Below are 71,722 nucleotides of genomic sequence, written 5' to 3' on the forward strand. Positions count from 1 at the left end.
CGTCTTTGTCCGGACGGTACAGCAGGGAAAGAGGAGGCTGCGCCAGAATGAAATGAGTTTTCACAGATGATTTCTGCGCGAGTCCCAGAGGAGTTCCTGTTCGCCTGGAGGAGCTCGAGGTAAAGTCAGGACACTCAGAAAATGAAGACCAATAAAAGCTTTCTGTCACGGCGCTTTTCAATCCTTTCAGAAACGATGCCATCAGATAACTCTTTACTTTAGAAAAAGGTTTTGGACTCTTCCAATGTCCATGAGATAAGGATATAATGTGGAAATGCACTTAGTCACGATTATTATCCACTTATTGTTCAATAAATAACAGATAAACGATACATTTTTGGGCTCGATATTTATCGTCTGTACATTTATCAGTATTTCCCCCTATTTTTCTTCTTGTAAACTTTGATTTCTAACTGATTCAGATTGAGTTACATTATATTTCATGTTTATTGCAGCTCTTGTGGTGTTTTAGGATCTGATGATGCACTTTTAGAACAAAGGTTTAGTGTCATTTTTATGCCCTCTGAGTCGACAGTATCGAGGATCATTAGAGTCAATAATATCGTTTATATATCGAACTTCAAATGTGTTATGGTGACCGGCCTAAATGCACTAGACTCTATTTAAGGGATTAAAACAATATAACTGGAACAGGGGGTGGGATGTTTACATGTAAGTTTAAGTGTAATGGTTTTGTTTAGCCCAATATCACAACAGAAGTGGCCTCACAGCTGCACCGAACATTAAGGCAATAAAACAGAGCAATAAATATGACGATTCAAAGGCAATCCAGGCAAATATAATGTCCAATAGGAGGCAGCGATGAGCGGCGTAGGCGTCCCCCGTCCTTAGACTCTCCAGCACGGCGAGGAAAAACTCACAAACCCGGCAGGAGAAAAGAGAAACCTTGGGGAGAACCACAGAAGGAGAGATCCACTCCCATGGACGGACAGGCTATAGAGACCCAGGGCCGAAGGATCCCTCAGCAGACGGGCCGAGATGTGTTTTTTTTATTAGATTCAGGATTTTCAAATATTTTTCTTTTTGTAATTGTAATAATACTTTTCCATATATTATGTTTTTACTTCATGTTTGAGTTTCAGAATATGATATGACTCTTACCTGCAGCAGAAGTCTGAAGTTCTGTCTAAAGCAGAAGCTCCATGACTTCCTTCTTCACTTCTCAGCCTTTTTACTGCAAACAAAGAGCTCACTGTGTTTAGCCTCATGTTACTGTCACTCATGTCTGACCTAAAGTCTCACTCTGAAGAAAGTCACATTTACACTGAGAGGGTTGGAAGGGCGCCCCCTGGTGTCACCGTGCATCCAAATGCCCAGAACATACAAAAAGACCTGCGAAGGCGACACGAGGGCATCTTTCTCTGAAGATGACCCAAAGGACAGGATTTGGTGGAATATTTGAGCGGAGCATTTTTTATTTGTGTAATGAGGCCGTAGGTGAGGAAGGTACATTTTCTTATCATGGTCTGTTTTCTGTGTGGCTTCAGATCATTGTCTTTTGACTTTACATCCACTGGTAAACGGTAAAAATACTTCTGGTGTCATATTATTATCACTGTCCTTTATTAAATATTGGTCAGTGACGTCATTTTTAAGGTTGTGTCACTGATACTTCTCTCATTAATCATTCATTTGTTTCTGTTCTCAGTATCCGGAGCAGTTTTTCCTCTTTCTAAACTCTCAGCTGTTAAAGGAACAGGCCACCGTTTTTACATACTGAGATATGCTCTTACCTCACTTACCCTAAAGGTTATTGACGGAAGTGAGCGGGGAAGTCTTTAGGAGTTACTGCGCGGACGCTGTGCTCCTGTATCATTACGCCTCACAATATAGTTCCCCTTTTTATCTGCTTATAAAATCCACATGTTACATTTCTGTGTAAATATACTTTGCATGAAAACACTTGACGTAACTTTATTTCAATAGGGAACACGTGGAAGAGCTTGGTAGCTTCTATCGTGAGCTTTTTCGGAGCTATGTGACATGTGGGAGAGGCTGCGTATGTGTGAGCGCACGGACAAAGACCAGACGGGGATATATTAACTCGACTAAGGTTAGGTAAGAGCATATCTCAGTATGTAAAAACGGTGGCCTATTCCTTTAAACAGCTCAATCCGGACCATTTGGTTCATATTTGTGAATGAGAATAATTGAGCTCAGTCAGTGTTGAGTTTGCTTTTTTCAGGCTCATTGCTGCAATGCTTTTCCACCACCAGATGGCGCCTCTAAGCCGACCAGCACTGCGTGATATTGTGTGACACAATGTGTAAAAGTGTGTGACAAACACCCTGAGGAATCATCTTCCATCACTCGAATGGATCCAGTGATGGAAGAGGATAAAACAGTTATCCAGGAAAAGTACTTTACTAAAGTCAACAGGATTCATTCAAACTGTATTTGGCGAGAAGCAAAATAAGACTTCTGCTCAAACCTCCATCATCCAATGGAAAAATCACATGAAAGAAGTGCATCATGGGGCAAATAACAGCAAGAAACTGACCTGTTAATGGACAACTGGTCTTCATTTATAAATTAAATGTTAAGTTGATCTTTATCTTCATTTGTTATATTGAAAACAAAAATACAAATAAACTTGCTTCTGCCTCTGTACAAACCCTGTTCTCGTGCATTTGACCTGTAGCTACTTTAGCGACTGCGTTTCTCTCTCGGCTTCACCTCCAGTGGCCGCAGATCCATGTTAATGAACAAAAAGTCATTCCAGTATCAAAATAATTCGACCGACAGCCGAAATATGTTCCACTTTTTGAGTTTTAGGAAATCAAAAGGGACAATTTCTGCTAAATATACAAACTCAGCATTTTCTACAAAAAAACCTGCTGTGTCGACAGAATGAAAGTGAAAAACTTACAGCTCTGGACTTTCGTTTACAGTGAATTTACTCACATCCGGAGCTTGACCTTTTGGTGCAGACGCAACTTCCTTAAAAGGAAAATATAGAATGACCAGCTTCAACTCAGAACTCGGCAAACGGAAGAAAATGTAAATACCAAGACAGAACTCTACAAAACTCTGATTTGTGTTACACCTTTATACTGATGCAGTTTCCTTTACCTGACCATTATTTAGCATTACTATTTGACCCGTCCTGAAAGCCGCTGAGGTGAGCTGTAAAACATAATTCTGCTGTTTTGTTTTCTGTTGATGAGATCCTGAGGTGCGTGTTGGTCTCCACAGGGCTGCCCTTTGTCACCGGTTCTGTTCATTACTTTCATGGACAGAGTTTCTCGGCGCATCCGAGGCCATGGTTCTCCTTCCCCTCTACAGGTCGGTGGGGAGTCCTGACCTCAAGTATCTCAGGTCTTGTTCTCAGTGAGGGACGGATGGAGCGTGAGATGGACAGACGGATCGGTGCGGCGTCAGCAGTGATGCGGTCGCTGTATCGGTCTGTCGGCCCCGCCCTCACCTATGGTCATGTGATCCTCACCTATGGTCATGTGATCCTCACCTGTGGTCATGTGATCCTCACCTATGGTCATGAGATCCTCACCTATGGTCATGAGATCCTCACCTATGGTCATGTGATCCTCACCTGTGGTCATGTGATCCTCACCTGTGGTCATGTGACTCTCACCTATGGTCATGTGACTCTCACCTGTGGTCATGTGATTCTCACCTGTGGTCATGTGACTCTCACCTATGGTCATGTGATCCTCACCTGTGGTCATGTGATCCTCACCTGTGGTCATGTGATCCTCACCTGTGGTCATGTGACTCTCACCTATGGTCATGTGATCCTCACCTGTGGTCATGTGACTCTCACCTGTGGTCATGTGATCCTCACCTGTGGTCATGTGATTCTCACCTGTGGTCATGTGATTCTCACCTATGGTCATGTGATCCTCACCTATGGTCATGTGATTTGGGTCATGACCGAAAGGACGAGATCGCGAATACAAGCGGCTGAGATGAGTTTCCTCCGCAGGGTGGCTGGAGGAGCTCAGTTACCCGGGAGGAGCTCGGAGTAGAGTCGCTGCTCCTTCACGTTGAAAGGAGCAGCTGAGGTGGCTCATCTGTTCCGGATACCTCCTGGTCGCCTCCCGCGGGAGGTGTTCCAGGCATGTCCTAGTGCAGTGGTTCTCAACCTTGTGGAGCCGCGACCCCAATGTAACAGTTAAAGGGGTTCGTGACCCCCCTGCACGGGTCACACCGTGAGATTAGCCGACTTACTTCTGAAAAACAAAGAAAAAAACGGCTAAAATAATAACATATAATGACACTCTGGTAAAAACACATGCGACAATAAAATATTATAATATACACTAAAAAAAATATGTACATTTCATCTACATCTGGCGACCCCCCAAATTTGTCTCGCGACCCCCTTGGGGGTCCCGACCCCCAGGTTGAGAACCACTGTCCTAGTGGGACAAGGCCTCGTGGACCCAGGACACGCTGGAGGGACTATGTCTCCGAGCTGGCCTGGTGTGGCCTCGGGGTCAGAACAGGATGGATGGAGATCCTGAGGACCCCCTGGAAAACGAGATGATGCATCTCATGGGGCTGATCCTCCAATATATAAATGATTTAATAAATAAATAAATATGATGCACAGTAGATTTATTTTGTGTAAAATGTCCGATGTTCATTTGTTTCCCTGCGTGGCCTGAAAACAGCTGTGTGTCCGTGTAGTAACTGATTCACTCTGGACGTCTCCAGTCCTTTGTGACTAATACAGGTGAGGGAGCGGCTCAGTCATGGGGGGCCAACAGCAGGATGATGCTTTATGTAACCAGGGGGGCCACAGTGTGACCCACGGCCATTGTGACGTCCTCTGGCTTCTTATTGGGTTTCCCAGAGAAAACACTTTTTAAAGTTTATTATTTCTACCTTAAATCAGTGTTTCCCAACCAGGGGTACGGGGACCCCTAAGGGTACTTGAGGACCTAGCAGGGGGCACTTGGAACTATTTCAGATTGAAAGAAAGGGGGGAATTGAACATCGTTTTTTTATAAGAAAAGCTATATTTTCATTCGGAGCGAGCAGCCCTGCGTCCTGGGGCCCCCTGGACTCTGTGGAGGAGGTGAGGGACAGGAGGGTGTTAGCCAAGCTCACCTCCATCATGGACAACACCTCCCACCCACTGCACGGGACTGTAGAGGAGCTGAGCAGCTCTCTCAGTGGCAGACTGAGACACCCTCAATGCAGGACGGAGCAGGTCCTTCATCCCCACTGCTGTCAGACTGTGCAATAAGACTGTGAAGTAACATGTGCAATAATCTCTGTATCAGCTGCACTTTATTAACTCTGAGTGATCTTCCTGACGCCGACTGTGACAAGTGAGTTTCTCCTTTGTGAGATCAATAAAGGATTATCTCATCTTTTCTATATTTTGCAGTAAAATGTGTTGTTTGGGTGAATTTTAGTTTTATTTTGACGCAACATTGTCCTTTTTCTTACAAATTCCACTTTTGAGTAAATACTTTCTAAATATCTGCAACACTCTTGAGGTCGGGGGTACATGGATGACACTGAGAGGCTCAAGGGGTAAGATAATAAAGATGATAAGGCAGGATAATAAAGGAACCACGGCCTTAAATCACTCACAGTTCAGTGCGGGGCAGTTTTCAGTGCGGGGCAGTTTTCAGTGCGGGGCAGTTTTCAGTGCGGGGCAGTTTTCAGTGCGGGGCAGAGCTGACCGTGATGCTCAGTGCCTAAATAAAGGTGAGTTTGACCGTTTGAAACCTGCACTGACCGTCGGCCTCTCACCCTTCAGCTCATTTGCATAAAAACCAGCTCAGTGCTTCTGGGATGGTGCAATCTGAACTTCTCTTCCCTTTAAATATCAGCAGAAACACTCGATGTGTCCGACACTGGAAGAAACCTGAGGGAAGTGCAGACAGAGTAAGTGCTCCTCATGACATAATTACACAGACAAGGACAAAACTGAACAGAAGAGTAGACATTTTAGTCTTAAGATTTTATTCCTATTTTTTTTTTCATATTTTTAGGTTACATGTAATATTGCTCACCACAATTAGAATATTGCTTTGTTTAGATCAGTAAAATCAGACGTTTTTGCACTGGGAAAAAAGAAAAACAATTCACTAATAGAAAAGATTATAAAAGCTTCTAAGTTAAATCTAACTTATTATTATCATTATTTATTGAAACAGGGACAATGTACAGAACCATTAGTCTTTACAAGAGGAGATGGTTTGTACCAGATGTAGCTCAGCAGATGTTTTCCATCCGCAGTCCCTGGACAGGTGTGAACATAAAACATTACAATTACAATCTATAAATCCAATCTACAATAAAATCACTGTAGAAAATACGTTCTTTGCTTTTCCTAAAAGTGTGCACACACACAAAAAACTAAACAATCTCTATAGTTTACATTCATTAATGCTGACATGGCTGATGATCTAAAATGTATATTTTCAAATTTCGAGTAAAACTATTAAAATCCACAGACAGTTTCAAACTGTCTGGAAGTTCGTTCCACTGTTTAATGGAGCGAAGCGAGAAGGCACATTGTTCAAAGGCCGACGATCTTTTTGGTTTGACACAGTTATTGTTTGCAGTGGATCGAGTAGTTCTTGCATTTTGCTCAGAACAAAGTCTGACAAAGTTCTTCAGTGGTGGTGGAGCTGCGTTATTGGTGATTTTGAATATAGTTCTTAGATTATTGTATAGAATTAGATTGTCAAAACTGAGCAGTTTGTACTTACTCAGGATATTGCAGTGATGATGATGAAGTGTTTTTTTATCGAGTGCCTTTAAAGCCTGATTATACACGGATCTTAGTGGTTTGAGTGTGGTCTCCTTTGCCTGTGACCAGCTGGACAAACAGTAAGTAAAGTGAGGAATTATCATGGCTATTGGGAAAAGATCTGAGCAGATACTTGTGTTTATTATCTGTAACATCAACCGTTTTGTGCAGCACTTTGGACCTTTCCCTCGCTTTGTTTTGAAAAGACATTGTTTTGTTTCCAGATGTTCTTCTTCACGAATGCTCTGCTCGTGGGCCTCCTCCTGCACAGTGAGTGTTTGTTAATCTTTATTCCCCCGTGAACATCGTTTCATTTGGACGCCGTGTTTGTTTGCGCTCACAGGAGCTCACGGTGACGAGTTCGGCGTCGCTCTGCCCAGTGAGATGGAGGTCTGGCGAGGCTCCTGTCTGACCATCCCCTGCTCCTTCACCGTGCAGGACAAGTACAGGGACGGCCTGAAGGGTCAGTGCGCGGCCGTGTGGATGAAGGCCGAAAACTTTCACGAGACTGTGGCGTTTACCAGAGCGACGAGCGGAAACGTAACCCAGAACAACTGCACCACAACGGTCCACGACATCAGCGAGCAGCAGGCGGGAAAGGTCTTCTTCAGGGTGGAGTGCGACAACCCCCTGAAATGGACCTTCACAGAGAAGAGTTTGAACATAAAAGTGAAAGGTAAGAGCATTTCGTTTTTCTATTCTAGGGGCTTCCTAAATCAGTGGTTCTCAATTCCTCATTTCCGAAATGAGTGTCCGGTCACTTTGTGCATGCGCAGCGAGCAGGGGCGCGCTGGGACATCACTTCCACCTAGGGCTGTGCAATTAATCGAAATTCGATTACGATTTCGATTACAACAGTAAACGATTACAAAATTAGCATAATCGCAAAAAATCGATTATATATATTTTTTTCAATATTTTTTTTTTTCAATATTTTTTTTTTTCAATATTTTTTTTTTTCACATTTTATTTTATTTTTTTCTAATTTTTGATTTTTGTCACTTTTCTGCTGGATTTTTGTCTTTTTTTTTGCTGGATTTTTGTCATTTTTTTGCTGGATTTTTGTCACTTTTCTGCTGGATTTTTGTCTTTTTTTTTTGCTGGATTTTTGTCTTTTTTCTGCTGGATTTTTTTTTCAAATGTTTTTTTATTTTTATTTTTTTCCCACATTTTTTTTTTTTTTTTGCAAAGCAGACTTGTGTTATTTCACGGCGCTTTTCCCGTGCCACGGCTCGTGCTTTTGTCTGACATAAAAACAAACGACGCTGTGTGATGATGTCATCAGGCCGCGCAGCTCAGTTTGCTTGCGCAGGTGTGAGGGCTGGCCAGCAGGGGGCAGGTGTGAAACAGGGACCTCTCTTTAATCAAGGCGTACTTTGTCATTTTTTTGCTGGATTTTTGTCTTTTTTTAATTGGATTTTTGTCACTTTTTTGCTGGATTTTTGTCACTTTTTTGCTGGATTTTTGTCTTTTTTTTGCTGGATTTTTGTCTTTTTTCTGCTGGATTTTTGTCACTTTTTTGCTGGATTTTTGTCTTTTTTCTGTTGGATTTTTGTCACTTTTTTGCTGGATTTTTGTCTTTTTTCTGCTGGATTTTTGTCACTTTTTTGCTGGATTTTTGTCTTTTTTCTGCTGGATTTTTGTCATTTTTTGCTGGATTTTTGTCACTTTTTTGCTGGATTTTTGTCTTTTTTCTGCTGGATTTTTGTCACTTTTTTGCTGGATTTTTGTCTTTTTTCTGCTGGATTTTTGTCACTTTTTTGCTGGATTTTTGTCTTTTTTCTGCTGGATTTTTGTCATTTTCTTGCTGGATTTTTGTCATTTTCTTGCTGGATTTTTGTCTTTTTTCTGCTGGATTTTTGTCATTTTTTTGCTGGATTTTAGTCTTTTTTTCTGCTGGATTTTTGTCATTTTTTTGCTGGATTTTTGTCACTTTTTTGCTGTATTTTTGTCACTTTTTTGCTGTATTTTTGTCACTTTTTTGCTGTATTTTTGTCACTTTTCTGCTGGATTTTTGTCACTTTTTTGCTGGATTTTTGTCACTTTTTTGCTGGATTTTTGTCTTTTTTTTTGCTGGATTTTTTTAAAGGCAACAAATAATCGTTTGAATAATCGTGATTTCAATTATGACAAAAATAATCGTGATTATTATTTTTTCAATAATCGAGCAGCCCTACTTCCACCTGAGAGTTTTATGATTAAACCTGCCCAAGCATCTTCTCAATCAATCAACCAATCCATGGGTTTGTAGAGCCCAACATCTCACAGGGCTGCACGTCGTTCCCGTGTCCTTAGACTCTCCAGCACGGCGAGGACAAACTCAAAAACCCCACAGGGGAAACGGAGAAACCTCGGGGAGAACCACAGAAGGAGAGATCCACTCCCATATAGACCCAGGGCCGATGGGAGTCCCTGAGCAGACCAAGATCGTCCAGTCCTCAGTGTCCAATTCCAGTAGGCAGGGTTCCTCCGTTCAGCAGGGTTCCTCCGCTCAGCCGGGTTCCTCCGTTCAGCCGGGTTCTTCCGTTCAGCCGGGTTCCTCCGTTCAGCCGGGTTCCTCCGTTCAGCCGGGTTCCTCCGTTCAGCCGGGTTCCTCCGTTCAGCCGGGTTCCTCCGTTCAGCCGGGTTCCTCCGTTCAGCCGGGTTCCTCCGTTCAGCCGGGTTCCTCCGTTCGATCTAGACAGGCCCTCCAGTGGAAGAGGAGACTCGTGAATAGTAATGAACAGACTAAAGATAAAGGAAATGTTGTATCTGTCTGCAGTAAGAGGATAGCGCTCAGTGGACCGTACGTCCCACAGCAGTGTTCCTCCTGAGGCAGCTTTACTTCAGGCTGAGGGTCAGAGCTTTACTTCAGGCTGTGGGTCAGAGCTTTACTTCAGGCTGTGGGTCAGAGCTTTACTTCAGGCTGTGGGTCAGAGCTTTACTTCAGGCTGTGGGTCAGAGCTTTACTTCAGGCTGAGGGTCAGAGCTTTACTTCAGGCTGTGGGTCAGAGCTTTACTTCAGGCTGTGGGTCAGAGCTTTACTTCAGGCTGAGGGTCAGAGCTTTACTTCAGGCTGAGGGTCAGAGCTTTACTTCAGGCTGAGGGTCAGAGCTTTACTTCAGGCTGAGGGTCAGAGCTTTACTTCAGGCTGTGGGTCAGAGCTTTACTTAACTGACCTGATCATGAGCTAAGGTACGTTTTGAGCCTGGTCTTAAACGTTGGGACTGTGTCTGCTTCTTTAACGTGGGCTGGGAGCTCGGTAGCTGAAGGCTCTGCCTCCTACAGAGATTTTGGAGACTCGAGGAATCACTAGCCCCGAGTTGTGAGAGCGGAGAGCTCTGGTTGGTCGATATGGCAGGGCTTCTCAACCTGGGGGTCGGGACCCACTAGGGGGTCGTGAGACAAATGTGGGGGGGTCGCCAGAGCATATAGAAAAAATATGTATTTTAATATTATTATTATGGCGTCGTAGCAAACAGGCTGTTATTTGTTCTAAATGTAATTCATTTTTGTTCTTTTTCTTTTTGTTCTTTTTCTTCACGTCATCACATTTTTTTTCCATCATTTGTTTGTTGGGTGTTCAACTCATGTTTGTAACTTTCACATCATTTTTTTTTTCATTTTTGTCAATTGTTTGTCCATTTTTTTTCATGTTTTTGTCACATATTTGTCATTTTTTGTTATTTTTTAATCCTTTTTTTGTCATTTTTTTGTCTTTTTTAATCTAATTTTTTTCATTTTTTTGTCTTTTTTTTCTTCATTTTTTCTTCATTTTTTTATCCATTTTTTGTCATTTTTTGTCATTTTTTGTCAATTTTTTGTCATTTTTTAATCTAATTTTTTATCAAATTATTGTCACTTTTTCGTCACATTTCCATCATTGTTTTCGTCTCAGTTCTGTCGCTATTTTCTCCCCTTTTTTCCAGAAGCTTTTGGATTGAGGTAAATCCAAACTGGAGAGAATGTGCTCGGTTCAGGCGGGAGTTAAGGGGTTAATGTCCCTGTTTTTCCCATGGTCTGACCCGGGTGGGGGTCACGATCCTTATTAACTGTTATAATGGGGGTCGCGGCTCTGAAAGGTTGAGAACCACTGCGATATGGAACGATAGCGTCTTCTGACTTGTGCACCTCGTAGAGCGCCAGCCTAGAGCACAGTTATTGTTGGACGTCTCCGTAGCCAGTGTATATGATGTGCATATTTTTGATGCACATTATATACACTGGTCACTGCCTTTCATTCTTTTCTTTTTTTTGCCTCACCTGCCTTTCTTCTGTCACTTATTTACTCCCGCCGACACTGCTGCGTTATCTTAACTTAAAGGAACAGGCCACCGTTTTCCGTACGGAGATATGTTCTTACCTGAGCTTAGATTGATTGAATATTTTATTTCGAGCTACACAAAAACAGACACAAAAGCGAGAAAAAACAATAATAATAAGTACCCAAAAAAAACAGCATTCTAGCTCGAAAAGGAGTGGGAAGAAGAAAAGCTTATTAACTCCCACCCCACCCATTTACTTCAATAATAATGTGGTTGCAATAATAACATATGGTTACATATTTACATCAAATGCAACAATGCATTACATTAAGTCAACAATCACAGTATGTTACACTTTATAACAAGTGTATACATTTATTATTATTATTCCTTATGCGTTATTTATTGCCATGTTAGTATTACTGTTATTCATAATCATCATCATTTTTTAATCTAATTTTTTGTCACATTTTTGTCAATTTTTTGTCATTTTTTAATCTAATTTTTTGTCATTTTTTGTCACATTTTTGTCAATTTTTTGACATTTTTTAATTTAATTTTTTGTCATTTTTTAATTTAATTTTTTGTAATTTTTAGTCACATTTTTGTCAATTTTTTGTCATTTTTTAATCTAATTTTTTGTCATTTTTTGTCATATTTTTGTCAATTTTTTGTCATTTTTTAATTTAATTTTTTGTCATTTTTTAATTTAATTTTTTGTCATTTTTAGTCACATTTTTGTCAATTTTTTGTCATTTTTTAATTTAATTTTTTGTCATTTTTTAATTTAATTTTTTGTCATTTTTAGTCACATTTTTGTCAATTTTTTGTCATTTTTTAATCTAATTTTTTGTCATTTTTTGTCACATTTTTGTCAATTTTTTGTCATTTTTTAATTTAATTTTTTGTCATTTTTTAATTTAATTTTTTGTCATTTTTTGTCACATTTTTGTCAATTTTTTGTCATTTTTTAATTTAATTTTTTGTCATTTTTAGTCACATTTTTGTCAATTTTTTGTCATTTTTTAATCTAATTTTTTGTCATTTTTTGTCACATTTTTGTCATTTTTTTTGTCATTTTTTAATCTATTTTTTTCTTCATTTTTTTTTCTTTTTTTTTTCTTCATTTTTTTGTCAATTTTTTATCAAATTTTTGTCACATCATCATCACAACCCATGTAGCATTACTTGTGTCAATGTGCATGAATAATACATAACACACTCTGCATTTATTCATGAAGTATATTGTATTGCCTGATCGGTGCTCATGATAACAATATTAATCTTTATGATGTGCACTTAAAAGGAATCGAGGTTCTGTTGTCTGTTCTTTTTTGTTTTCTCTTATGTTTTTATTTTTTCTGTGCTGGACCTGCTGCCAGAGGGGGCACGAGTTGATGCGTACCTGTCTGGTGTTTGTGACCTCGCTCCTCCACAGACACTCTGACCCTGCTCTGAGTCAGTTTAACGTCCTGTTCCAGCGCACGGTGAAAGTTCTTCCTTTCCAACGCCTCATTAGTCCAGTTTGATAGGTTTGTGTGACTTTATTTCTGTCTGAAACAGCAGCCCAGGCTCCCGCTGCACCAGGTACAGCCTTTGGGCCTGGAATACAACAACTGCTCAAGTCCATTATTAATAGATTTTGTTTTCTGGCAGCCCAAAAGTATGGCGTCCCACCGGGAAACGTCCCGACTCTCCCGATTACCCAGCACGCCTTTGGCAGCAGGCCTGTTTGGGACAGGGGTAAACGAGCCAGAACTGTAGAAATACTCTTAGATCACAGTGTAAAAGCATCTGAATGTATCATACTGGGTCACGCTGTACGGCCATGCTATCTCTGTCAGACAGTCAGGATTCCATAATAAATAAACAGGCTAATCGCAACACGTTTGCTAATGCTAACATGGCGAGCTAGCAGCTACAGCAGCTACATACACTCACTGAAGAGGGTCTGCACATGTTAGCAGGGCGGCTTTAATAGCTTTGTAAAAGTGTGAGTGTGTGTGTGTGTGTGTGTGTGTGTGTGCTTGTGTTCTTGTAATTACCACATTGTGAGGACCAGTTTGAGTTTTTAACCAACAGAGTGAGGACATTTTTGAGAAGTGAGGACATATCGGGTGGTCCTGACTTATTTGAAGGACCGTTTGAGGGTCAAGATGTGGTTTTAGGGTTAGGGTTAGAATTGGGTTAAGATTGGGGCAAGGGTTAGGATTAAAGGGATGTTTCAGGATGTTTGACATAGGGCCTCATTTCCTCGTTATCCAGAGTGTTGCTGATTTCTGGAGATATTTTTTTTGTAATTCATACAGTTCAAGAGTTAGGTGGCGCTAGGCTAGTGCTAGGCTAGTGCATGTCTATGGTATCAGCTAGCCTGCATTAAAAACAGTGTGACCCGCTCCACAGAGCACCTGAGTCACTGATAACACCAGACTAACCATATACATGTCTAATGTTTGGAATATAACTGACCTGCATCACATGAATGATCGCATTTTGAGGGACTATTTTCTAGCAGATCACTCCGCCGCTGCGTAGCTGATGCTGCTCAAATATAAGTTATTTTAAATGCAAAATGGTGGTGTTATCAGTGATTTGCCTCAGGTGCTCTGTGGAGCGGGTCAGGCTGTTTTTAATGCAGGCTAGCTGATACCATAGACATGCACTAGCCTTGCACTAGCCTAGCGCCACGAAACTCTTCAAATATAAGAACTGCATGAATTACAAACAAACAAAGTGAGGACATATCGGGTGGTCCTGACTTATTTGAAGGACTGTTTGAGGGGCAAGATGTGGTTTTAGGGTTAGAATTGGGTTCACTCGGTTTTGTTTTCAGTTTGGTTGGTTTTCTTTTATTGCACCCATGTACCATGCAGGTTTATGTGTGTACAGGTATGTGCACGGTATATATACACTTGTAGATATGTGGATGAATATTTATGTATGTGTATGTGTGTATGTGTGTATGTGTGTGCCTATAGGCAGTGTGTATGTGTATGTAAGGCGTACACTGGACCCTCATGTATATATATTTACAACAAAAAACAATAATGTTAAGATTAGGGTCTGGGTAAAAAATGACTTTATGAAACATGCCGCACACCAGGGAAAGGAGAAGGAAGAAGTGCAGTGGTTGCTGTGTGGAGTGTTGGTTTCTAGGTGACAATAACCAAAGCTGTAAATAGCTCATATTTGGCGGTCATGTGGAACTGAGGAACTCGTTTCCTCAAAATGTGAAGTCATTGTTCCCAGATTTTGATGACACCAAATAAGGACGTTTTTTTCCTGATTAGTGTTTAACTGAGCTGATCATTTAACCAGGGGTCACCTGCCTTATTTCAGCTGAGGGCGACTTTAAGAGAATTAAGTTGTTCGAGGGCGACCAGTTAAAAACAAACCCTAAAGACTTAAACGTGCACTGTTCACTTATAGGATATTGACCCCATATTATATTAAAATAGCTTTATTTTAAACTCATACCGAGTCACAAGTGCCCGCGGGCACCCAGGGGTGACTCCAGATTTAACCTCTTCAACTCTAGAGCCCCTGAACAGGAGGCAGTTTTGCTCCGGGTAGTTGGACACACTTGGACACCAGGGGGTGCCCATCCAACCTTCTCAGTGTAAATGTGAGTTGACTTTCTTCAGAGTGAGACTTTAGGTCAGACATGAGTGACAGTAACATGAGGCTAAACACAGTGAGCTCTTTGTTTGCAGTAAAAAGGCTGAGGCCTCATTGCTCTTCAGTCACAGACTGAGAAGAGAAGAAGGAAGTCATGGAGCTTCTGCTTTAGAACATTACACTTCTGCTGGATTTAACAACAAAAGATTGAAATTTGATTTTTCCTTGACAGTAAGTGTGAAAATCCTGAATTTCCATCCATCCATTTTCTTCCGCTTTATCCGGGGCCGGGTCGCGGGGGCAGCAGTCTCAGCAGAGATGCCCAAACTTCCCGATCCACACACACCTCCTCCAGCTGTTCTGGGGGGACCCCGAGGCGACACCAGGCCAGCTCGGAGACATAGTCCCACCACCGTGTCCTGGGTCTTCCACGAGGCCTTGTCCCACTAGGACATGCCTGGAACACCTCCCGCGGCCTGGTCGCCTCGGCCTGAATTTATGTGATTGAAATGTCACTGTTATTATTAGTGACTCTCGCTCTACAGAAACAAACCCAGGTCATGTGTATCTGCTGTAGGTCATGTTTGACCCAGTTCCTCTGAGTCGTGGTGCAGCAGGACTGATGTGGACAGATGTTACAGAAGAAGCTCATGAGGTTCATTTCTTCAACAGTTTCTATAGTAACTATTTTCTCCAAAGTAAAAGTAGATCTACCACAGTCCTGTCCACATCTGACACGGTCCACTATGACCCACCACGACTCAGAGGAACTGGGACAAACATGACTTTACAGCAGATCATATCTATGGATGTTTCTTCAACCCTTATAAGCATCAATCGGCTTGTTGCACAATGTGGCTACGCTAGTTCCTCTGAGCTGAAGCTGTGGGCGCTAGTACTTCCTGTTCGTGTTCATTTCCATTAAGATGAGCTCAGACCAGTGAGTTCCTGGTACAAATATTTCCATATATGTTTGTGAGGATCAGGGAGTTTGTCTTGAAGCTAAAGGCTAATTTAACCTCTTAACTCCCGCCTGAACCGAGAGGAACTTTTTTCCTCACGTCACATTTTTTCCCCATCATTTTTGTCACTTTTTAGTCATTTTTTTGTCACATTTTTGTCACTTTTTTGTCACATTTTTGTCACATTTTTGTCATTTTTTTGTCATTTTTTGTCACTTTTTTGTCACATTTTCGTCACATTTTTGTCATTTTTTTGTCACATTTTTGTCACTTTTTTGTCACATTTTTGTCACTTTTTTGTCACATTTTTGTCATTTTTTTGTCAAATTTTTGTCACATTTTTGTCATTTTTTTGTCAAATTTTTGTCACATTTTTGTCATTTTTTTGTCACTTTTTTGTCACATTTTCGTCACATTTTTGTCATTTTTTTGTCACATTTTTGTCACTTTTTTGTCACATTTTTGTCACATTTTTGTCATTTTTTTGTCACATTTTTGTCACATTTTTGTCACATTTTTGTCATTTTTTTGTCACATTTTGGTCACATTTTTGTCAAATGTTTGTCACTTTTTTGTCACATTTTCGTCACATTTTTGTCACATTTTTGTCACATTTTTGTCACATTTTTGTCATTTTTTTGTCATTTTTTTGTCACATTTTTGTCACATTTTTGTCACATTTTTGTCACATTTTTGTCAATTTCTTGTGACATTTTTGTGACATTTTTGCCACATTTCCATCATTGTTTTTGTCGAGAAAATGTGCTCAGTTCAGGTGGGAGTTAAGGGGTTAAGGCATTACACAACTTGAAATAGTGCCTTTATATATATTCTTTTATAGCATGTTAGCCTTTAGCTTCAAGACAAACTATCAATCCTTTATGATCACAGGCGTCTCCTCTGAACTCGTTACATAAAGATTTGAACTCACAGTAAATGATCATCGACCGGGAACTCACCGCCCACAACATCATCTTTGGAAAACATGATTATTATTCCAGGAAAAGAAAACAGACAGGAAGTCCAGGCGCTCACACCTTCAGGTCAGAGGAACTAGCATAGCCACACCGCGCAACAAGCCAATTGTGTGATTTAAAAAATAATTTAACTTTTAATTAGAACTTTCATTTCATTATTTATTTACTACATACTTCAGTTTCAGAATTGTCCACTTACAGCAGAAGTCTGAAGTTCTGTCTAAAGCAGAAGCTCCATGACTTCCTTCTTCACTTCTCAGTCTGTGCCTGAAGAGCAATGAGGCCTCAGCCTTTTTACTGCAAACAAAGAGCTCACTGTATTTAGCCTCATGTTACTGTCACTCATGTCTGACCTAAAGTCTCACTCTGAAGAAAGTCAACTCACATTTACACTGAGAAGGTTGGAAGGCGCCCCCTGGTGTCCAAATACCGGGACCATAACAGAAAGGGTTAAAGCTTAATATTGTTATTGTAAAATGTTACCACAAAACTTCCATCATTATGTAATAAGTTATTGCAAAATGAAACAATTATTAGAGAATGAGTAACATTATTGCACAATCTTTATTTAACTAAATGAAGTGAAACTGGACTTGCATAATAAGATGTTGCAGCAGATGCTTTTTCTGAGTCATCAGGGCCCGACACCAACACGAGCCAAACAGTCCTAACCTTCTCTCCGTCCCGTCTGGCAGAGGCTCCTCCTGCCCCGGCCCTGTCCTCGTCCACCCTGAGTGTGACGGAGGGTCAGTCCGTGGTCCTGCAGTGCTCCGCCCCTGCGCCCTGTCCGTCTGCCCCTCCCGCCCTGACCTGGAGCTCTGTCCCGGGGGACGTTCAGGAGACTCTGCAGCAGCAGCAGGACGGGACCTTTGTCAAAGTGTCCACTCTGAGCTTCACTGCTGCTGCTTCTGACCACGACAGGAGCATCACCTGCTCCGCCGCCTACAGCCGAGGCTCCGGCTCCGTGTCGCTGGTCAGTGCAGCGCTGAGGCCTGCTGTCAAATGTAAGTCACAAGTCTTTATATCATGGAAAGTTGATAATGGTCTCTTTTGCATTGTGTGCCCTACCCTGGCATTGTCATCTTAGAATCTGCCATAGATTCAGACGCATCTCGTCATAGAAGGGGGCGTGGCCTCGCCGACGGGGAAAACAGAATCTTTTGAGAAACACAATTTTTCTCTCTTTTTAGCCATTTTCTGGTGGAATATGAACTTATTTATCACATAAATAAAGTCAAGTGTAAATCAGGCCCATATGGATATTTTCTCACAGCAGATTGTTCTGTAGAAGTGAAAAAACTGCAGTCATAGCAAGCGCTAGCTAACTATAGATACAGACGGCATCTCTGGAATCGCCCATATATGGTCATTTTTGAAAACAGTTAAGGGGGAAAACAATTTGGAAAAAATGTATATTTTCTCTAATTATTCAAAAACTACTTTAACAAACGCAGAATTATGAATATAGTTTCTACTAAATAAAGATACAAAGACATGGGGAGGAGCAAAGTGGTTCAACAGCCCATAAATACATGAATAACAGAGAATGCTAACATGATGCTACATGTTAGCATCGGGCTAATGCTAACGGTTAGAACGGCTACAACTGCTGTTTTTTCACTTCTACTGAACAATCTGCTGTGAGAAAATATCCATCTGGGCCCGATTTACACTTGACTTTATTTATGTGATAAATAAGTTCATATTCCACCAGAAAATGGCTAAAAAGAGGGAAAAATTGTGTTTCCCAAAAGATTCTATTTCCCCCTCGGCGAAGCCACGCCCCCTTCTATGACGAGATGCGTCTGTGTCTATAGCACGATGCTAACATGTAGCATCAAGTTAGCATTCTCCGTTATTCATGTGTTTATGGGCTGTTGAACCACTTTGCTCCTCCCCATGTCTTTGTATCTTTATTTAGTAGAAACTTTATTCATAATTCAGCGTTTGTTAAAGTAGTTTTGAGAAAGGTTAGATGTTTCTCAAAATTGTTTTTCCCCTTAACTGTTTTCAAACATGACCATATATGGGCGATTCCTGTATCTATCAGAGAAGAAGAAACCCGCAGATGGAACAAGGTTAGTGCTAGATCGTATGCTCCGGAGGGACAGTCTGCTGTGAAAACGTATGATGACACAAATTAAGGTTAGGGCCAGGGAAATGGTTAATGGTTAATGGTTTTCGTCAATTTTAATCCATTTTTTTTGTCACTTTTTTGTAATTTTTTTTTGTCATTTTTTATCACATTTTTCTCATTTTTTGTCACATTTTTGTCATTTTTTCGTCAATTTTTTCGTCAATTTTAATCAATTTTTTGTCACATTTTTGTCATTTTTTCATCCATTTTTTATCAATTTTTTGTCATTTTTTTGTCACATTTTTGTCATTTTTTCGTAATTTTTTAATACATTTTTCGTCAATTTTTTTGTCAATTTCTTGTGACATTTTTGCCACTTTTTCATAAATTTTTCGTCCTTTTTTTGTCAATGTTTTCTCACTTTTTTGTCACATTTCCATCATTGTTTTATTGCTTTTTTACAGAAGCTTTTGGATTGGGGTAAAGCCAAACTGGAGAAAATGTGCTCGGTTCACGTGGGAGTTAAGGGGTTTAACCTTAAGAATTAGGGTTAGGATTATTTGTATTTTTAGACAAACCAACTCATAGATCTATACAAACTCACAGCAGACCGTCCCTCCGGAGCAGACGATCTAGCACTAACCATGGAACAACCTGGTCCTTCAGGATGTTCAGGCTCGTATTGTTGCTGAACCTCGACCTGACCAACCTCAGCAACACCAGATCAGAACAGTTCATTAAACCCATGTGGCAGCTTATTGTTCATTGTTTTTTGGGTGTGGCAGAACAGATCCTAAAACCTGAAGGCTCGGTGGATGTTAGAAACAGGAACGTTTGAACCACATCTAAAATCAGCCTTATATGAAATGTTTTCCCAGATCGACCGAGAAACACCGCAGTGTCGCTGAAGTGCAGCAGCGACGCCAACCCGGCGGCCGAGCAGCACCGCTGGTACAAAGCTGAGCGGGGAGTTCACACTCTGATCGGGAAATCCTCCGTTTTAGACGTTAAAGCCTCTGAGAACGTGGGTCAGATTTTCTGTGAAGCTCAGAATGAACTTGGCACCGGCCGCTCTGTTGCCCTGCAGCTGAACCAGCACTGTGAGTGTTTCTGTTTCAATATCTACAAACTGTGTGGGGTCCGGGGCCCCCTGGGGGACCTCAGAGGCACTACACGGAGCCCCCAAAGCTTGTCTACATAACAAGTCCAATGAAAACAGTTCATTGTGATTGGAAAAATACATTTATTAGGACAAATGCACCAGTTTAAAGCAGTATTCAGCCGACTGTCAGTGCTAGATGTTACTTCTCATGTTATTTTAGCTGTAAAATAATAAGAAATTCCTTTGAATGGAGTAAATGATTGTGATTTGGGAGAGATTTACTGATCAATAAGGAGGGAGTGATCAACTTTTCTTATATAGGCAAGGCAAGGCAAGTTTATTTGTAGAGCACAATTCATACACAAGGCAATTCAAAGTGCTTCACAGTTGAAAACAAATAGAATCAATAAAAACATCAACATAAAATTAATCAATTACAGTAAAAGGCGAGAGTGCAGATAAAATACTTTCAGTCATATGCATTGGTAAAAAGAACTGTTTTCAGCCTGGATTTGAACATTGTCAGAGTCGAGGCCTGTCTCACATCCTCATGAAGACTGTTCCAGATTTTAGCCTTAGCCTCAGCGTGTTTAGTCCTGACTCTGGGAACCACCAGGAGGCCCCTCCCTGAGATGGTTCATACGGCTCTAACATGTCAGAGATGTACTTTGGAGCTAAACCATGAACAGACTTGTAACAAGCAGAGCTGTTTTAAAGTCTATTCTCTGAGTGACAGGAAGCCAGTGCAGAGACCGGAGCACTGGACTAATATGGTCGTGTTTCCTGGTTCTTGTCAGGACTCGAGCAGCAGCGTTCTGGATGTTCTGCAGCTCTGACAGCTCGTTTAGAGAGGCCAGTGAGCAGCTGTTACAGTATCTAACCTGCTGGAGACAAACACATGGATAAGTCTCTCTAAGTCTGGTTTTGACAGTTTTCCTCTGATCTTAATGTTTTTCAGATGGTAAAAAGCTGCTGATGTTATTGCTTTGATGTGGCTGTTTAAGTTCAGGTCTGAGTCCAGGATCACGCCTAGATTTCTAACCTGATTTTTTGGTTTTAGAGAGAGAGACTCAAGGTGACTGATATACTGACATAAATATAAGGGGGACACAGAATATATGGGTCACATACACAGTGCCCCCGCGGGGTTTCCTGCTGGGTCTCAGACAAATGAAGAGGCAGCTCAGGATGTGGTGAAGGACATCGAGAAGACAGTCGGACTGGAGCGTCTGCTGTGGGCGGCTCCTCCACTAACACCCTCACTGTTCCTTCACTGGGAGCTTTAATCTCGCAGCTAAAGGCTAGTGTGAAATAATGACAACATGTAAAATACTCAACAACCCTTTTTTGCACAGGTTCAAAACTTTGTACTAGATTGAATGTTTGTGTTTTGTCATTATTACATCTCACGTTCTGTTTTTAACCGTACTTTAAAGCCGTGCTAAGTAACGTGTTTACCTTAATAAACCCTCCCCGTAGTCCCTGTGGGGGTGATACAAGTGTTTATGGGATGATCGGAGGGTCTTTCATCGCCCCCTGGTGTCTCTGGACAGAAAACCATGTTTGCAACTTGACTGCCACCGGTCCGGAGTCACCAATACACACTAATGGAATCACGAAGGAGAAGCTAACAGGCTAACGGGCAAAGCTAACGTCACTTTAAACAGTATTTACAGCCAAGTTTGAGTGAAAAAAATTGTGTAATTGGATGCACAATATCCCTCTGTCTGTCAGCGTAGTATTTACTCTCCAAGACAATAAAAGGAACAGGCCAGCGTTTTTCCACACTGAGATATGTTCTTACCTGAGCTGTACCAAGCTCTTCCACGTTTTCCCTATTTAAATATGGTTGCGTGAAGTGTTCCACTACAAAGTATAATTACACACAATTAAACAATGTGGATTTTCTAAGCGGATTAAAGGGGGACTATATTGTAAGGCGTAATAATACCAGGAGTAGTTGGAAAATGACAAAAAAATGACAAAAAAATGACAAAAAAGACAAAAAATGACAAAAAAAATGACAAAAAATGACAAAAAATGACAAAAAATGACAAAAAATGACAAAAAATAAATAAAAAAATGACAAAAAAATGACAAAAAAATGACAAAAAAAATGACAAAAAAGACAAAAAATGACAAAAAAAATGACAAAAAAAGACAAAAAATGACAAAAAATAGATAAAAAAATGACAAAAAATGACAAAAAAAATGACAAAAAAGGACAAAAAATGACAAAAAATAAATAACAAAAAGACAAAAAATGACAAAAAAAAGGACAAAAAAGGACAAAAAAATTTACAAAAAAATGACAAAAAACAACAAAATTTACAAAAAACACAAGTTCGAAATCTGCGCAGTAATCTTCACTTAGAAAATCCACATTGTTTAATTGTGTGTAATTATACTTTGTAGTGGAACACTTCACGTAACCATATTTAAATAGGGAAAACGTGGAAGAGCTTGGTAGCTTCTATCTTGACCTGTTTTGGAGCTATAGAGGAGAGAGGGAGAGGCTAAATGCTAACGCCGTCTGCGCTGTGTTTACGTGACTGAAGATCAGACAGGTCCTAAAGAACTCGTCACAGCTCAGGTAAGAACATATCTCAGTGTGGAAAAACGCTGGCCTGTTCCTTTAATAAGTTGAAAAATCATAACTTGCTACGACACCTGCAGTGGCGCTTATGGCCTCTAGGGGGAAGAGTTACTTAGCACTGCTTTAACTGACTGGCCTTTATGAAATCTCTTCATTTGTTTGGGATCCTGCTAATCGTGAATGTAAAAGATCGGGGAGAGGAGGAATGACAGCATAATGTTTGGTTTGTTTTATATTTTCATATGGCAAGAAGGAGGATTTTGAGTGTCTTATGCAAAAAGTATTTAACTAGATCAGTATAAACATCTCAGTTTGAGCACAATAATCCAGATTTTAGTTGTTTTGACGAGTTAAGAAGTTGTTGGGCATTTGTCCCAGATTATTTCACTTGTTCTGAGATGTTTCTGACTCGTTTCGATACATTTCGTCCTTATTTCAGGTCATTTTCTTTGCCAATGGGGAAAGAAAACTGGTCTCATCTCATTGGCAATTTTACTTTCTTATTTCAAGCGAGATTTACCCTAGAACTGGTCTGAAATGTCCTCAAACAAGCAAAGCAAACTCGGTCCGATCAGGAAAAGTGTCTAAATGAGTGAAAACCGCTCAAAACAAGAAACATTTCCTCAATTCAAGTCATTTAAAGGCAATGCTTGATATTGACTTTTTGTAGTGTAAGATTTTACATGCATTATATTCTTAAAGGGTAAACAGCTCCTGGGCTATTGAGTTTGGTGCATTACATAATATTTAAAATGGTGCATTTGTTTCATAGTCAAGACTTTTGTCCGTAAACAAAATTAATTTCCCGTGGGGATCAATGACATGATTCTGATTAAGCCTTTGAGCATCGAATCATAAAAGACTGGATAATTTAGTGTTTGATGAACCACAAAAAGGAAGTTTGTGTATTTTCCATTTCCTGTTGAAATCTGAAGAAAAACATTGAATTGAATTGTATGTTAAAAGAGAAAAACACCCCAAACAGAGACAACAGTGATAAAACTGAGCATTAATCTGATTTCCCTGCCATGGTTCCAGTCTCCGCTCGGATCCTGCGCTCGTCGAGCTGCACCGGAGACTCGTCCCAGATGAGCTGTGTGTGTGAGGCCGAGGGGAACCCGCCCCCTCAGATGCACTGGCGGTTTTCAGGAATATCTACAAACACGTCCATCGCCAACGAGGCCGTGAACGACACGTGCGTGAGGAGCGTGGTCACGGTTACAGCGCCTCAGTGGAGAGATCCCGTCGCTTTGGTCTGTCACAGCAGTAACTCCCGGGGCTCGGACACGCAGACCTTCACTGTGCCTGCGTTCCAGCGGCGAGGTCAGTCTGCACCGGGCGCCGGACATGTTAGACCTTTACTGTGCCTGCGTTCCAGCGGCGAGGTCAGTCTGCACCGGGGCGCCGGACATGGTAGAGCAGAAACGCTTTCATTCCAGACACCAGGGGCTCAGAAAAACGCTGACTTTGGCTCCGAAATATCGAGACATGTTCACTGTGGCCAAACCTGATTGACCCGGTGATGTCAGCTACGTAACATCCGAAGATATTTATACCAAATGTAATAATCACGTTATGCACCGCACTGTCGCCCTTTGATAAGAAGACAGTTATTATTTTCGGTAACACTTTACACTACGGGCCGGTAAGTTCTTGGTACTTACAGTGGTACTTATGGTGGTAATTACAGTGGTAATTCTAGGTATTGTGGTACTTAAAGTAGGGCTGCTCGATTATTGAAAAAATAATAATCACGATTATTTTTGTCATAATTGAAATCACAAAAATCCATCAAAAAAATGACAAAAATCCATCAAAAAAATGACAAAAATTCATCAAAAATGACAAAAATCCATCAAAAAATGTTTACAAAAATCCAGCAAAAAAAGACAAAAATCCATTAAAAAAAATGACAAAAATCCAGCAGAAAAAATGACAAAAATCCATAAAAAAAATGACAAAAATTCAGCAAAAAAAAGACAAAAATCCAGCAAAAAAAAAAGACAAAATTCCATAAAAAAAATGACAAAAATCCAGCAAAAAAAAGACAAAAATCCAGCAAAAAAAAAAGACAAAATTCCATAAAAAAATGACAAAAATCCAGCAAAAAAACACAAAAATCCAACCAAAAAATGACAAAGTTTGCCTTGATTAACGAGAGGTCCCTGTTTCACACCTGCCCCCTGCTGGCCAGCCCTCACACCTGCGCAAGCAAACTGTGCAGCGCGGCCTGATGACATCATCACACAGCGCCGTTTGTTTTTGTCAGACAAAAGCATGAGCCACGGCACGGGAAAAGCGAAGGGAAAATAATCCCAGCGCCGTGAAATAACACAAGTCTGCTTTGCAAAAAAAAAAAAAAAAGGGAAAAAAAAAAAACAAATTGGGAAAAAAATAAAAATAAAATTGGATTATTTTTTTTAAATAAATAAAAATAAAATAAAATTCTAATCGATTTTTTGCGATTATGCTAATTTTGTAATCTTCTTGTTTTCCCTAATGCTGTTTTCTGTTGTTTTATAGTCACACATCCTAGAAATTACTTCTGTTTGTAGAAGTACCACATTTACTACCTATGAATTGCTGCTGTAGTATCCTTGAATTACCAATAAGTACCACAGATGTATCACTGTAACTACTAGAAACTATCATTTAAAGTATCAAAGTAAATAGAAGTAAGACCTTCATTACAAAGAGCATTACCTCTGTATCTCTTAGTAATGAGAGATACTGTGGTAACTCTGTGTCTCCCTAACCCTAATGACTAGTAATTATGACTTTTAGTAGGGCTGTGCAATTAATCGAAATTCGATTACGATTTCGATTACAACAGTAAACGATTACAAAATTAGCATAATCGCAAAAAATCGATATATTTTTTTTAAAATTTAATTTAATTTTAATAAAAAAAAAAAAAAAATTCTAATTTTTAATTTTTGGATTTTTGTCTTTTTTTATGGATTTTTGTAATTTTTTGATGGAATTTTGTCACTTTTTTGCTGGATTTTTGTCTTTTTTTTGCTGGATTTTTGTCTTTTTTTTGCTGGATTTTTGTCTTTTTTTTGATGGATTTTTGTCTTTTTTTTTGATGGATTTTTGTCTTTTTTTTCAGGTTTTTTTTTCACTTTTGCTGGATTTTTGTCACTTTTTTGATGGATTTTTTAAAGGCAACAAATAATCGTTTGAATAATCGTGATTTCAATTATGACAAAAATAATCGTGATTATTATTTTTTCAATAATCGAGCAGCCCTAACTTTTAGTACCACAATAATAACCTAGCATTATCACTGTAAATACTAGTACTTACCACTGTCATTACTAGTAATTACACTATAAGTACCACGGACTTACCGGCTCGTATTGTAAAGTGTTTCCTTATTTTCTTTACTTTCTCTCTGGCCAGAGTAGTTTTCAGTTTCCACAGTTTTCCGCAGTCGTCCTCTGAGGGGGAAAAACTATAAACTCGGATTCCGCACGGACTCACATTGTTTAAATCAGTAATTAAATGACACAATGTGCTCCTCACCGTGTTGTTTAATGTTTCCTTCTGTCGTTTGCAGGTCCGCCTACGAACACCAGAGTGACTGTGAGCCCCCCTGGTCCAGTGGCTGAACACGCTGACGTCACACTGACCTGCAGCAGCGAGGCCCACCCGGCTGTGGAGCTCTACGGCTGGTACAAAGACGACGGAGGAGCTCGCTCTCTCATCGGGAACTCCGCGGTTTTAAACATAAAAGCCTCTAAAGATGCGACAGCTTTTCTGTGTCAAAGTCAGAATGAGCTCGGAGCTGACGTCTCTGCAGTCGCTCGTCTTAATGTCCAATGTAGGTATGAGAGGATCTATTCATTTGACTTAGTGGTTTGTTTGGTCGGGACATGGGGAGAACATGCACAGAAAGGCCCTGTAGTGATTCCCGGATCCATCCATCCATCCATCCATCCATCCATCCATCCATCCATCCATCCATCCATCCATCCATCCATCCATCCATCCATCCATCCTTCATCCATCCAACCATCAGTTCAACCATCCAACCATCCATCCATCCATCCATCCATCCAACCATCCAACCATCAGTCCATCCATCCAACCATCCAACCACACATCCATCCATCCATCCATCCAACCATCCAACCATCAGTCCATCCATCCATCCAACCATCCAACCACACATCCATCCATCCATCCTTCATCCATCCAACCATCAGTTCAACCATCCAACCATCCATCCATCCATCCATCCATCCTTCATCCATCCACACATCCATCATCCATCCATCCTTCATCCATCCATCCATCCATCCATCCATCCATCCTCCATCCATCCATCAGTAATAGCCTCACTGAGCTGCACCAAACATCAAAACAATGAAACAAAAAAAACAAAGCAAAATGTCAAGGCAAACATAATGTCCGACGGGGGTAATGTCCTAATCAGCCCCAGCATCAGATGGTAACGAGCCCCGGGGCGTCCCCTGTCCTTCCACTCTGACAAAAATCCATCAAAAAAAATTACAAAAATCCATCAAAAAAAATTACAAAAATCCAGCAAAACAATTTACAAAAATCCAGCAAAAAAATGACAAAAATCCATCAATTTTTTTTTACAAAAATTCAGCAAAGAAAGACAAAAATCCAGCAGAAAAAGACAAAAATCCAGCAAAAAAAGACAAAAATCCAGCAAAAAAAGACAAAAATCCATCAAAATTTTTTACAAAAATCCAGCAAAAAAAAGACAAAAATCCAGCAAAAAAATGACAAAAATCCATCTTTTTTTTTTTTTTACAAAAATCCAGCAGAAAAAGACAAAAATCCATTAAAAAAAAAGAGACAAACATCCATTAAAAAAATGACAAAAATCCAGCAAAAAAAGACAAAAATCCATTAAAAAAAAGACAAAAATCCAGCCAAAAAATGACAAAGTTTGCCTTGATTAAAGAGAGGTCCCTGTTTCACACCTGCCCCCTGCTGGCCAGCCCTCACACCTACGCAAGCAAACTGAGCAGCGCGGCCTGATGACATCATCACACAGCGCCGTTTGTTTTTGTTGGAAAAACCAGAAACCTTGGGGAGAAGCACTGAAGGAGAGATCTCATAGACGGACAGACCATAGACAGACCAAGGGCTGATGGGAGTCCCTCTGCAGACAGAAAGTCCAGTCCTTGCTGGACAGGGGTTAGGTTAGGTTAGTTTATTTGTACCCGTGGGTAAATTCGTTCTGCAATTCTGAGAACGAGTCGACACATTAAAACACATTATACAAAGATAAAACATCACACATATAAAATATAAAACTTGTAAGTGCTCCAGATACTAACAGGATGTGCCTTTGGTACAAAAACAACTGAAATTTATTTTATTTTTATTTTTATTTATTTCAAGGATAGCCCCGTTGAGATGAACCATCTCTTTTTCAAGGGGGTCCTGAACACAAAGTAACAAAACAAAACATAGCAAGTATTGACACATACATACAACAGTCACATACATATAACAACATAACATCACATCACAAGGTCTCATGTCTTGTTCCCATCCCCGCCCACCCCACCAATGCCCCCACTTTCAATATAAAACAATATCTCTATAAAGAGAAAATAAATTAACATAAGAAGAGGGATAATAGAAAAGAAAAGAAATTGGACATTAGGAAAAATGCTAATAACATTGACATTGACATTTTAGATGATTGTACATGGATGTTTTGAATATATGTAAAGATGTCGTTGATCTGAGTTCTATTGATAAGTGATTCCAGTCAGATGGGGCTTTATAACGAAAGGCTCTCCTGCCGGCCTCCTTTTTTACATGTGGTACTCGATAGAACGGTTGGTCCAGATCTCTAAGTGCATATGATGACGTAAAAAGAACCAGATGCTGTTTTAAATATGTGGGATAATCATATCGGAATTTAAGCCACTTGACAGTAACAAAGATAAAAAACCTGTCAGGGGTAATTTGATCCCGACTTGTTCATAAAGGAAAGGGCAGCGGGAACAAAGCTTTTCTTAAAACGGTTTGTGTGACTTATTGGCATCAAAAACCGACGCCCAGACGGAAACAATCGAAACTCTGAGTGCAAGGGTTAGGGGTTCCTCCGCGGATAGGGCTGAAGTCTGCAACGTCCGGTGCACTTTCACACTGCACTTTTCTGCTATTGTGGCTATTTTTACTTATTTGATTTTAAACATATTGTTATTATTTCAGATTCCCCGAGAAACACAACCATTACAGGTCAATCCTTTGGGCCAGTGGTTGAACATGACAACGTCACCCTGACCTGCAGCAGTGACGCTAACCCGGCTGTGCAGCACTACCGCTGGTATAAAGCTGACGGAGGAGCGTCCTCTCTGATCGGAAACTCTGCTGTGATAAACCTCAGAGCCTCCAAAGACTCCGCTCAGATTTTCTGTGAGGCTCTGAATGATGTTGGGACTGATCGCTCTGCCGTCACTCAGCTGCTCATCAACTGTAGGTTTGACTCTTTCCTATTCTCTATTTGGAGTCAGAGCTAAACCTGTTTGTTTCCTGTGTTGAAGATGGACCCAGAAGCACCAGAGTGACAGTTGATCCACAAAGCTCCGTGAGAGAACACAGTCATGTGTCTCTGACGTGCAGCAGTGACGCCAGCCCCGCTGTGCAGCACTACCGCTGGTATAAAGACCATGGAGGAGCTCGGACTGTCATCGGGAACTCTGCTGTTTTAACCATGAGCGCCTCCAAAGACACCGCTGCTGTTTTCTGTCAAGCTCACAATCATCTTGGAAACGACAATTCAACCTTTATCCAGCTTGACGTCCAATGTGAGCATTTACTTTTTTTATGCAAAGAGAAAGAGAGTGTATTTGTTTGATGAGAAGGGAAGGTCTTCTACAAAATAGACTTTTTAGAGCTTTCTGCCACGTTTCAATGTTGTTTTCTCATGAAAAACACCTCTTAAGTCAAGCTTTGAGTCGTTCACACGTCTTAACAAGTCTTTGAATCTGTGGCGGCCGTGCCTGCTTTGGTTTTTCAAAGATCTCTCCTGTCCTTTCGCCTTGTGTTTCTCCCGCGGCCGTACGTAACCGAGAAACTCTCTGCCCATCTCCCACTGTAGCAAAGCTCACTCTTCCTCTACAAAGCAAGAGGCAAAATCATCCACCAGAGCTTTGCCACGGAAAAGCTATAAGCTGTGCACTACAAAAAGTAAATATCAAGCATTGGCTTAAATGAGTTGAATTGAGGAAATGTTTCTTGTTTTGAGCGGTTTTCACTCATTTAGACACTTTTCCTGATCGGACCGAGTTTGCTTTGCTTGTTTGAGGACATTTCAGACCAGTTCTAGGGTCAATCTCGCTTGAAATAAGAAAGTAAAATTGCCAATGAGATAAGAACAATTTTCTTTCCCCATTGGCAAAGAAAATGAGCTGAAATAAGGACGAAATGTATCGAAACGAGTCAGAAACATCTCAGAACAAGTGAAATAATCTGGGACAAATGCCCAACAACTTCTTAACCAGTCAATGTCCAATGTAGGTATTGAGAGGATCTATTCATTTTACTTAGTGGTTTGTTTGGTCGGGACATGGGGAGAACATGCACAGAAAGGCCCTGTAGTGATTCCCGGATCCATCCATCCATCCATCCATCCATCCATCCATCCATCCATCCATCCATCCATCCTTCATACATCCATCAGTCCATCCATCCATCCATCAGTAATAGCCTCACTGAGCTGCACCAAACATCAAAACAATGAAACAAAACAAACAATGCAAAATCCAAGCAAAATGTCAAGGCAAACATAATGTCCGACGGGGGTAATGTCCTAATCAGCCCCAGCATCAGATGGTAACGAGCCCCGGGGCGTCCCCTGTCCTTCCACTCTGACAAAAATCCAGCAAAAAAAAAGACAAAAATCCAGCAAAAAAAAAAGACAAAAATCCAGCAAAAAAAAAGACAAAAATCCAGCAGAAAAAGACAAAAATCCAGCAAAAAAAAGACAAAAATCCAGCAGAAAAAGACAAAAATCCAGCAAAAAAAGACAAAAATCCAGCAAAAAAAAAGACAAAAATCCAGCAAAAAAATGACAAAAATCCAGCAGAAAAAGACAAAAATCCAGCAAAAAAAACACAAAAATTCAGCAAAAAAAAAGACAAAAATCCAGCAAAAAAATGACAAAGTTTGCCTTGATTAAAGAGAGGTCCCTGTTTCACACCTGCCCCCTGCTGGCCGGCCCTCACACCTGCGCAAGCAAATTGAGCAGCGCGGCCTGATGACATCATCATACAGCGCCGTTTGTTTTTGTCAGGCAAAAGCATGAGCCGTGGCACGGGAAAAGCGAAGGGAAAATAATCCTGCTACCCGGCAAGGAAAAACTCCAAAACCCAGTTGGAAAAAACAGAAAGGGGAGAAGCACTGAAGGAGAGATCTCATAGACGGACAAACCATAGACAGACCAAGGGCTGATGGGAGTCCCTCTGCAGACAGAACGTCCAGTCCTTGCTGGACAGGGGCTCCTCCGCGGATAGGGCTGAAGTTAACTTATTTGATTTTAAACATATTTTTATTATTTCAGATTCCCCGAGAAACACAACCATCTCAGGTCATTCCTTTGGGCCAGTGGTTGAACATGACAACGTCACCCTGACCTGCAGCAGTGACGCTAACCCGGCTGTGCAGCACTACCGCTGGTATAAAGCTGACGGAGGAGCGTCCTCTCTGATCGGAAACTCTGCTGTGATAAACCTCAGAGCCTCCAAAGACTCCGCTCAGATTTTCTGTGAGGCTCTGAATGATGCTGGGACTGATCGCTCTGCTGTCACTCAGCTGCTCATCAACTGTAGGTTTGACTCTTTACTATTCTCTATTTGGAGTCAGAGCTAAACCTGTTTGTTTCATGTGTTGAAGATGGACCCAGAAGCACCAGAGTGACAGTTGATCCACAAAGCTCCGTGAGAGAACACAGTCATGTGTCTCTGACGTGCAGCAGTGACGCCAGCCCCGCTGTGCAGCACTACCGCTGGTATAAAGACCATGGAGGAGCTCGGACTGTCATCGGGAACTCTGCTGTTTTAACCATGAACGCCTCCAAAGACACCACTGCTGTTTTCTGTCAAGCTCACAATCATCTTGGAAACGACAATTCAACCTTTATCCAGCTTGACGTCCAATGTGAGCATTTATATTTTTTACGCAAAGAGAAAGAGAGTGTATTTGTTTGATGAGAAGGGAAGGTCTTCTACAAAATAGACTTTTTAGAGCTTTCTGCCACGTTTCAATGTTGTTTTCTCATGAAAAACACCTCTTAAGTCGAGCTTTGAGTCGTTCACACGTCTTAACAAGTCTCTGAATCTGTGGCGGCCGTGCCTGCTTTGGTTTTTCAAAGATCTGTCCTTTCGCCTTGTGCTTCTCCCGCGGCCGTACGTAACCGAGAAACTCTCTGCCCATCTCCCACACCGTAAAGCTCACTCTTCCTCTACAAAGCAAGAGGCAAAATCATCCACCAGAGCTTTGCCACGGAAAAGCTATAAGCTGTGCACTACAAAGAGGGAATATCAAGCATTGGCTTAAATGACTTGAATTGAGGAAATGTTTCTTGTTTTGAGCAGTTTTCACTCATTCAGACACTTTTCCTGATCGGACCGAGTTCACTTTGCTTGTTTGAGGACATTTCAGACCAGTTCTAGGGTAAATCTGGCTTGAAATAAGAAAGTAAAATTGCCAATGAGATGAGACCAGTTTTCTTTCCCCATTGGCAAAGAAAATGACCTGAAATAAGGACGAAATGTATCGAAACGAGTCAGAAACATCTCAGAACAAGTGAAATAATCTGGGACAAACGCCCAACAACTTCTTAACCAGTCACAACAACTAAAGTTTGGATTATTGTGCTCAGATTGAGATGTTTATACTGATCTAGTTAAATACTTTTTGCTGTGTGGCGAGTTCCGACACGAGCAACGCTGTTCGACAGGAGTGTTTCTGTCACGGCCGGAGAGGCAGCGGTGTTTGTGTTGATCATAGATTAAATAAGAGAGATCTGTGAGTGTCATTGAGCCGCATTCTTCCCGAGTCAACGGGGAAATTTACATGGCTGCTCACTTGCCTCCTACAAAGCCTGTTTCTTAAAGAGCCTGCCGAGCGTAGATTTAGGCTCCATTTTTTTATTGCTGATGTACAAAAACTAGCGTGGTTGAAAATATGTCGCTCAGCCCAGCGTTGTCACATGGGTCATAGCAGTTTTTAGACTAATTCTTTGGACCCAGGCTTTTAAGCAGTGCAAGGGAAGGTCGAGAAGCTCATACAACGCTGTTAACCAAGCGTCTTTTGGAGTCGCCCCCGGCACTACAGCGATGTCAGCCCCCCCCGCCACGAGGACCATAGAGAAGCCAGTTCCTCACCCATTGGTTTTGATGGTGATTCGACGTGACGGGGTCTTAAAGAGCCAGCGACCATTTGTTTTAGATCAACTCGCACATGTAACAATGATCAGGATGTATTTGAATGGTAAAAGCATGATGACCTCAGGCTTTAATGCCACAGACTTGGGATGAGAGAAATGGAAACGTCTCATTTTCCCCGTTCACAGATCAGCCCCGAAACACCACAGTCTCAGTGACGCCTCGTGGCCCAGTGGATGAACATAGTGATGTGACTGTGACCTGCAGCAGTGACGCTAACCCGGCTGTGCAGCACTACCGCTGGTATAAAGCTGACGGAGGAGCGTCCTCTCTGATCGGAAACTCTGCTGTGATAAACCTCAGAGCCTCCAAAGACTCCGCTCAGATTTTCTGTGAGGCTCTGAATGATGTTGGGACTGATCGCTCTGCTGTCACTCAGCTGCTCATCAACTGTAGGTTTGACTCTTTACTATTCTCTATTTGGAGTCAGAGCTAAACGCTCATGGTCAAAACCTGTTTCATGTGTTGAAGATGGACCCAGAAGCACCAGAGTGACAGTTGATCCACAAAGCTCCGTGAGAGAACACAGTCATGTGTCTCTGACGTGCAGCAGTGACGCCAGCCCCGCTGTGCAGCACTACCGCTGGTATAAAGACCATGGAGGAGCTCGGACTGTCATCGGGAACTCTGCTGTTTTAACCATGAACGCCTCCAAAGACACCACTGCTGTTTTCTGTCAAGCTCACAATCATCTTGGAAACGACAATTCAACCTTTATCCAGCTTGACGTCCAGTGTATGTGTTTGTATTTCCTCGTGATTGTTCAGAAACAATGCCCAGTTTAAATCTGATTTAATGCTTTTAAATGACATTTAAGGCATTGATTCAGTCAATGACTTTTAAAGCACATATGACACATGGGCCACATTTTTGCTAAAACATAGTTAACGCAATTAACCTTTCTCAAAAGCCCCGCCCCTTTAGTTACTGCTGCTTCGTCCGTCAAACTTTCTGTTGCCGCTGCTGCAGTGACTCATGTTAGTGACTCTAGTTGGAGAAAATACTTGCACGATATCCTCCAGATTGAGGCAAAAGAGGTTACACAATGCAGCATGGGATATACTCAAGATATCTATATATATATTTTAAAAAAAAACTCTTCCTCCTCCTCCGTGGGCGGTCTCTATCTCCTCCAAGCTCGGGTCCTCTCCCGTCGGCCTGGGAGCTTGAGGGTTCTGCAGTATCTTTTCTGGACCGAGATGTCTGATGTATTTCCTGGGATCTGCTGGAGCCGCTCCTCCAGTTTGGGGGTCACTGCCCCGAGTGCCCCAACGACCACGGGCACCACTGATGCTTCACCCTCCAGGTTTTCTCCAGCTCTTCTCTGAGCCCCTGGTATTTCTCTAGTTTCTCCTGTTCCTTTTTCCTGATGTTGAAGTCTTGGTGTTGCTATGTCGACCACAGCGGCTCCTCTGTTCTTTGTCACCACCACAATGTCCGGTTGGTTCATCACCTTCTGTCCGTCTGGATCTGGACGTCCCACAGGATCTTGGCTCGGTCGTTCTCCACCACCTTTGGAGGTGTTTCCCACTTTGACCTTGGGGTTTCCAGCCCAGACTCTGCACAGATGTTCCTGTACACTATACCAGCCACTTGGTTATGGCTCCATGTAAGCTTTCCCTGCAGCATCTTACACCCTGCAGTTATGTTCTTACACCCTGCAGTTATGTTCTTACACCTGCAGTTATGTTCTTACACCTGCAGTTATGTTCTTACACCTGCAGTTATGTTCTTACACCTGCAGTTATGTTCTTACACCTGCAGTTATGTTCTTACACCTGCAGTTATGTTCTTACACCTGGGGTCTTGTCTGGTGTGGTAGATCAGGGCCTCTTGCTCTGGTGCTCGAGGCTCCTGTGCAGCCATGATGAGCCTCTGTGCTGTCCTTTAGTCCTGCTCTGTCTGAATATCCATCACTTCAGTTATGTTTGGGTGGTACCTGCCGTGTAGGGGCCACTTCAGTTATGTTTGGGTGGTACCTGCCGTGTAGGGGCTTGTCCTCCCATGACGGGACCTCCAGCACCTCATCTTCTGTTCCCCATTGTCTGAGACATTCACTGAGCGCGTCATCTGTCGGAGCCTTGTCCTTGATGTACTTATGGATCTTGGATGTTTCATCCTGGATAGTGGCTCTCACGCTCACTAGTCCTCGGCCTCCTTCCTTACGGCGAGCGTACAGTCTCAGGGTGCTGGATTTGGGGTGAACCCTCCTTCCTTACGGCGAGCGTACAGTCTCAGGGTGCTGGATTTGGGGTGGACCCTCCTTCCTTACGGCAAGCGTACAGTCTCAGAGTGCTGGATTTGGGGTGGACCCTCCTTCCTTACGGCGAGCGTACAGTCTCAGGGTGCTGGATTTGGGGTGGACCCTCCTTCCTTACGGCGAGCGTACAGTCTCAGGGTGCTGGATTTGGGGTGGACCCTCCTTCCTTACGGCAAGCGTACAGTCTCAGGGTGCTGGATTTGGGGTGAACCCTCCTTCCTTACGGCGAGCGTACAGTCTCAGGGTGCTGGATTTGGGGTGGACCCTCCTTCCTTACGGCGAGCGTACAGGCTCAGGGTGCTGGATTTGGGGTGGACCCTCCTTCCTTACGGCGAGCGTACAGTCTCAGGGTGCTGGATTTGGGGTGGACCCTCCTTCCTTACGGCGAGCGTACAGTCTCAGGGCGCTGGATTTGGGGTGAACCCTCCTTCCTTACGGCGAGCGTACAGTCTCAGGGTGCTGGATTTGGGGTGGACCCTCCTTCCTTACGGCGAGCGTACAGTCTCAGGGTGCTGGATTTGGGGTGAACCCTCCGTGCATGGTTGAGAGCTTTCGCATCTTAACATCTGTGGTCTGTATCTCATCCTTTGGCAGCTTATTATTCCTGCAGTATCTGATTACTGGCAGGGCGGAGGGACTTGTTCTTGCCATTGAGCTGCTTCTTAGGACCTGCCTTACTCGTTGGAGGTTTTTGGCCGAGGTTCGAGGTTGCCATTTGCTTGTGGGATTCCGAGGTACTTGTAACTGTCCTCAGTGTCTGCTATTGTTCCTTCTGGGAGTGAGACCTTCTGTGTGGACGACCTTCCCTCTCTGAGTCACCATCCGACCACACTTCTCTAGTCCCAATGACATCCCAGTGTCTGCACTGTATATCCGGGTGGATCAGTGAGTCGATGTCTCGCTCGTTCTTAGCTACAGCTTGATGTCATCCATGTAGAGGAGGTGACTGATGGTGGCCCCGTTCCTGAGTCGGGATCCATAGCCAGTCTGGTTGATTATTTGGCTGAGGGGGGTCAGACCTATGCAGAACAGCAGTGGGGACAGGGCGTCTCCTTGTGGCTCGCCATTGGCTTCAAGGCTGGTTTTCCACAACCTCATCAACTATCTAACAAAGGGTAAAGGACAACTATTGAGATTGAAACACAGGTCTCAAGTGAAAACTCATGATCTCTCTCTTAAATGCCGCCCTACACGTCTGTGGACTAGTAGTAATTTCCTCCATTGAATTGCTGATTCACTGGAATAAAATGATACTTATTATTACAACAAATGTCATTCATCTAAATAAGTCATATTTTCAAAAGCATTCAGTATATGTCATATGCACTTTAATGCCCTGTGGAAACCCTGAATTACATCGCAATATGTATCGGATCAGGCCCTCTGTAACGCGACAAAAGTGTATCGTCCCAGCCCTGTGAGCGATTTAACTGGCCTGGCTTTCTGTTTGTTTCCCCCTTCCCTAAAAATATCTCATGCAAAAACAACAAACATCACAGTGCCCTGATTTCAGTGTCTATTGTTTTCCCCCGTTTCCAGATCAGCCCCAAAACACCACAGTCTCAGTGACGCCTCGTGGCCCAGTGGATGAACATAGTGATGTGACTGTGACCTGCAGCAGTGACGCTAACCCGGCTGTGCAGCACTACCGCTGGTATAAAGCTGACGGAGGAGCGTCCTCTCTGATCGGAAACTCTGCTGTGATAAACCTCAGAGCCTCCAAAGACTCCGCTCAGATTTTCTGTGAGGCTCTGAATGATGTTGGGACTGATCGCTCTGCTGTCACTCAGCTGCTCATCAACTGTAGGTTTGACTCTTTACTATTCTCTATTTGGAGTCAGAGCTAAACCTGTTTGTTTCATGTGTTGAAGATGGACCCAGAAGCACCAGAGTGACAGTTGATCCACAAAGCTCCGTGAGAGAACACAGTCATGTGTCTCTGACGTGCAGCAGTGACGCCAGCCCCGCTGTGCAGCACTACCGCTGGTATAAAGACCATGGAGGAGCTCGGACTGTCATCGGGAACTCTGCTGTTTTAACCATGAACGCCTCCAAAGACACCACTGCTGTTTTCTGTCAAGCTCACAATCATCTTGGAACCGACAATTCAACCTTTATCCAGCTTGACGTCCAGTGTATGTGTTTGTATTTCCTCGTAATTGTTCAGAAACAATGCCCAGTTTAAATCTGATTTAATGCTTTTAAATGACATTTAAGACATTGATTCAGTCAATGACTTTTAAAGCACATATGACACATAGGCCACATTTTTGCTAAAACATGGTTAACGCAATTAACCTTTCTCAAAAGCCCCGCCCCTTTAGTTACTGCTGCTTCGTCCGTCAAACTTTCTGTTGCCGCTGCTGCAGTGACTCGTGTTAGTGACTCTAAATGGAGAAAATACTTGCACGATATCCTCCAGATTGAGGCAAAAGACGGTACAAAATGCAGCATGGGATTTACTCAAGATATCTATATATATATTTAAAAAAAAAACTCTTCCTCCTCCTCCGTGGGCGGTCTCTATCTCCTCCAAGCTCGGGTCCTCTCCCGTCGGCCTGGGAGCTTGAGGGTTCTGCAGTATCTTTTCTGGACCGAGATGTCTGATGTATTTCCTGGGATCTGCTGGAGCCACTCCTCCAGTTTGGGGGTCACTGCCCCGAGTGCCCCAACGACCACGGGCACCACTGATGCTTCACCCTCCAGGTTTTCTCCAGCTCTTCTCTGAGCCCCTGGTGTTTCTCTAGTTTCTCCTGTTCCTTTTTCCTGATGTTGAAGTCTTGGTGTTGCTATGTCGACCACAGCGGCTCCTCTGCTCTTTGTCACCACCACAATGTCCGGTTGGTTCATCACCTTCTGTCCGTCTGGATCTGGACTCGATTGAATTTCGATTAATTGCACAGCCCTACTGTCTGTATCTCGTCTTTTACTGTGCTTTGTTCACCGTAACTAGTGTTTTGTGTTAATGGACCCCCTTGCAAACGAGACGGCGCATCTCAAGGGCCAGTCCATCAATAAACTTACTAACTTACTATCTTTATTCACATGCTATTTATTGTTGATGTTTTGCAGATTCCCCTCGAAACACCACCGTCTCCAGTCGTTCCTCTGGACCCGTGGTTGAGAACGATGACGTCACGCTGAGCTGCAGCAGTGATGCCGGTCCGGCTGCTCGGCTCTATCGCTGGTACAAAGCTGAGGCAGGAACCGACACTCACATCGGAGACTCGGCGCTTTTAACCATGAAAGCCTCTAAAGACACCACTCGGGTTTTTTGCGAGGCTCTGAATGATCTCGGATCCGATCGCTCCGCCGTCACTCACCTCGATGTGCGATGTGAGTAACATTTCACCAAAAGGTCATCATTTATATTCCTAAGAAATTCATGAATCATTTTTTTTTTGGGCTCATAATCCACAGATGATCCGAGGAACACGCGTGTGACAGTGAGTCCGTCTGGTCCGGTGCTGGAGAATCACCTGGTCACGTTGAAGTGCAGCAGCGAGGCCAACCCCGGCGTGCAGCGCTACAGCTGGTTCAGCGCTGACGGAGGAGCGGAGATCGGAAACTCGCCTCTGCTGGAGATCAACGCCTCCAAAAACATCACACGGGTTTTCTGTCGAGCCCAAAACGATCTCGGGACTGATGACTCCGCCCATGTCCCCCTGGATGTGCAGTGTACGTATAGTTCCAGTGTGAGAGGCTCTCCGTCATGTAGACATAGGTTCAAGTTCCACCTGTACCGGGTGTTTCTTCATGTTGAGAGACTTTTCCTCCCGTTTCACTCAATAAACAGGGAGCGGGACATCACCTGCTTGTCTTACTGGAGATGCTGCTTCCTTACTTTGTCCACAACCAGCCAAACTGAAGACATGTCTCCTCTTCCACATGCACTGCTTTGAAAACCCACTGCAATAACAGCACAGTCCCGGATAGCTGATGTTGTAGGAGCACGTTATTTATCACTGCAGCCTCGAAGTGTGGCTTTACCTTCTCTGTATTTTATTTCTTTTTTTTTTAAACTATTTATTTTCAAGTTTTTTTCTTCTCAAGGCGAGACACTGCAGGTGAACAGGGAAAACATGTATATTTACAGATATCAATGTGAAACTGTTGCTGTCGATCAGTGGCATAAATGTGAGAAAAAAATACATGGCAAGTTTTCTGTCATTTTATCTTTTCATATAAGAACAAGGTGTTTTATGCCTAAAAATGCCCCAAATTTCCCATCTTTTCAGCGACGAAATCTGAATAATGGATAGAGCTACATTCAAATGTATGGTTTTGTGGTTTAGTGGTTTAGTGGAAAAATGTGTAAAAATGTAATTCTCGCCTCATTTTTTGACATTCAAAACTCAATAAATGGGGCTTAAGGGATTAAATAATAAAAAATCCCTCTGAAAAAATCTTCCAAATCTTGTTCAGTCCAAGGCTGGAAAATGTGAAGTCTTTAGGTCCGACTGACGTGGACATAGTGTCGCCACAATGACAGAAACATGTGTTTGGAGAAAAAGGCCTTTGAAATTGTGTTCTCCCATATAAGTCTATGGGGGAACATTGAATCAGCGCAATATTTAAACATGTTATTGTAAAGATTAGGGATATTTTCTGTTTCCGGGTGAAAGCTTATATGTTCAGAGACAGATTTGGCCCAAAACCTGAAAACTGAAAAAATGTAGTTTTGCCTGTAGTGTCTCCCCTTAACAATAAACAGAAAGAATAAAAAACAGAAAAAAGAAGGAGAAAACAGCGGTAAAACAGATAAATAAATAGTTAAATCAATAGCGAAAAATAAAAATAAATAAATAAATAAAATAATAATAAAAAAATAAAAGTCTTAGTTTGTGTCAGCAGTGTTAGTTTTGCAACCTCCTGTATAAGCACATATTACACATATAAGTTTCTACACATATATATTATATATACACACATTCCCACTATTTTTTGTTTCATACAACAAAACACGGGTACTTTATATCTGCACATAGATTATTATTATTTTGTCAAGGTTTAAGTTTAGCGCCCGACAGATTAGATTAGTTTTATATGAAACTCCAGTTGATTTCATGATTTTTACTTTATTTTACTTTACTTTATCTCTTTATGTTATATATTAATTTAGTTTAAAGGAACAGGCCGGTGTTTTTCCACACTGAGATATGTTCTTACCTGAGCTGTGACGAGTTCTTTAGGACCTGTCTGATCTTCAGTCACGTAAACACAGCGCAGACGGCGTTAGCATTTAGCCTCTCCCTCTCTCCTCTATAGCTCCAAAACAGGTCAAGATAGAAGCTACCAAGCTCTTCCACGTTTTCCCTGTTTAAATATCGCGTAATAAGAAGCGGATAAAAGGGGGAACTATATTGTAAGGCGTAATAATACCAGGAGTAGTTCGAAATCCATGCAGTAATCTTCACTTTACTGCGCGGATTTCAAACTACTCCTGGTATTATTCCGCCTTACATTGTAGTTCCCCCTTTTATCCGCTTAGAAAATCCACATTGTTTAATTGTGTGTAATTATACTTTGTAGTGGAACACTTCACGTAACCATATTTAAATAGGGAAAACGTGGAAGAGCTTGGTAGCTTCTATCTTGACCTGTTTTGGAGCTATAGAGGAGAGAGGGAGGGGCTAAATGCTAACGCCGTCTGCGCTGTGTTTACGTGACTGAAGATCAGACAGGTCCTAAAGAACTCGTCACAGCTCAGGTAAGAACATATCTCAGTGTGGAAAAACACTGGCCTGTTCCTTTAAACTACATCAACTATCTATATTATATTATATAGTATGAGAAAGTCTAAGTCTCAAGCGTAATCATTTTTTCTTAATTGTTTTTTTTTACTTGCCAAAATGAACACTGCTAAGCATCATCAACCATGTTTAAATACTTATTGGAGGGGGGGGGGGGGGATCCAATAATTGTTCACATCTTATTTTCAGTCCATATCAATACATGTTATTGCCATTCATGTCCAAAATAGTCTTTAAGGGGAGACCAGTCGTTTACGGTGCATGACGTAATCTTTCGTACGGTAACAGTGTCAAGAGTTTCTCGCGCCAAACAGATAAAGTAGGAGAGCGTTCTTTAATCCAGACTTGTATGGAGAGGCGAGCGGCATGAGCATTGGTTTCGTTTCCGGTATTTTATTTCTAATCGTTCAACAACAGTCTCGCCTCAGATCCTGCTCTCCTCCAACTGCACCGAAGACGAGGAAAGGATCCGCTGCTGGTGCGAGGCCGAGGGGAACCCCGTGCCCGTGATCCAGTGGCATTTACCCGGAATCTCCTCAAACCACTCCATCAGCAGCGAGCCCCTGAGCGCCAGAGCCATGAGGAGCATCATCACCTTCAGCAAAGCGCAGTCCAGAGACCTGCTCACTCTGCTCTGTCACAGCAGCAGCTCTTTGGGGACGAGCGAGCAGCTGCTTTACACACAGGCCTCTCAGAAACAACATGGATCAGGCACGGGGTTTCCTCGTTTCATAAATCATGTGTATGTGTGAGATGATTGTGAGTAACTGTTTGTGTGATTTGTTTAGAGGCTGGACCTGGAGCTGCCAGTAACCTCCTCATAGTCGTGGTCTTCTTCCTGCTCGTGCTGGTGGCTGTTCTGCTGTTTGTTGTCAGGTACGTAGCTTCTCTCATGCACAGCCTTTGAAACTATCATTTGGATTGAATTGAATATTTGATTTCGAGCCATATGAACAAAGCTATACAGACAGTGTTCAAGAACAAATACAGAGACAAGGGCACAAGCTGTACACTACGTTCCAAATTATTATGCAAATAACATTTTTCTCTGATTTTCTAAATTGTGAACTCAAATGAGAGTCAGCATAATGTTCAAGTCTTTAACTGGTAGAGGATCATTTAAATGTAGTGGAAAAAATTTCCTAGTGATAACAGTATTTAAAATAAAAAAGAAAAAATTGTAAAATCCTCAAAATCCACTGTTCCAAATTATTATGCAACTCATCGTTTTAATACATTTTAAAGCTTGTAATTAACTGAAAATGGTCATTTGTTGAACTTGCAGCATTAGGAGGTCATATTTACTGAAATCAGAAGCTATTTCAATCAAAAAAATATTAACAGGTCAAGTTATATTTTACCAAAGGAGCTTCAAAATACTTAAATCCATTAAACTTGTGAGTTTCTGGACAGTTTCTGCTTGGATTTCTTTGCAGGATGTTAGAATAACCTCCCAGAGCTGCTGTTTGGATGAAAACTGCCTCCCACCCTCAGAAGTTTTTTTGTTGATGCTCCAAAGGTTCTCAATGGGGTTGAGGTCAGGGGAGGAGGGGGTCCACATCATGAGTTTCTCTCCTTTTATGCCCATAGCAGCCAGTGATGCAGAGGTTTTCTTTACAGCAGGACATGGGGCGTTGTCATGATGAAGATGATCTTGTTCGGGAAAACACGGCTCTTCTTTTTGTAGCATAGAAGACAGTGGTCAGTCAGAAACTCCACATATTTTTCAAAGGTCATTTTCACACCTTCAGGGAGCCTAAAAGTGCCTAATGGGGCCGACCAGCTCTGGTTTCCAGTTTCCTGACGACAAGAAAAGGCAACTGTATTTGTGGAGTACAATTCAGACACAAGGCAATTCAAACAGCTTCACAGCAACATCACATGACCAGAAACAAGATGAAATCAATCCATAAAACATTAAAATGATCATTAGTTACATTAAACGTGAACGGAACAAACATCTGCTCGGGTAAAACAACTGTTTTCAGTCTGGATTTGAACAGACTTGAGGCCGATCTCACATCCTCATGAGACTGAAACGCAGCCTCACCGTGTTTAGTCCTGACTCTGGGAACCACCAGCCCCCCCTGAGGTTCTCAGAGCTGATGGTTCATGTCAGAGAGGTGCGAGACCGTGAAGAGACGATTTTCTATCAGGACGCCAGTGCAGAGACCGAAGCACTGGACTAATCTGTTGGTATTTCCCAGCTCTCGTCAGGACTCGAGCAGCTGCGGTGTGGATGTTCTGCAGATGTTACAGCAGACACACCTGGATTAGTCGCTCGGAGTCTGGTTTAGACCGTTTATGTCAGGGGTGCCCAAACTTTTTGTCTCCGAGGGCCAAAATGAAAATGCATCTGTGGGTCGCGGGCCAAACACGGCGATGTTACCGTGAAACACATATAACTGCATAACTTACTTTATTTTCTTTTTTTGGTATACATTTGCATTTAATTATATCTATGCAAATAACCTGCTACAAAAGCCTAGTTTTAGTAGAACAAAATCAATTATTGTAGCAATATAGTGCAAAATGTAAACAACAACACCACCTGTACCTGCAGTACCGACAGTGACTTTAGCTCATTCATTTCTTTAAGTCAAAGAAAATGCCATATTAGACCAATTTGAAAGTGTCAGTTCAGCATAAATTCTTTCTCTTCTATAAGTCATATATATCAACGACCTTTGCAATAAATTTGGAAAAATGGCAAAGTTGATGCTACAACGCTCTGTTACTGACAAATACCAAGACACCAGAACAGTGTTTCCTTAACTTTGCGAAAGGAGTGAAACAGCGCCCCCAATTTGTCACCGGTGGCCAAAAAGTGAACTGCATCCATATTTGCCATTGAGAATGAATGGGAGAGAGTTAGTATAAACCAGATGCGGTGCAAAAGTAGGTCACTCTCTGGCGGGCCAACCTAATTGTTCCGGCGGGCCAAATTTGGCCCACGGGCCCCACTTTGGGCACCCCTGGTTTATGTTTTGTTTGTGTTTTGTTATTTAAAAAGCTGCTAATGTTGGATATTAAAGCTCCCAGAACATCACATTTGTGGAACAAGACAAACATCTTTCCAATAAGCTCAAAAGCCTTTGTGTTTTTGTTTTTTTATCGCTGCCTCCTTTCTCTCCCATGTTGTTACACTTTAAGTTATCGTGCCATTTCCATCCAAACATCACGCCCTTGTTCAGAGCACAACAGACCCCCCCGAATGAGAAGTATCGTTCTGTATTTTTCAGAAATCAAAATGTCCGCCTTCGGGAGAGTCAGTCCAAACTCCTGGCCCTGGACCGGACTCCAGAGTCAAACGAGGTACGTGTGAAATAAACCATCAGACAAGAAGAAACAGGAAACATTTATAAAACTATTCTGTTTTGATTCAGTTGGAGGAAGAGACGGAGATGAACATTTACACCAACGCAAACCAGGTACGAGTTCAGTTCAGTCAAAACAACAGCTTCAAAATGGCTCCTCAATTCAAATCCACATTTAACACTAGTTTAATGTAGTTGATTTGCAGAGGATAGAACTCACTCAGTACTATTTTACCACACAGTACTTTTTACTCTACTTGGAGTTATAGTATTTGAGCAAAACCGTTAATCTTACTAAGTGAAATATTGGGCAGTCGACACAGCAGATCTGCCCTGAGAGAGATCTAGCTTTGTAATACAGCCTGAACTCTCCCCGATAACCCTCCAAACCAGCCCTCTAAAAACATGTACATTAGGGTCTCCTCTGGTGGCTGAGATTCTTCTGAGAGAGAAATATCAGTGGAACCAACCTGGTTAAAGGGGCTGGATGCAAGTTTGCCATTTTATACTCACTACTGCCACCTCAGGTCTTATGTGTAACTTCAGAGGCAGTTGTGGTGAAAAGGTCTGAGCTCATTCTACACATGAGGACATGGAGGAACATGGAGGGGGAGGAAAATACTGCATTTAACATTTTAAGATATTATGCCGTGAAGTTATATTGCATGTTGTTTGTAAAAAGGCGTATGTACTTATTCATCTGTTTGTGTTTGGCCCAAGCCTCCAGCAGAACAGTGAACAGGAAACAGGAAACAGCTGATGCTCCGCCCCCTTAGAGCAGGGGACGTCTCCGGGTGCGAAAGGATGAATATTGTATCAAATAATGTCTCACAATAAAATGCTTTTAATAGAAGTTTGGATGATTTTAGTCTCTCCTTTTCATTTTTATTTAGTCTGATTTTAGTCGACTCAAATATCTGGACATTTTAGTCACAGTTTTAGTCTCGTGAGAAACTTTTAATTTAGTTTTAGTCCAATTTTAGTCACAAAAATATCACTTTGACTAAAATTAAGACTAAATATTTTAGTCGACGACATTAACACTGACCTCTACACTGTTAACCGTGACATCCCTCCTGTACCTGTACTACTGCAAAATTAGAGCAGCCATATTTATGTGTTTTTTGTTTCACTCACGACTGAAGCAGCGTATTTAGAGAAACTTATTGTTTGTCAAACCGCTGCAGCATTTCTGTCTTTTGAACAGTGCATCTAAGTCAGGGGTGCCCAAAGTGGGGCCCGCGGGCCAAATTTGGCCCGTTGAAACAATTCTGTTGGCCCACCAGAGAGTGACCTACTTTTGCGCCGCGTGTGGTTATACTCACTCTCTTCCATTCATTCTCAGTGGTAAACATGGATGCAGTACACCTTTTGACCACCAGCGTCAAATTGGGGGCGCTGTTTCACTCCTTTCACAAAGTTAAGGAAACACTGTTGTGGAGTCTTGGTATTTCTCAATTACAGAGCGTCGTAGCATCAACTTTCACAGTTTTCTAACTTTTAGTGCAAAGGTTGTTACATCGACAACAGTATATGTTAAAAACTGACTTGATGAAGAATTGATGCTGAACTGACACTTTCAAAATAATCTAATGTGGCATTTTTTTTGCACTAAATTGTTACAATGGTTGATTTTTTTTCTACTAAAATTCGGCTTTTGCCATAGTTACCATTTGTTTTAATATAGCATGTTATTTACATGGATAGAAACAAATGCAAATGTAGGCTATCGAAAAAATAAAATAAAGTAACTTTATAATTTGCAGTTATATGTGTTTTTCGTGCTTGACATCGCCGTGTTTGGCCCGCGACTCAGAGGCACTTTTTCATTTTGGCCCTCGGAAACAAAAAGTTTGGGCACCCCTGCTCTAAGTAATGTTATCAGGACTTATATTTCCGTATATTTCTAATATTTGGACGTTTGGCTAAAGCGGAAGAAACCTGGCTGCTCTCGGTCTCCTCTGATCCTCCAGCGCCTCCTGGGTTTGTCCCCGTTTCAGAGCGTGGTGTCCTGCACTGGTCAGCTGCACCTCCTCCTTCCTCTTCCTCCTGAGCAGCTCCCTCCACAGTCTATCACCATCTCCTCGTTTGTCCCCTTTTTGTTTGCTGTAGCTCCTCTTGTGACGCCTCCTCTGAGCTGCTTTCTTCGTCTTCCATTTTGGACACTCAAAGTAAAGAAATCCACCAAACCTCCACAACATCACAGACTTACAAAAGCATCCAGAAAAACAATGTGGAGCAGAAACCACAAATGCAGTTCGCAGAAAAAGGAAAACAATAAGCTGTTCCAGGAGAAAGGGAGGTCGCTTCCTGTTTTCATGTCGCCGTGACAACAATTATTTACCGAGACTAAAAATGTTATTGTCCTTTATTTTACTCACCGAGCGATGAGTCAATATAGTCAATATCGTGACAGGCCTAACCTGAGCATTGGTTTCATGGTTTATGATCTGAAATACACTGGTCAAACTCAAATTGTTCTGGAGCTCCATCTACAGGCAGCAGGGGGAATGACAGGGCCATAGAACAGTGAAAACAAATATGAAGTTTTCTTTACACTCTTGCAAATATCTCCACTTTAGTGTCACCTACAGACTCCAAACTCTTCAGTTTTGTTCTTGAGAATTTGTTCTGTTCTTTGCCTGATTTGTTCAACTCAAAACAACCTTATTCAAAAACTACACAAGATCCAAACTCCTCTCTGATCTAACAAGAAGATGCATTTAAATCAGGCTCTCACTGCACAAAGTGGATTCTAAGCAAGTAAAAAATGTCTTACTTTAAGAAATTTGTTCTTATTTTTCCCCTAAAAAGTAATAATGTTTTGCCGCAAAGTTTTCTTGAGAAAAAAAATCTTAGTTTAGGAAATAAATCTGGCCATTTCTTGTTCAGATATATTTGCTAAAAACATGCTAACTTCTTGAATCTTCTTCAGTTTTAGACAAAGAATATTTTTTCTTATTTTAGGAAAAACTCAGATCAACAACTCTTAATGTAAGAACTGCTTCTCACAGAGAGATAAAACATTCCATTCTTTAAAGTGGGCGGCTCGGTGGCACAGCGGTTAGAGCCTCAGCTTCACAGCTCGAAGGTCCCGGGTTCGATTCCCACCAGGACGGGGCCTTTCTGTGTGGAGCCTGTTCTCCCCATGTCTGCCACTAAAAACATGTACAATAGGTGAATCCTCCAGCAGGTGATTCTGACCATCAGCCTGGCTCCACATCATGGAGGCGGGTCTCCGGGCGCAGCAATACTTTCCTTAAATATTAGTATTTATTAACAACATTTTACTTAAATCAAGCAACATTTAAGCAAAATACCCACAATTTTTCACTAAATAAGAATGTTTTCCTTAAATTATTCCATTTTCTGAGGACATTTTGCTTAATTCTAGTTATTTATTTGCTTAAATTTAGTGTTTCTTTCTTGTTTTATGATGAGAAAAATATTCTAGAAACAAGAATTCTTAGCAAGAAAAAAATACTGACCCCGTTGGCAGAACTTTTTCCTTAAAACAAGACAAAACGTCTTATTTTAAGATTGTTTTCCTTGTTTTTAGTCGGGTACTTTTCGCAGCATCACACCACGGTCAAAAGCTAAAAACAAAGTTCATTGTAAGTGTTATGTCTCCTTAAACTCCACAACACAAGCTCAGCTCCTCCTGTTGTTCGATCTGCCTCACAGAAGCACCTCCAGACCTTCCTCTTCCAGCCCTCGTCTTCACTGTGTCCGTCCTGCCATTATTAAACTCTTACATAACGTTACATATGGACGGCCGCGCTGGCAGAACATTCTCTTTCCTCCTCACAGCCCGGCGTCTGACCGAGTCATCCTTTCTGGCAACTCCTGCAGACCAAAAATACACCAGAACAACAACAACACAAAGCTCTGTGTACGATCTGTGGGTCACACCAAAAATACACCAGAACAACAACAACACAAAGCTCTGTGTACGATCTGTGGGTCACGGCCAAAAAACACCAATGACATCATGGTTTGCAGATGGATCTTCCTTGTTTGACGGGCGGGTCTCTGATCCGGAATAGATTCACGATGTGTGGTTTTCAGCTGCAGCTCCGGTGACGCTGATGCAGGAGATGTTCATTTAGAACGAGGACACGCCGTGTGTGACGTGAGCCGCATTCTGGGCAAAATGGGCCTGATATTTGGGTCGAACGAGGAGGATGGATTTAAGATCAGGCTTAAAATACAGAAAAGTTATAATAAGGTGCTCAGTGTGCTCATGATACCAAGATAAAGCCTCTTAAAGGGATATTTCAGGTTACCAGAGTGTCTTAAAGGGATATTTCAGGTTATCCAGAGTGTCTTAAAGGGATAGTTCAGGTTACCAGAGTGTCTTAAAGGGATATTTCAGGTTATCCAGTGTCTTAAAGGGATATTTCAGGTTATCAGAGTGTCTTAAAGGGATATTTCAGGTTATCCAGAGTGTCTTAAAGGGATATTTCAGGTTATCCAGAGTGTCTTAAAGGGATATTTCAGGTTATCCAGAGTGTCTTAAAGGGATAGTTCAGGTTATCCAGAGTGTCTTAAAGGGATATTTCAGGTTATCCAGAGTGTCTTAAAGGGATATTTCAGGTTATCCAGAGTGTCTTAAAGGGATATTTCAGGTTATCCAGTGTCTTAAAGGGATATTTCAGGTTATCCAGAGTGTCTTAAAGGGATATTTCAGGTTATCCAGAGTGTCTTAAAGGGATATTTCAGGTTATCCAGAGTGTCTTAAAGGGATATTTCAGGTTATCCAGAGTGTCTTAAAGGGATATTTCAGGTTATCCAGAGTGTCTTAAAGGGATATTTCAGGTTATCCAGAGTGTCTTAAAGGGATATTTCAGGTTATCCAGTGTCTTAAAGGGATATTTCAGGTTATCCAGTGTCTTAAAGGGATATTTCAGGTTATCCTGTCTTAAAGGGATATTTCAGGTTATCCAGAGTGTCTTAAAGGGATATTTCAGGTTATCCAGAGTGTCTTAAAGGGATATTTCAGGTTACCAGAGTGTCTTAAAGAGATATTTCAGGTTACCAGAGTGTCTTAAAGGGATATTTCAGGTTATCCAGAGTGTCTTAAAGGGATATTTCAGGTTATCCAGAGTGTCTTAAAGAGATATTTCAGGTTACCACAGTGTCTTAAAGGGATATTTCAGGTTACCAGAGTGTCTTAAAGGGATATTTCAGGTTATCCAGAGTGTCTTAAAGGGATATTTCAGGTTACCAGAGTGTCTTAAAGGGATATTTCAGGTTACCAGAGTGTCTTAAAGGGATGTTTCCGGTTACCAGAGTGTCTTAAAGGGATATTTCAGGTTACCAGAGTGTCTTAAAGGGATATTTCAGGTTACCAGAGTGTCTTAAAGGGATATTTCAGGTTATCCAGAGTGTCTTAAAGGGATATTTCAGGTTACCAGAGTGTCTTAAAGGGATATTTCAGGTTATCCAGAGTGTCTTAAAGGGATATTTCAGGTTATCCAGAGTGTCTTAAAGGGATATTTCAGGTTACCAGAGTGTCTTAAAGGGATATTTCAGGTTATCCAGAGTGTCTTAAAGGGATATTTCAGGTTACCAGAGTGTCTTAAAGGGATATTTCAGGTTATCCAGAGTGTCTTAAAGGGATATTTCAGGTTACCAGAGTGTCTTAAAGGGATATTTCAGGTTATCCAGAGTGTCTTAAAGGGATATTCAGGTTATCCAGAGTGTCTTAAAGGGATATTTCAGGTTATCCAGAGTGTCTTAAAGGGATATTCAGGTTATCAGAGTGTCTTAAAGGGATATTTCAGGTTATCCAGAGTGTCTTAAAGGGATATTTCAGGTTACCAGAGTGTCTTAAAGGGATATTTCAGGTTATCCAGAGTGTCTTAAAGGGATATTTCAGGTTACCAGAGTGTCTTAAAGGGATATTTCAGGTTATCAGAGTGTCTTAAAGGGATATTTCAGGTTATCCAGAGTGTCTTAAAGGGATATTTCAGGTTACCAGAGTGTCTTAAAGGGATATTTCAGGTTATCAGAGTGTCTTAAAGGGATATTTCAGGTTATCCAGAGTGTCTTAAAGGGATATTTCAGGTTACCAGAGTGTCTTAAAGGGATATTTCAGGTTACCAGAGTGTCTTAAAAGGATATTTCAGGTTACCAGTGTGTCTTAAAGGATATTTCAGGTTATCCAGAGTGTCTTAAAAGGATTTTTCAGGTTATCCAGAGTGTCTTAAAGGGATATTTCAGGTTATCCAGAGTGTCTTAAAGGGATATTTCAGGTTACCAGAGTGTCTTAAAGGGATATTTCAGGTTACCAGAGTGTCTTAAAGGGATATTTCCGGTTATCCAGTGTGTCTTAAAGGGATATTTCAGGTTATCCAGAGTGTCTTAAAGGGATATTTCAGGTTACCAGAGTGTCTTAAAGGGATATTTCAGGTTACCCTGTCTTAAAGGGATATTTCAGGTTATCCAGAGTGTCTTAAAGGGATATTTTCAGGTTACCAGAGTGTCTTAAAGGGATATTTCAGGTTATCCTGTCTTAAAGGGATATTTCAGGTTATCCAGAGTGTCTTAAAGGGATATTTCAGGTTACCAGAGTGTCTTAAAGGGATATTTCAGGTTACCAGAGTGTCTTAAAGGGATATTTCAGGTTACCAGAGTGTCTTAAAGGGATATTTCAGGTTACCAGAGTGTCTTAAAGGGATGTTTCAGGTTATCCAGAGTGTCTTAAAGGGATAGTTCAGGTTACCAGAGTGTCTTAAAGGGATATTTCAGGTTACCAGAGTGTCTTAAAGGGATGTTTCAGGTTACCAGAGTGTCTTAAAGGGATAGTTCAGGTTACCACAGTGTCTTAAAGGGATAATTCAGGTTATCAGAGTGTCTTAAAGGGATAATTCAGGTTATCAGAGTGTCTTAAAGGGACATTTCAGGTTATCAGAGTGTCTTAAAGGGATATTTCAGGTTATCCAGAGTGTCTTAAAGGGATATTTCAGGTTATCCAGAGTGTCTTAAAGGGATATTTCCGGTTATCCAGAGTGTCTTAAAGGGATATTTCAGGTTATCCAGAGTGTCTTAAAGGGATATTTCAGGTTATCCAGAGTGTCTTAAAGGGATATTTGTTATCCAGAGTGTCTTAAAGGGATATTTCAGGTTACCACAGTGTCTTAAAGGGATATTGCAGGTTAGCCAGAGTGTCTTAAAGGGATATTTCAGGTTATCCACAGTGTCTTAAAGGGATATTTCAGGTTACCAGAGTGTCTTAAAGGGATATTTCAGGTTATCCAGAGTGTCTTAAAGGGATACTTTCAGGTTATCCTGTCTTAAAGGGATATTTCAGGTTATCCAGAGTGTCTTAAAGGGATATTTCAGGTTACCAGAGTGTCTTAAAGGGATATTTCAGGTTATCCAGAGTGTCTTAAAGGGATATTTCAGGTTATCCAGAGTGTCTTAAAGGGATATTTCAGGTTACCAGAGTGTCTTAAAGGGATATTTCAGGTTACCAGAGTGTCTTAAAGGGATGTTTCCGGTTACCAGAGTGTCTTAAAGGGATATTTCAGGTTACCAGAGTGTCTTAAAGGGATATTTCAGGTTACCAGAGTGTCTTAAAGGGATATTTCAGGTTATCCAGAGTGTCTTAAAGGGATATTTCAGGTTACCAGAGTGTCTTAAAGGGATATTTCAGGTTATCCAGAGTGTCTTAAAGGGATATTTCAGGTTACCAGAGTGTCTTAAAGGGATATTTCAGGTTATCCAGAGTGTCTTAAAGGGATATTTCAGGTTATCCAGAGTGTCTTAAAGGGATATTTCAGGTTACCAGAGTGTCTTAAAGGGATATTTCAGGTTATCCAGAGTGTCTTAAAGGGATATTTCAGGTTATCCAGAGTGTCTTAAAGGGATATTTCAGGTTACCCTGTCTTAAAGGGATATTTCAGGTTATCCAGAGTGTCTTAAAGGGATATTTCAGGTTACCAGAGTGTCTTAAAGGGATATTTCAGGTTATCCAGAGTGTCTTAAAGGGATATTTCAGGTTATCAAGAGTGTCTTAAAGGGATATTTCAGGTTATCCAGAGTGTCTTAAAGGGATATTTCAGGTTATCAGAGTGTCTTAAAGGGATATTTCAGGTTATCAGAGTGTCTTAAAGGGATATTTCAGGTTATCAAGAGTGTCTTAAAGGGATATTTCAGGTTATCCAGAGTGTCTTAAAGGGATATTTCAGGTTATCAAGAGTGTCTTAAAGGGATATTTCAGGTTATCCAGAGTGTCTTAAAGGGATATTTCAGGTTATCAGAGTGTCTTAAAGGGATATTTCAGGTTATCCAGAGTGTCTTAAAGGGATATTTCAGGTTATCAGAGTGTCTTAAAGGGATATTTCAGGTTACCAGAGTGTCTTAAAGGGATATTTCAGGTTATCCAGAGTGTCTTAAAGGGATATTTCAGGTTACCAGAGTGTCTTAAAGGGATATTTCAGGTTATCCAGAGTGTCTTAAAGGGATATTCAGGTTATCCAGAGTGTCTTAAAGGGATATTTCAGGTTATCCAGAGTGTCTTAAAGGGATATTCAGGTTATCAGAGTGTCTTAAAGGGATATTTCAGGTTATCCAGAGTGTCTTAAAGGGATATTTCAGGTTACCAGAGTGTCTTAAAGGGATATTTCAGGTTATCCAGAGTGTCTTAAAGGGATATTTCAGGTTACCAGAGTGTCTTAAAGGGATATTTCAGGTTATCAGAGTGTCTTAAAGGGATATTTCAGGTTATCCAGAGTGTCTTAAAGGGATATTTCAGGTTATCCAGAGTGTCTTAAAGGGATATTTCAGGTTACCAGAGTGTCTTAAAGGGATATTTCAGGTTATCAGAGTGTCTTAAAGGGATATTTCAGGTTATCCAGAGTGTCTTAAAGGGATATTTCAGGTTACCAGAGTGTCTTAAAGGGATATTTCAGGTTACCAGAGTGTCTTAAAAGGATATTTCAGGTTACCAGTGTGTCTTAAAGGGATATTTCAGGTTATCCAGAGTGTCTTAAAAGGATATTTCAGGTTATCCAGAGTGTCTTAAAGGGGTATTTCAGGTTACCAGAGTGTCTTAAAGGGATATTTCCGGTTATCCAGTGTGTCTTAAAGGGATATTTCAGGTTATCCAGAGTGTCTTAAAGGGATATTTCAGGTTACCAGAGTGTCTTAAAGGGATATTTCAGGTTACCCTGTCTTAAAGGGATATTTCAGGTTATCCAGAGTGTCTTAAAGGGATATTTTCAGGTTACCAGAGTGTCTTAAAGGGATATTTCAGGTTATCCTGTCTTAAAGGGATATTTCAGGTTATCCAGAGTGTCTTAAAGGGATATTTCAGGTTACCAGAGTGTCTTAAAGGGATATTTCAGGTTACCAGAGTGTCTTAAAGGGATATTTCAGGTTACCAGAGTGTCTTAAAGGGATATTTCAGGTTACCAGAGTGTCTTAAAGGGATGTTTCAGGTTATCCAGAGTGTCTTAAAGGGATAGTTCAGGTTACCAGAGTGTCTTAAAGGGATATTTCAGGTTACCAGAGTGTCTTAAAGGGATGTTTCAGGTTACCAGAGTGTCTTAAAGGGATAGTTCAGGTTACCACAGTGTCTTAAAGGGATAATTCAGGTTATCAGAGTGTCTTAAAGGGATAATTCAGGTTATCAGAGTGTCTTAAAGGGACATTTCAGGTTATCAGAGTGTCTTAAAGGGATATTTCAGGTTATCCAGAGTGTCTTAAAGGGATATTTCAGGTTATCCAGAGTGTCTTAAAGGGATATTTCCGGTTATCCAGAGTGTCTTAAAGGGATATTTCAGGTTATCCAGAGTGTCTTAAAGGGATATTTCAGGTTATCCAGAGTGTCTTAAAGGGATATTTGTTATCCAGAGTGTCTTAAAGGGATATTTCAGGTTACCACAGTGTCTTAAAGGGATATTGCAGGTTAGCCAGAGTGTCTTAAAGGGATATTTCAGGTTATCCACAGTGTCTTAAAGGGATATTTCAGGTTACCAGAGTGTCTTAAAGGGATATTTCAGGTTATCCAGAGTGTCTTTAAGACACTCTGGCTAACCTGAAATATCCCTTTAAGGGATATTTCAGGTTAGCCAGAGTGTCTTAAAGGGATATTTCAGGTTATCCACAGTGTCTTAAAGGGATATTTCAGGTTACCAGAGTGTCTTAAAGGGATAGTTCAGGTTACCAGAGTGTCTTAAAGGGATATTTCAGGTTATCCAGAGTGTCTTAAAGGGATATTTCAGGTTACCAGAGTGTCTTAAAGGGATATTTCAGGTTATCCAGAGTGTCTTAAAGGGATATTTCAGGTTATCCAGAGTGTCTTAAAGGGATATTTCAGGTTACCAGAGTGTCTTAAAGGGATATTTCAGGTTACCAGAGTGTCTTAAAGGGATATTTCAGGTTACCAGAGTGTCTTAAAGGGATATTTCAGGTTACCAGAGTGTCTTAAAGGGATATTTCAGGTTATCCAGAGTGTCTTAAAGGGATATTTCAGGTTACCAGAGTGTCTTAAAGGGATAGTTCAGGTTATCCAGAGTGTCTTAAAGGGATAGTTCAGGTTATCCAGAGTGTCTTAAAGGGATATTTCAGGTTATCCAGAGTGTCTTAAAGGGATATTTCAGGTTATCCAGAGTGTCTTAAAGGGATATTTCAGGTTATCCAGAGTGTCTTAAAGGGATATTTCAGGTTACCAGAGTGTCTTAAAGGGATATTTCAGGTTACCAGAGTGTCTTAAAGGGATATTTCAGGTTATCCAGAGTGTCTTAAAGGGATATTTCAGGTTATCCAGAGTGTCTTAAAGGGATATTTCAGGTTATCCAGAGTGTCTTAAAGGGATATTTCAGGTTACCAGAGTGTCTTAAAGGGATATTTCAGGTTACCAGAGTGTCTTAAAGGGATATTTCAGGTTATCCAGAGTGTCTTAAAGGGATATTTCAGGTTATCCAGAGTGTCTTAAAGGGATATTTCAGGTTACCAGAGTGTCTTAAAGGGATATTTCAGGTTATCCAGAGTGTCTTAAAGGGATATTTCAGGTTATCCAGAGTGTCTTAAAGGGATATTTCAGGTTATCCAGAGTGTCTTAAAGGGATATTTCAGGTTATCCAGAGTGTCTTAAAGGGATATTTCAGGTTACCAGAGTGTCTTAAAGGGATATTTCAGGTTACCAGAGTGTCTTAAAGGGATATTTCAGGTTATCCAGTGTCTTAAAGGGATATTTCAGGTTATCCAGAGTGTCTTACAGGGATATTTCAGGTTATCCAGAGTGTCTTAAAGGGATATTTCAGGTTATCCAGAGTGTCTTAAAGGGATATTTCAGGTTATCCAGAGTGTCTTAAAGGGATATTTCAGGTTATCCAGAATGTCTTAAAGGGATATTTCAGGTTACCAGAGTGTCTTAAAGGGATATTTCAGGTTATCCAGAGTGTCTTAAAGGGATATTTCAGGTTATCCAGAGTGTCTTAAAGGGATATTTCAGGTTATCCAGAGTGTCTTAAAGGGATATTTCAGGTTACCAGAGTGTCTTAAAGGGATATTTCAGGTTATCCAGAGTGTCTTAAAGGGATATTTCAGGTTACCAGAGTGTCTTAAAAGGGATATTTCAGGTTATCCAGAGTGTCTTAAAGGGATATTTTCAGGTTATCCAGAGTGTCTTAAAGGGATATTTCAGGTTACCAGAGTGTCTTAAAGGGATATTTCAGGTTATCCTGTCTTAAAGGGATATTTCAGGTTATCCAGAGTGTCTTAAAGGGATATTTCAGGTTATCCAGAGTGTCTTAAAGGGATATTTCAGGTTACCAGAGTGTCTTAAAGGGATATTTCAGGTTATCCAGAGTGTCTTAAAGGGATATTTCAGGTTATCCAGAGTGTCTTAAAGGGATATTTCAGGTTACCAGAGTGTCTTAAAGGGATATTTCAGGTTATCCTGTCTTAAAGGGATATTTCAGGTTATCCAGAGTGTCTTAAAGGGATATTTCAGGTTACCAGAGTGTCTTAAAGGGATATTTCAGGTTATCCAGAGTGTCTTAAAGGGATATTTCAGGTTATCCAGAGTGTCTTAAAGGGATATTTCAGGTTATCCAGAGTGTCTTAAAGGGATATTTCAGGTTATCCAGAGTGTCTTACAGGGATATTTCAGGTTATCCAGAGTGTCTTAAAGGGATATTTCAGGTTATCCAGAGTGTCTTAAAGGGATATTTCAGGTTATCCAGAGTGTCTTAAAGGGATATTTCAGGTTATCCAGAATGTCTTAAAGGGATATTTCAGGTTACCAGAGTGTCTTAAAGGGATATTTCAGGTTATCCAGAGTGTCTTAAAGGGATATTTCAGGTTATCCAGAGTGTCTTAAAGGGATATTTCAGGTTATCCAGAGTGTCTTAAAGGGATATTTCAGGTTACCAGAGTGTCTTAAAGGGATATTTGTTATCCAGAGTGTCTTAAAGGGATATTTCAGGTTATCCAGAGTGTCTTAAAGGGATATTTCAGGTTACCACAGTGTCTTAAAGGGATATTTGTTATCCAGAGTGTCTTAAAGGGATATTTCAGGTTATCCAGAGTGTCTTAAGGGGATATTTCAGGTTAGCCAGAGTGTCTTAAAGGGATATTGCAGGTTAGCCAGAGTGTCTTAAAGGGATATTTCAGGTTATCCACAGTGTCTTAAAGGGATATTTCAGGTTACCAGAGTGTCTTAAAGGGATATTTCAGGTTATCCAGAGTGTCTTAAAGGGATATTTCAGGTTAGCCAGAGTGTCTTAAAGGGATATTTCAGGTTAGCCAGAGTGTCTTAAAGGGATATTTCAGGTTATCCACAGTGTCTTAAAGGGATATTTCAGGTTACCAGAGTGTCTTAAAGGGATAGTTCAGGTTACCAGAGTGTCTTAAAGGGATATTTCAGGTTATCCAGAGTGTCTTAAAGGGATATTTCAGGTTACCAGAGTGTCTTAAAGGGATATTTCAGGTTATCCAGAGTGTCTTAAAGGGATATTTCAGGTTATCCAGAGTGTCTTAAAGGGATATTTCAGGTTACCAGAGTGTCTTAAAGGGATATTTCAGGTTACCAGAGTGTCTTAAAGGGATATTTCAGGTTATCCAGAGTGTCTTAAAGGGATATTTCAGGTTACCAGAGTGTCTTAAAGGGATAGTTCAGGTTATCCAGAGTGTCTTAAAGGGATAGTTCAGGTTATCCAGAGTGTCTTAAAGGGATATTTCAGGTTATCCAGAGTGTCTTAAAGGGATATTTCAGGTTATCCAGAGTGTCTTAAAGGGATATTTCAGGTTACCAGAGTGTCTTAAAGGGATATTTCAGGTTACCAGAGTGTCTTAAAGGGATATTTCAGGTTATCCAGAGTGTCTTAAAGGGATATTTCAGGTTATCCAGAGTGTCTTAAAGGGATATTTCAGGTTACCAGAGTGTCTTAAAGGGATATTTCAGGTTATCCAGAGTGTCTTAAAGGGATATTTCAGGTTATCCAGAGTGTCTTAAAGGGATATTTCAGGTTATCCAGAGTGTCTTAAAGGGATATTTCAGGTTATCCAGAGTGTCTTAAAGGGATATTTCAGGTTACCAGAGTGTCTTAAAGGGATATTTCAGGTTACCAGAGTGTCTTAAAGGGATATTTCAGGTTATCCAGTGTCTTAAAGGGATATTTCCGGTTATCCAGAGTGTCTTACAGGGATATTTCAGGTTATCCAGAGTGTCTTAAAGGGATATTTCAGGTTATCCAGAGTGTCTTAAAGGGATATTTCAGGTTATCCAGAGTGTCTTAAAGGGATATTTCAGGTTATCCAGAATGTCTTAAAGGGATATTTCAGGTTACCAGAGTGTCTTAAAGGGATATTTCAGGTTATCCAGAGTGTCTTAAAGGGATATTTCAGGTTATCCAGAGTGTCTTAAAGGGATATTTCAGGTTATCCAGAGTGTCTTAAAGGGATATTTCAGGTTACCAGAGTGTCTTAAAGGGATATTTCAGGTTATCCAGAGTGTCTTAAAGGGATATTTCAGGTTACCAGAGTGTCTTAAAAGGGATATTTCAGGTTATCCAGAGTGTCTTAAAGGGATATTTTCAGGTTATCCAGAGTGTCTTAAAGGGATATTTCAGGTTACCAGAGTGTCTTAAAGGGATATTTCAGGTTATCCTGTCTTAAAGGGATATTTCAGGTTATCCAGAGTGTCTTAAAGGGATATTTCAGGTTATCCAGAGTGTCTTAAAGGGATATTTCAGGTTACCAGAGTGTCTTAAAGGGATATTTCAGGTTATCCAGAGTGTCTTAAAGGGATATTTCAGGTTATCCAGAGTGTCTTAAAGGGATATTTCAGGTTACCAGAGTGTCTTAAAGGGATATTTCAGGTTATCCTGTCTTAAAGGGATATTTCAGGTTATCCAGAGTGTCTTAAAGGGATATTTCAGGTTACCAGAGTGTCTTAAAGGGATATTTCAGGTTATCCAGAGTGTCTTAAAGGGATATTTCAGGTTATCCAGAGTGTCTTAAAGGGATATTTCAGGTTATCCAGAGTGTCTTAAAGGGATATTTCAGGTTATCCAGAGTGTCTTAAAGGGATATTTCAGGTTATCCAGAGTGTCTTAAAGGGATATTTCAGGTTATCCAGAATGTCTTAAAGGGATATTTCAGGTTACCAGAGTGTCTTAAAGGGATATTTCAGGTTATCCAGAGTGTCTTAAAGGGATATTTCAGGTTATCCAGAGTGTCTTAAAGGGATATTTCAGGTTATCCAGAGTGTCTTAAAGGGATATTTCAGGTTACCAGAGTGTCTTAAAGGGATATTTCAGGTTATCCAGAGTGTCTTAAAGGGATATTTCAGGTTATCCAGAGTGTCTTAAAGGGATATTTCAGGTTATCCAGAGTGTCTTAAAGGGATATTTCAGGTTACCAGAGTGTCTTAAAGGGATATTTCAGGTTATCCAGAGTGTCTTAAAGGGATATTTCAGGTTACCAGAGTGTCTTAAAAGGGATATTTTCAGGTTATCCAGAGTGTCTTAAAGGGATATTTCAGGTTATCCAGAGTGTCTTAAAGGGATATTTCAGGTTATCCAGAGTGTCTTAAAGGGATATTTCAGGTTATCCAGAGTGTCTTAAAGGGATATTTCAGGTTATCCAGAGTGTCTTAAAGGGATATTTCAGGTTATCCAGAGTGTCTTAAAGGGATATTTCAGGTTATCCAGAGTGTCTTAAAGGGATATTTCAGGTTATCCAGAGTGTCTTAAAGGGATATTTCAGGTTATCCAGAGTGTCTTAAAGGGATATTTCAGGTTATCCAGAGTGTCTTAAAGGGATATTTCAGGTTACCAGAGTGTCTTAAAGGGATATTTCAGGTTACCAGAGTGTCTTAAAGGGATGTTTCAGGTTATCCAGAATGTCTTAAAGGGATATTTTCAGGTTATCCAGAGTGTCTTAAAGGGATATTTCAGGTTATCCAGAGTGTCTTAAAGGGATATTTCAGGTTATCCTGTCTTAAAGGGATATTTCAGGTTACCAGAGTGTCTTAAAGGGATATTTCAGGTTATCCAGAGTGTCTTAAAGGGATATTTCAGGTTACCAGAGTGTCTTAAAGGGATATTTCAGGTTATCCAGAGTGTCTTTAAGGGATATTTCAGGTTATCCAGAGTGTCTTAAAGGGATATTTCAGGTTACCAGAGTGTCTTAAAGGGATATTTCAGGTTATCCAGAGTGTCTTTAAGGGATATGTCAGGTTACCAGAGTGTCTTAAAGGGATATTTCAGGTTACCAGAGTGTCTTAAAGGGATATTTCAGGTTATCCAGAGTGTCTTAAAGGGATATTTCAGGTTACCAGAGTGTCTTAAAGGGATATTTCAGGTTACCAGAGTGTCTTAAAGGGATATTTCAGGTTATCCAGAGTGTCTTAAAGGGATATTTCAGGTTACCAGAGTGTCTTAAAGGGATATTTCAGGTTACCGGAGTGTCTTAAAGGGATATTTCAGGTTATCCAGTGTCTTAAAGGGATATTTCAGGTTACCAGAGTGTCTTAAAGGGATATTTCAGGTTACCAGAGTGTCTTAAAGGGATGTTTCAGGTTATCCAGAATGTCTTAAAGGGATATTTTCAGGTTATCCAGAGTGTCTTAAAGGGATATTTCAGGTTATCCAGAGTGTCTTAAAGGGATATTTCAGGTTACCAGAGTGTCTTAAAGGGATATTTTCAGGTTATCCAGAGTGTCTTAAAGGGATGTTTCAGGTTATCCTGTCTTAAAGGGATATTTCAGTTTCTGAACCTACTTGTTTCTCAGACTCATTAGCTAAAAACGCCATATTTGCTAAAGTTGGTACTTCTGGGGTTAGCGTAGCTGCTGCGCCGTTAGCATTTATCTCCGCTAACCCGGAAGTACCGATTTTGGTAAATATTACTTTTATAGCAGCAGGTGCAGCATTTTTGGCTAATGGTTCTGATAATAAGTCTGTTCAGTCACTCTCTGTTGAGGTTCACAAATATTGATTGTGGTATTAAAGTTTTTTTTTGTAGTTTCTCGCACGTCTGCGAACCCGGGAGTCGAGCTGCGATAGAATAGTTTTAACCATTTTGCATTTAAAAGACTTTATATTTGAGCAGCATCAGCTTCGTGGTTGTATAAGCTACGCAGCGGCGGAGTGATCTGCGAGAAAATAGTCCCTCAGAATGTGATCAAACATGACTCTATGGACACAGACATGTATATGGTTAATCTGGTGTTATCAGTGATTTGCCTCAGGTGCTCTGTGGAGCGGGTTACACTGTTTTTAATGCAGGCTAGCTGATACCATAGACATGCACTAGCCTAGCATTAGCCTAGCGCCATGAAACTCTTCAAATATAAGAACTGCATGAATTACAAAAAAAATATCACTCTGTCAAACATCTTGAAACATCCCTTTAAGCCTCGTAAAAGTTGTGATCCGTTTTCTTTCAAACGAGGCAGTACACTGTAAACCCTCCAGTCAAGAAGTCTTAGATTTGGGTCAAGCCGAACTGGAGACAATGCGCTCGGTTGGGAGGCTCTGATTTCCTCCGGCTTCTGCATCGATATCAAACCCGACCGTCTGTTCTTTGGGTCCTGCCAGATGTTCTGAGCTCATCCAGAGGTGCCTAAAGACGGGCCCGCAGGTAAATGTGACTCGCTGCGGGGTGTTGCCTTTCGGATCATGATCCATTTGAACGAAACTACACAGTCACAGTCAGAAGAGTCTCTCCTATCAAACAAAAGGAAACAAACTCACCATTTGTCAGTGAATCTGGATGACTCGCTGTTGTCGCGATACAACAAATATCACGGTACTCAGGGGACGATACGATACAGAAAGTACTGTGATTTAGAAAGAGAGTATTTGTGTACAAAAGTTATAGACCAAATGCCATTAACACAAAACAAAGGTTTAAACCATTACTAAGTCACTCATGCCCCTAGAGGCCATAAGCGCCACTGCAGGTGTAGAGAGTAAATCCTACGCTGACAGAAAAGACAAAGGACAGAGGGATATTGTACAAACAATTACACAACGCTAGCCCACAGTTGGCTTTGCCCGTTAGCCTGTTAGCTTCTTCTTCATGACTCTATTAGTGTGTATTGGTGACTCCAACCCGGTGCAGGGAAAGTTGAGACACCAGGGGGCGATGAAAGACCCTCCAATCCTCCCATAAACACTTGTATTTCCTCCACAGGGACGAGGGGGGGGTTTATTAAGGTAAACACGTGACTTAGAGCTGCTTTAACTCAGTGTGTGAGACTGTCCTCCAAATGGTCGTTTTATCCTTGAACTACGACCAAATAGGACGTCTACTAAAACAGCGCCCCCAAGCTCCCATTGAGGGAATTACATTACATTCAAAAGTGAGGGCAAACAGCAGCCCCAGGTCTTCAGCCCCGCCACACCTGTGGAGGAACTGAGCGTCCAGCTGTGCCAAAGGCTCTCCGAGCGGCTCTGCGCCTTTACGCATCACACCTCCCCAACCGCAGCAGCGGCTACAGGTCACCACTCTCATCATTTATTACATTATATGTGTGGCTATAGGTTATCACCATTTACTCACAACAACAGCGACACCAAAGCACAACTCACCTCTGATGTGTTCGTGTCTCCTCCTCCAGATGCGTCTCCAGCTCCATCTCTCTCCTGTCACTTCCGTCTCTGTCCTCAGACGTCCTCGTGTCACCCCCAGATTCCACATTCTCCGCGCTCGCCCCGCTCCGCTCCGAGGGCCTGCGTCGCCTCTGCTCCTCTCCGTCTCTCCGCCTCTCCGCCTCGCCACAGGCCCGTCTGCCCGTCAGCTCCGGCCGGATCAGCTCCACAGCTCAGACGCACCGAACGGGAAAGACAACGAAGTATATTCCCTCCGAGCGGACTTTATTTGAACGAAAATGTCTCTATTTCACACAAAGTGACCTCGATATTTCCCTGGGGAGTTTGTTTTCACAAAAACAATCACACGACCCGATTAAGCTTCTGTGCGTCCGGGTGTCCGGTGACCGCGGCGAGCCTCGGATCCGCGCCGGGGTCCAGAGCTTCTGATGGGGGGAAACTCCTCTGCCATCCCGGTAAAGTGTGGCCTCGGCTCCGCTGCTGTTCTCCACACAGTCCTGGGCTCTGTCAGAGTTTCCTCTGGAGCACGAGCTCCAAACGTCCTGATCAAACTGAGCTCCTTCATTTCTCCGCAGGATAAAACATGTACAACATCACAGCTGTGTTTGGCTCGCGGGTTTTTGAACACGCGCTCTGTCCAATGAAAACACGAGTATCAGACAGAGGGCGTTTGGGCAGGTGAGCCTGCGCTCTGATTGGCTGAAAGGTTTGTTGCGTCATAATGCGTGTCATATCCGGTAGTATTTCTTAATAATTATCATTATTATATTATAAACAATCTGAACTAAACCGCTGTAGCTTTTCTTCTGATGCCTGTGGTTTATTTGGACTAAAGCAGGATTTATGTAGGAAAAAAGAATAAAATATAGAGAAATGTGCAGGTTTATGGTATAGAGTTTAATGATGGAAAAAGAAAGATGTTTATGTGTTTCATATGTGTTCAGACTCTGTGGAGAACAGCAGCGGAGCCGAGGCCAGACTTTACCCGCGGTGACAGAGGTGTTTCCGCATCAGAGGCTCTGGAACCCGGGGCAGATCCGAGGCCGCGGTAACCGGACACCCGGACGTACGGGAGACACGGAGTCTGAGACACCAGGACGTTTGAGGACAGAGATGGAAGTGACAGGAGAGACATGGAGCTGGAGACGCAGATGGAGGAGAAGACACGAAGGCATCAGTGGTGAGTTGTGCTTTGGTGTCACTGTTGTTGTGAGTAAAATGGCGATAACCTTTAGCCTCACATATAATATAATAAATGATGAGAGCGGTGACCTGTGACGCTGCTGCGGTTGGGGAGGTGATGCGTAAAGGCGCAGAGCCGCTTGGAGAGCCTTTGGCACAGCTGGACGCTCAGCTCCTCCACAGGCGGGGCTGAACATCTGGGGCTGCTCTTTGCCCTCACTTTTTAATGTAATGTAATACCCTCAATGGGAGCTTGGGGGCGCTGTTTTAGCAAACGTCTTATATGGTCGTAGTTCAAGGATAAAACGACCATTTGGAGGACAGTCTCACACACTGTGTTAAAGCAGCACTAAGTCACGTGTTTATCTTAATAAACCCTCCCCGTCGTCCCTGTGGGGGAAATATAAGTGTTAAAGGGATGATTGGAGGGTCTTTCATCTCCCCCTGGTGTCTCTGGCCAGAAAACCACAATTGCAACTTTCCCTGCACCGGGTTGGAGTCACCAATACACACTAATAGAGTCACGAAGAAGAAGCTAATAGGCTAACGGGCAAAGCTAACTGTGGGCTAGCGCCGCTTAAGGGATAAGACAAAGGAGCTCTTGTGTCGTGTGGATTTGGAGAAAACCATGAAACTGAAGCTGCGTTTGGAGATGATCAAAGGTTTAGGACCAGGTGCCTCTAAAAGCCAAACCTGATCACAAACATGGAGTCAGTGTCAACGTTTGTCAGGTTTTCACACTGTCATGACGTCCTGATGGCAAAGGCCAGAAAAAGGTTTCAGGTTTGTTTGATTCTTGAGGCTTCGTCTGCAAAAACAGCCTATTTCAGTCAGTGTTAATGTCGTCAACTAAAATATTTAGTCTTAATTTTAGTCAAAGTGATATTTTTGTGACTAAAATTGGACTAAAACTAAATGAAAAGTTTCTCATGAGACTAAAACTGTGACTAAAATGTCCAGATATTTGAGTCGACTAAAATCAGACTAAATAAAAATGAAAAGGAGAGACTAAAATCATCCAAACTTGTATTGAGCGTCTGAAAGAGCCTCAGATCATGTTTAAAGGATCAGCTCTGAGCTTTGTTCATGTGGAGCAGAAACATGAAGCAGAGGAACAACATTAAATATGATTAGAATGAAGATTATCAATGCAAAGTCCACTCAATTAGTCGACTAAAACTAGAGTAAAAATGGGGATGAAATTTTCTTTTTTTGTCACATTTTTAGTCATTTTTTAGTCTTTTTTTGTCATATTTTTCTTATTTTTTTTCATTTTTTAGTCATTTTTTTGTCATTTTTTTGTCATTTTTTTTGTCATTTTTTTTGTCTTTTTTTTGTCATTTTTTTGTCATTTTTTGGTCATTTTTTTGTCACATTTTTGTAATTTTTTTAAAAACACTTGACACCAGTGTTAATGTCGTCGACTAAAATATTTAGTCTTAATTTTAGTCAAAGTGATATTTTTGTGACTAAAATTGGACTAAAACTAAATTAAAAGTTTCTCCTGAGACTAAAACTGTGACTAAAATGTCCAGATATTTGAGTCGACTAAAATCAGACTAAATAAAAATGAAAAGGAGAGACTAAAATCATCCAAACTTGTATTGAGCGTCTGAAAGAGCCTCAGATCATGTTTAAAGGATCAGCTCTGAGCTTTGTTCATGTGGAGCAGAAACATGAAGCAGAGGAACAACATTAAACATGATTAGAATCAATATTATCAATGCAAAGTCCACTCAATTAGACTTAAATTTAGTCGACTGAATTTACTTGCAATTTTAGTCGACTAAAACTAGACTGAAATCGAATTACATTTTCTTCAAAAGACTTAAACTAAAACTAAGTTAAAATATGTTGTCAAAATTAACACTGATTTCAGTTTAATTGTTTTCAATAAAAGGTTAATTTAAACATTTTGCTTCAATCTGACCATTTTAATGTAGCCAACCGTCATTCCCATTCAACACTGTCCACCCCCCTCCCTCTGTATGTGTCTGCTTTATCCTTCATCATCATCATCATCATCATCATCTCCCCTTTCTGTTGTGGCGTGGTCCTGAAGATCTGATGTCATCATTTATGTCTCGTCTCGTCTCACAGCAGGAAGGTCTCACTGAGAACATGAAAGCTCTGGAGTCTGCGTGTTCTCAGTGAGACCAAAGATCCAACATGTGAAACAAGTCGAGGCCAAAACACAGAGCAGGTTAAGCCGTGTTAGCAAACAAACATGGCTGAAGTAGCTCCGTGTGTCACATTCAGAAACATCCTGACACTGATGATAGTTTAGCGATACTTTGTGAAAAACAAACGTATCTTCAGCTCTCGCGTGTTTCCGCCTCTGCAGCCTCAGCCCTCGGTCTCTTTCCGAAGCCTCGGCCCTCGGTCTCTTTCCGAAGCCTCAGCCCTCGGTCTCTTTCCGAAGCCTCAGCCCTCGGTCTCTTTCCGAAGCCTCGGCCCTCGGTCTCTTTCCGAAGCCTCAGCCCTCGGTCTCTTTCTGTAGCCTCAGCCCTCGGTCTCTTACCGAAGCCTCAGCCCTCGGTCTCTTTCTGCAGCCTCAGCCCTCGGTCTCTTTCCGAAGCCTCAGCCCTCGGTCTCTTTCCGAAGCCTCAGCCCTCGGTCTCTTTCCGAAGCCTCAGCCCTCGGTCTCTTTCCGAAGCCTCAGCCCTCGGTCTCTTTCTGCAGCCTCAGCCCTCGGTCTCTTTCTGCAGCCTCGGCCCTCGGTCTCTTTCTGCAGCCTCGGCCCTCGGTCTCTTTCTGCAGCCTCAGCCCTCGGTCTCTTTCTGCAGCCTCAGTCCTCGGTCTCTTTCCGAAGCCTCAGCCCTCGGTCTCTTTCTGCAGCCTCAGCCCTCGGTCTCTTTCTGCAGCCTCGGCCCTCGGTCTCTTTCTGCAGCCTCGGCCCTCGGCCTCTTTCCGAAGCCTCAGCCCTCGGTCTCTTTCCGAAGCCTCAGCCCTCGGTCTCTTTCTGCAGCCTCGGCCCTCGGTCTCTTTCTGCAGCCTCAGCCCTCGGTCTCTTTCCGAAGCCTCAGCCCTCGGTCTCTTTCCGAAGCCTCAGCCCTCGGTCTCTTTCCGAAGCCTCAGCCCTCGGTCTCTTTCCGAAGCCTCGGCCCTCGGTCTCTTTCCGAAGCCTCGGCCCTCGGTCTCTTTCTGCAGCCTCAGCCCTCGGTCTCAGCCCTCGGTCTCAGCCCTCGGTCTCTTTCCGAAGCCTCGGCCCTCGGTCTCTTTCGGCAGCCTCGGCCTTCGGTCTCTTTCCGAAGCCTCGGCCCTCGGTCTCTTTCTGCAGCCTCAGCCCTCGGCCTCTTTCCGAAGCCTCAGCCCTCGGTCTCTTTCCGAAGCCTCAGCCCTCGGTCTCTTTCCGAAGCCTCAGCCCTCGGTCTCTTTCCGAAGCCTCGGCCCTCGGTCTCTTTCCGAAGCCTCAGCCCTCGGTCTCTTTCTGAAGCCTCAGCCCTCGGTCTCTTTCTGCAGCCTCAGCCCTCGGTCTCTTTCCGAAGCCTCGGCCCTCGGTCTCTTTCTGCAGCCTCAGCCCTCGGTCTCTTTCCGAAGCCTCGGCCCTCGGTCTCTTTCCGAAGCCTCGGCCCTCGGTCTCTTTCTGAAGCCTCAGCCCTCGGTCTCTTTCTGCAGCCTCAGCACTCGGTCTCTTTCTGCAGCCTCAGCCCTCGGTCTCTTTCCGAAGCCTCGGCCCTCGGTCTCTTTCCGAAGCCTCGGCCCTCGGTCTCTTTCTGCAGCCTCAGCCCTCGGTCTCTTTCTGAAGCCTCAGCCCTCGGTCTCTTTCTGAAGCCTCAGCCCTCGGTCTCTTTCTGCAGCCTCAGCACTCGGTCTCTTTCTGCAGCCTCAACCCTCGGTCTCTTTCTGCAGCCTCAGCCCTCGGTCTCTTTCTGCAGCCTCAGCCCTCGGTCTCTTTCTGAAGCCTCAGCCCTCGGTCTCTTTCTGCAGCCTCAGCCCTCGGTCTCTTTCCGAAGCCTCGGCCCTCGGTCTCTTTCTGCAGCCTCAGCCCTCGGTCTCTTTCCGAAGCCTCGGCCCTCGGTCTCTTTCCGAAGCCTCGGCCCTCGGTCTCTTTCCGAAGCCTGAGCCCTCGGTCTCTTTCCGAAGCCTAAGCCCTCGGTCTCTTTCCGAAGCCTCAGCCCTCGGTCTCTTTCTGCAGCCTCGGCCCTCGGTCTCTTTCCGAAGCCTCAGCCCTCGGTCTCTTTCTGCAGCCTCAGCCCTCGGCCTCTTTCCGAAGCCTCAGCCCTCGGTCTCTTTCCGAAGCCTCGGCCCTCGGTCTCTTTCCGAAGCCTCAGCCCTCGGTCTCTTTCCGAAGCCTCAGCCCTCGGTCTCTTTCCGAAGCCTCAGCCCTCGGTCTCTTTCCGAAGCCTCGGCCCTCGGTCTCTTTCCGAAACCTCAGCCCTCGGTCTCTTTCCGAAGCCTCAGCCCTCGGTCTCTTTCCGAAACCTCAGCCCTCGGTCTCTTTCCGAAGCCTCAGCCCTCGGTCTCTTTCCGAAACCTCAGCCCTCGGTCTCTTTCCGAAACCTCAGCCCTCGGTCTCTTTCCGAAGCCTCAGCCCTCGGTCTCTTTCCGAAACCTCAGCCCTCGGTCTCTTTCCGAAGCCTCGGCCCTCGGTCTCTTTCCGAAACCTCAGCCCTCGGTCTCTTTCCGAAGCCTCAGCCCTCGGTCTCTTTCCGAAGCCTCGGCCCTCGGTCTCTTTCCGAAACCTCAGCCCTCGGTCTCTTTCCGAAGCCTCAGCCCTCGGTCTCTTTCCGAAGCCTCAGCCCTCGGTCTCTTTCCGAAGCCTCAGCCCTCGGTCTCTTTCCGAAGCCTCGGCCCTCGGTCTCTTTCCGAAGCCTCAGCCCTCGGTCTCTTTCTGTAGCCTCAGCCCTCGGTCTCTTTCCGAAGCCACAGCCCTCGGTCTCTTTCCGAAGCCTCGGCCCTCGGTCTCTTTCCGAAGCCTCGGCCCTCGGTCTCTTTCCGAAGCCTCGGCCCTCGGTCTCTTTCCGAAGCCTCGGCCCTCGGTCTCTTTCCGAAGCCTCGGCCCTCGGTCTCTTTCTGCAGCCTCAGCCTTCGGTCTCTTTCCGAAGCCTCGGCCCTCGGTCTCTTTCTGCAGCCTCAGCCTTCGGTCTCTTTCCGAAGCCTCGGCCCTCGGTCTCTTTCCGAAGCCTCGGCCCTCGGTCTCTTTCTGCAGCCTCGGCCCTCGGTCTCTTTCCGAAGCCTCGGCCCTCGGTCTCTTTCCGAAGCCTCGGCCCTCGGTCTCTTTCTGCAGCCTCGGCCCTCGGTCTCTTTCCGAAGCCTCGGCCCTCGGTCTCTTTCTGCAGCCTCAGCCTTCGGTCTCTTTCCGAAGCCTCGGCCCTCGGTCTCTTTCCGAAGCCTCAGCCCTCGGTCTCTTTCTGCAGCCTCAGCCCTCGGTCTCTTTCCGAAGCCTCAGCCCTCGGTCTCTTTCTGCAGCCTCAGCCCTCGGTCTCTTTCCGAAGCCTCAGCCCTCGGTCTCTTTCCGAAGCCTCAGCCCTCGGTCTCTTTCCGAAGCCTCAGCCCTCGGCCTCTTTCCGAAGCCTCAGCTCTCGGTCTCTTTCCGAAGCCTCGGCCCTCGGTCTCTTTCCGAAGCCTCAGCCCTCGGTCTCTTTCCGAAGCCTCAGCTCTCGGTCTCTTTCCGAAGCCTCAGCTCTCGGTCTCTTTCCGAAGCCTCGGCCCTCGGTCTCTTTCCGAAGCCTCAGCCCTCGGCCTCTTTCCGAAGCCTCAGCTCTCGGTCTCTTTCCGAAGCCTCGGCCCTCGGTCTCTTTCCGAAGCCTCAGCCCTCGGTCTCTTTCCGAAGCCTGAGCCCTCGGCCTCTTTCTTCAGCCTGAGCCCTCGGTCTCTTTCCGAAGCCTCGGCCCTCGGTCTCTTTCCGAAGCCTCAGCCCTCGGTCTCTTTCCGAAGCCTCTGCCCTCGGTCTCTTTCCGAAGCCTCAGCCCTCGGTCTCTTTCTTCAGCCTGAGCCCTCGGTCTCTTTCCGAAGCCTCGGCCCTCGGTCTCTTTCCGCAGCCTCAGCCCTCGGTCTCTTTCTTCAGCCTGAGCCCTCGGTCTCTTTCCGAAGCCTCGGCCCTCGGTCTCTTTCCGAAGCCTCTGCCCTCGGTCTCTTTCCGCAGCCTCAGCCCTCGGTCTCTTTCTTCAGCCTCAGCCCTCGGTCTCTTTCTTCAGCCTGAGCCCTCGGTCTCTTTCCGAAGCCTCGGCCCTCGGTCTCTTTCCGAAGCCTCAGCCCTCGGTCTCTTTCCGAAGCCTCTGCCCTCGGTCTCTTTCCGAAGCCTCAGCCCTCGGTCTCTTTCCGAAGCCTCGGCCCTCGGTCTCTTTCCGAAGCCTCTGCCCTCGGTCTCTTTCTGCAGCCTCAGCCCTCGGTCTCTTTCCGAAGCCTCAGCCCTCGGTCTCTTTCTGCAGCCTCAGCCCTCGGTCTCTTTCCGAAGCCTCAGCCCTCGGTCTCTTTCCGAAGCCTCTGCCCTCGGTCTCTTTCCGAAGCCTCAGCCCTCGGTCTCTTTCCGAAGCCTCAGCCCTCGGTCTCTTTCTGCAGCCTCAGCCCTCGGTCTCTTTCCGAAGCCTCAGCCCTCGGTCTCTTTCTGCAGCCTCAGCCCTCGGTCTCTTTCCGAAGCCTCAGCCCTCGGTCTCTTTCCGAAGCCTCGGCCCTCGGTCTCTTTCCGAAGCCTCGGCCCTCGGTCTCTTTCCGAAGCCTCAGCCCTCGGTCTCTTTCCGAAGCCTCAGCCCTCGGTCTCTTTCCGCAGCCTCAGCCCTCGGTCTCTTTCCGAAGCCAAAGCCCTCGGTCTCTTTCCGAAGCGCAGCCCTCGGTCTCTTTCCGCAGCCTCAGCCCTCGGTCTCTTTCCGAAGCCTCAGCCCTCGGTCTCTTTCTGCAGCCTCAGCCCTCGGTCTCAGCCCTCGGTCTCTTTCCGAAGCGCAGCCCTCGGTCTCTTTCCGAAGTCTCAGCCCTCGGTCTCTTTCCGAAGCCTCGGCCCTCGGTCTCTTTCCGAAGCCTCAGCCCTCGGTCTCTTTCCGAAGTCTCAGCCCTCGGTCTCTTTCCGAAGCCTCAGCCCTCGGTCTCTTTCCGAAGCCTCGGCCCTCGGTCTCTTTCCGAAGCCTCAGCCCTCGGTCTCTTTCTGCAGCCTCAGCCCTCGGTCTCTTTCCGAAGCCTCAGCCCTCGGTCTCTTTCCGAAGCGCAGCCCTCGGTCTCTTTCCGAAGCCTCAGCCCTCGGTCTCTTTCCGAAGTCTCAGCCCTCGGTCTCTTTCCGAAGCCTCGGCCCTCGGTCTCTTTCCGAAGCCTCAGCCCTCGGTCTCTTTCCGAAGCCTCAGCCCTCGGTCTCTTTCCGAAGCCTCAGCCCTCGGTCTCTTTCTGCAGCCTCAGCCCTCGGTCTCTTTCCGAAGCCTCAGCCCTCGGTCTCTTTCTGCAGCCTCGGCCCTCGGTCTCTTTCCGAAGCCTCGGCCCTCGGTCTCTTTCCGAAGCCTCGGCCCTCGGTCTCTTTCCGAAGCCTCAGCCCTCGGTCTCTTTCCGAAGCCTCGGCCCTCGGTCTCTTTCCGAAGCCTCGGCCCTCGGTCTCTTTCTGCAGCCTCAGCCCTCGGTCTCTTTCCGAAGCCTCAGCCCTCGGTCTCTTTCTGCAGCCTCAGCCCTCGGTCTCTTTCCGAAGCCTCGGCCCTCGGTCTCTTTCTGCAGCCTCAGCCCTCGGTCTCTTTCCGAAGCCTCAGCCCTCGGTCTCTTTCTGCAGCCTCAGCCCTCGGTCTCTTTCCGAAGCCTCAGCCCTCGGTCTCTTTCTGCAGCCTCGGCCCTCGATCTCTTTCCGAAGCCTCGGCCCTCGGTCTCTTTCCGAAGCCTCGGCCCTCGGTCTCTTTCTGAAGCCTCGGCCCTCGGTCTCTTTCCGAAGCCTCAGCCCTCGGTCTCTTTCCGAAGCCTCGGCCCTCGGTCTCTTTCTGAAGCCTCGGCCCTCGGTCTCTTTCCGAAGCCTCGGCCCTCGGTCTCTTTCCGAAGCCTCGGCCCTCGGTCTCTTTCTGAAGCCTCGGCCCTCGGTCTCTTTCTGAAGCCTCGGCCCTCGGTCTCTTTCTGAAGCCTCAGCCCTCGGTCTCTTTCCGAAGCCTCGGCCCTCGGTCTCTTTCTGCAGCCTCAGCCCTCGGTCTCTTTCCGAAGCCTCGGCCCTCGGTCTCTTTCTGCAGCCTCAGCCCTCGGTCTCTTTCCGAAGCCTCGGCCCTCGGTCTCTTTCCGAAGCCTCGGCCCTCGGTCTGTTTCCGAAGCCTCGGCCCTCGGTCTCTTTCCGAAGCCTCCGCCCTCGGTCTCTTTCCGAAGCCTCGGCCCTCGGTCTCTTTCCGAAGCCTCCGCCCTCGGTCTCTTTCCGAAGCCTCAGCCCTCGGTCTCTTTCTGAAGCCTCGGTCTCTTTCCGAAGCCTCGGCC

At 43.1% G+C, this 71,722-nt stretch overlaps 1 protein-coding gene across 1 annotated transcript; it reads left to right on the forward strand.

Annotated features, from left to right (window-relative positions):
• Positions 1–6,978: 6,978 nt before the first annotated feature.
• LOC306979490 (sialoadhesin-like) lies at positions 6,979–44,858 on the forward strand (the record flags this gene model as incomplete). Its single annotated transcript, XM_079578448.1, has 20 exons — positions 6,979–7,024; positions 7,098–7,430; positions 17,251–17,559; positions 19,511–19,732; positions 23,369–23,653; positions 25,893–26,156; positions 28,541–28,567; positions 30,918–31,154; positions 31,223–31,486; positions 32,904–33,167; positions 33,247–33,510; positions 36,575–36,838; positions 36,907–37,170; positions 38,108–38,371; positions 38,456–38,713; positions 41,206–41,499; positions 41,553–41,664; positions 44,031–44,103; positions 44,175–44,219; positions 44,826–44,858. 20 exons carry the CDS (start codon positions 6,979–6,981, stop codon positions 44,841–44,843), a joined length of 4,107 nt encoding a protein of 1,368 aa, XP_079434574.1. The 3' UTR covers positions 44,844–44,858.
• Positions 44,859–71,722: the final 26,864 nt, after the last annotated feature.

This window comes from Gobius niger (genome assembly GCF_951799975.1).
Source record: "Gobius niger genome assembly, chromosome: 20".
NCBI classification, from domain to species: Eukaryota; Metazoa; Chordata; class Actinopteri; order Gobiiformes; family Gobiidae; genus Gobius; species Gobius niger.